The sequence below is a fragment of the Scyliorhinus canicula genome, chromosome 18 (genome assembly GCF_902713615.1).
Source record: "Scyliorhinus canicula chromosome 18, sScyCan1.1, whole genome shotgun sequence".
Taxonomy (NCBI): domain Eukaryota; kingdom Metazoa; phylum Chordata; class Chondrichthyes; order Carcharhiniformes; family Scyliorhinidae; genus Scyliorhinus; species Scyliorhinus canicula.
Genome location: NC_052163.1, coordinates 57,658,845 through 57,730,933, shown reverse-complemented (window position 1 = coordinate 57,730,933; position 72,089 = coordinate 57,658,845).

Here is a 72,089-nt window from a genome sequence, read left to right as displayed (position 1 = left end):
ACTTGACAGGCAAAAAAATTCAGGCCCAAGGATTTTTCTTCATGTGAGCATTCCCGGCTGGGTCACTGTCTGTGTGGAGTCTGCACGTCCTCCCCGTGTGTGCGTGGGTTTCCTCCGGGTGCTCCGGTTTCCTCCCACAGTCCAAAGATGTGCGGGTTAGGTGGATTGGCCATGATAAATTGCCCGTAGTGTCCTAAAAAGTAAGGTTAGGGGGGGGGTTGTTGGGTTACAGGTATAGGGTGGATACGTGGGTTTGAGTAGGGTGATCATTGCTCGGCACAACATCGAGGGCCGAAGGGCCTGTTCTGTGCTGTACTGTTCTATGTTCTATGTGCTAATAAGAAACAGCTGTTATTGTTATTCTGCATAATTATCCCGGTTAACAGTAGGTATTATTACGGTTGTGATTATATCAGTAAATTTAGTGGATTCTGGAACCCACACAATTTCAAATTCTCAATTTCCAGAGGATAGTGGTGCAGTGGTAATATTGTTGGACTCCTAGTCCAGAAGCCCAGGCTAATGCTCTGGGAACACAAGTTCAAATCCCTCTCCAGCAGCTCATGGAATTTAAATTCAATGAATTAATAAATGAGGTAATATTTTTTTTATTATAAATTTAAAGGATCCACTTCTTTTATTTTCCAATTAAGGGGCAATTTAGCGTGGTCAATCCACCTACGCTGCACATCTTTTTGGGTTGTGGGGGTGAGACTCACCCAGACACGGGGAGAATGTTCAAACTCCACATGGATAGTGACCCAGGGCCGGGATCGAACCCGGGTCCTTAGCGCCGTGAGGCAGCACTGCTAACCACTGTGCTACTGTGCCACCCTAATAAATCTATTATTAAAAGCTTATGAAATCATGAGATTGTTGCAAAAACCCATTTCTGCCACTATAATGCCCACTGGGGAAGGAAATCAGCGATATGACTCCAGACCCACAGCAACGTGATTGACTCTTAAATGCTTTCTGAGATGGTCTACAGAAAAAAAAACTAATGGGCCACTTGCTATTGACTTAGCACTGAAATAGGTAATAGGACACCGAGGCCAATTGACCTTGCAAAGCGCCCCTTAATAACAGCTGGGATTTGTGCCAAATTTGGGAGAGGTCCCCAACATCACAAATGTCAACTTGCATCCAATTGGAATCATTCCACTTGATAACAAGAAATGCAGAAGGTGCTGGATTCTCCATCCGTTCACAGTGAGACTCCCCTGCCCCGCTGCAGTGAATGGGAGATTTGGCTGAGCATCTAATTCTCCGTCCTTGCGAGCTGTGGTCGCGGGGCAGACTCGCAATGGAGAATCCCCGCCAAAGTCTTGCCTCTGACAATACTCCTCCAGCAATGTCACTGAAGGCTTGTGCACCAGAACTAGCGGCACCCTGTTCCTGTACAGCTACAACACTAGCATCTATTTGACAATGTTGAAAGCGGCCCAGAAATGTCCTGTTGACACAAAGCAGTACAAATCAAACACGGACAATTACCCCCCCCCCCCCCACTCCCCCCCCCCCCCCCCCCCCCCCCCCCCCATCAGCCTACTCAATCATCAGCAAAGTAATCAAAGGTATTGTAGACAGTGCTATCAAGCGGTACTTAATCAGCAATAACTGCTTACTGATGCTCACTTTGGAATCTATCAGGGCCACTCAGCTCCTCACCTTATTACAGCCTTGGTTCGTAAATTGTCAAAAGAGCTGAAGCAAGAGATGAGGTGAGAGAGGCTGCCTTTGACATCAAGGCAGCATTTGTCAATATGTGGCATCAAAGAGCTCCAGTAAATCTGAAGTCAATGGGAATCAAAGAGAAAAATTTCCACTGGTCGGAGTCATACCTAACACAAAGGAAGATTGCTATGGTTGTTGGAGATCAATTGTCTTAAGCCCAGGAAATCATTCCCGAAGTTACTCTGGAAAGTGTCCTAGGCTCAACTAGCTTCGGCTGGATCACTAATGATATTCTTCCGTTATAAGTTCAAAATTAAGGCTGTTCACCGATGACTGCATAATGTTCAGCACCATTCCTGACTCCTCAGCTACTGAAACAGTCCGTGTCCATATTCAGTCTTGTGGTGGCAAGTAACAACTAGAATTCATACCACACCAGTGCCAGGTGATGATCATCTCCAACAAGAGAGTCTGACCATCTTCCTGTGACATTCCACAGCTGAATGGCCCACCATCAGCATCCTGGGTTTACCCTTGACCCAAAACTGAACTAGGCCAGCTATATAAACACTGCGGCTATATTAGCAGGTCAGAGGCTGGGATTTCTGTGGTAAGTAACTGATTGCCCGACTCCCTAAAGTCTGCCCACCATCTAGAAGGCACATGTCAGGGGTGTGATGGGTGTCACTTGATGAGTTCAGCTCCAACAACACAAAAGCCTGACTCAGAAGTACATATTTATTTCAAACGTATCTTCAAACACACACTGTTTTTTCTGTTGGGAAATAGAGGGGGAACAAAGAACAAAGAAGAACAAAGACAAATTACAGCACAGGAACAGGACCTTCAGCCCTCCAAGCCTGCGCCGATCCAGATCCTCTATCTAAAACTGTTGCCTATTTTCTAATGATCTGTATCCCTCTGCTCCCTGCCCATTCATGTATCTGTCTAGATACATCTTAAATGACGCTATCGTGCCCGCCTCTACCACCTTTACCGGCAATGCGTTCCAGGCACCCACGACCCTCTGCGTAAAGAACTTTCCACGTATATCTCCCTGAAACTTTTCCTCTCTCACCTTGAACTCGTGACCCCAAGTAATTGAATCCCCCACTCTACCGCCTCTTTGACTCCGGGAGCACCGAGAGCTTTGTACATCCAGAGCTGGTAAGACGCTGTTCGCTTTCTATTTTTCCGGTGAGCCAAACCATCGCCCTCGCTTCGGGCTCCCACTCAGTCCAAATCAGAGGACGCACCGTTGCTACGCTCACAATTCGAGGCGCTAGTTATTCTAAATTTAAACTTTATGTCCTGCCCGACCTCTGCGCGCCACTCTTATTAGGCCTGGATTTCCAGTGCAACCTCAAGAGCCTCACCCTCAGCTTCGGCGGGCCCCTGCCCCCACTCATTATCTGCAGCCTAACCACGCTGCGCATCTCATAGAGGCCAGTAATAGTCCCTGGAGAGCTCAGGTGGTGGTCGTCAAGACCGGGGAAAAATTTTGCATGGTCGTCGACTATAGCCAGACCATAAATCGCTTTACGCTCCTAAACACGTATCCCCTCCCCAGAATTGCAGACATGGTTAATCAGATCGCCCAATATCGGCTATTTTCCACGGTGGATCTGAAGTCTGCATACCACCAGCGCCCAATCCGCCCGGAGGACTGCCAGTACATGGCATTCGAGGCCGATGGCCGCCTCTTCCATTTCCTCCGGGTCCCTTCGGCGTCACTAACGGGGTTTCGGTGTTCCAACGAGCAATGGACCGAATGGTAGACCAGTACAGGCTGCGGGCCACGTTTCCGTATCTGGACAATGTTATCATCTGCGGCTATGACCAGCAGGATCACGACGCCAACCTCCACCGTTTTCGCCAAACGGCACAGAAATTAAATCTCACTTATAACAAGGAGAAATGCGTTTTCCGCACAGACTGGCCATCCTCGGCTACGTCGTGGAGAACGGAGTCCTGGGCCCAGACCCGGACCGCACACGCCCCCTCTTAGAACTCCCCCTCCCTCACTTCCCCAAGGCCCTCAAACGGTGCTTGGGGTACTTCTCATACCACGCCCAGTGGGTCCCTCAACATGTGGACAAAGCCCGCCCACTCTTTAAGGCCACGCGATTTCCCCTGTCAGCTGAGGCGCGCCAGGCCTTCAGCTGCATCAAGGAGGACATCGCCAAAACAGCCATGTGGGCGGTGGATGAATCCACTCCCTTTCAGTTTGAGAGCGACGCCTGCCTCAGAGGTAGCTCTCGCAGCCAGTTTAAATCAGGCAGGGAGGCCCATTGCATTTTTCTCCCATACCCATTCCATTTCAGAACTCCGACACTCCTCAGTTGAGAAGGAAGCACAAGCCATCGTGGAGGCTGTTCGTCACTGGAGGCACTACCTCGCAGGTAGGAGGTTCACCCTCATCACCGACCAACGATCAGTTGCCTTTATGTTTGACAACTCACAAAGGGGGCAAAATAAAAAATGATAAAATCCTTCGGTGGAGGATCGAACTCTCCACCTATAGTTACGATATTAAATATCGACCGGGGAAGCTCAAAGAGCCCTCGGATGCCCTATCCTGCGGGACATGCGCCAGCGCGCAGATCAGCCGTCTGAAAGCCATCCACGTTGACCTCTGCCATCCAGGGGTCACCCGGCTCGCCCACTACATCAGAGCCCGAAACCTGTCTTTCTCCAATGAGGAGGTAAAAGCGGTCACCATGGACTGCCCGATCTGTGCAGAGTGCAAACCGCACTTCTATAGACCAGACAGGGCCCACTTGGTCAAGGCTTCTAGGCCCTTTGAATGCCTTGCGATCGATTTCAAAGGGCCACTCCCCTCCACTAACAAGAACATTTATTTCCTCAGCATCATCGATGAGTTCTCCCGATTCCCTTTTGCCATTCCATGCCCTGATATGACCTCCCACACAGTCATTAGGGCCCTGCATAGTGTCTTCACCCTGTTCGGTTTCCCCAGCTATGTGCACAGCGACCGGGATTCGTCCTTTATGAGTGACAAGCTGCATCAGTACCTGCTCGACAAGGGCATCGCCTCGAGCCGGACTACCAGTTACAACCACAGGGGAAGCGGGCAGGTGGAGAGGGAGAACGTGACGGTCTGGAAGACCGTCCTACTGACCCTCCGGTCTAGAAAACTCCAAGTCTCCCAATGGCAAGAAGTCCTCCCAGACGCGCTCCACGCAATCCGATCCCCCCTCTGTACAGCTACAAATCAAACCCCTCACGAGCGACTTTTCATTTTTTCTAGGGGCACTACTACGGGAGTCTCACTTCCGGCGTGGCTGAGGACACCAGGCCCGGTCCTCCTGAGGAAGCACGTCAGGGGGCACAAAACTGACCCCCTTGTTGAAAAGGTGCGCCTCCTCCATTCCAACCCCCAGTACGCATTTGTGGAGTTCCCGGACGGTCGCCAGGACACAGTATCCCTTCGGAACCTGGCACCCGCTGGATCCAGCCCCCCCCTACCCCCGCTGAGGAACCCCTTACCCCGTTCCCTATGCTGCCGCCCCCTCGTGCCCCCGATTCCGCAAGCTCACCCCACCAGTTCCACGCGCCAGAACCAGCCCGCCCCCAGCGCCCCCAGTCTCCGGTCGAGCCAGAGGTGTATAAAGTTCGGACGAGACCCGCCCCGGAGTCTGCCATCGTACCCCAGCTCCAGCAGGCCCGTGGGGCCCGAAACGCTGCGGCATACACTCAGGCTCCGCCCCCTCCCACCACATGCGATCCGTGGGGGCCGCCATCTTGGCAAACCTCCACCATGCGGCCAGCCACGTGCGATTCATGGGGGCCGCCATCTTGGACGCCATCTTCATCACCACCCTCCACGGGCGATCCATGGGCCCTAGCTGCATCCCCAGACTCAAACAGCTCATCGGAGGAGTGCGACCTCCCCAGGCAGCCACCACATGGCCCGCAACTCAGCGCAGTGTTCCTGCATCAAGCTCGCCAGAACGCAGCGGCATCTACTCGACAGAACGCTCGATCGGAAGAATTCGACTCCCCCGGGCACCCACCACGCGGCCCGAACTCAATGCGGTCACCCTCGACCAATCTCGCCCCAAGCATCTGAGAAATATGATGACGGAGGTCCAGATCAACTGGTACAACACGTCGTGCCTGTTCGACTCCGGGAGCACAGAGAGCTTCATATATAGACCAGACAGGGCCCACCTGGTCAAGGCTTCTAGGCCCTTTGAACGCCTTGAACTCCCCTCCACTAACAAAAACATTTACTTCCTTAACATTATTGACGAGTTCTCCCGATTCCCCTTCACCATCCCATGCCCCGATATGACCTCCCACACAGTCATTAGGGCCCTGCATAGTGTCTTCTCCCTGTTCGGTTTCCCCAGCTACGTGCACAGCGACCGGGGTGCGTCCTTTATGAGTGACGAGCTGCGTCAGTACCTGCTCGACAAGGGCATCGCCTCGAGCAGGACTACCAGTTACAACCCCAGGGGGAACGGACAGGTGGAGAGGGAGAACGCGACGGTCTGGAAGACCGTCCTACTGACCCTCAGGTCCAGAAAGCTCCAAGTTTCCCAATGGCAGGAAGCCCTCCCTGACGCGCTCCATGCAATTAGATCCCTCCTGTGTACAGCTACCAACCAAACCCCCCACGCGCGGCTCTTCATTTTTTCCAGGGGCACTACCACAGGGGTCTCACTTCCGGCGTGGCTGAGGAAGCCAGGCCCGGTTCTCCTAAGGAAGTACGTCAGGGCGCACAAGACCGACCCCATTGTTGAAAAGGTGCGCCTGCTTCATTCCAACCCACAGTACGCATTTGTTGAGTTCCCAGACGGTCGCCAGGACACAGTATTCCTCCGGGACCTGGCACCCGCTTGATCCAGCCCCCCATCGAGGAACTCCTTTCCCCGGGCAGCATGGTAGCATGGTGGTTAGCATAAATGCTTCACAGCTCCAGGGTCCCAGGTTCGATTCCCGGCTGGGTCACTGTCTGTGTGGAGTCTGCACGTCCTCCCCATGTGTGCGTGGGTTTCCTCCGGGTGCTCCGGTTTCCTCTCACAGTCCAAAGATGTGCGGGTTAGGTGGATTGGCCATGCTAAATTGCCCGTAGTGTCCTAATAGTAAGGTTAAGGGGGTGAGTTGTTGGGTTACGGGTATAGGGTGGATACGTGGGTTTGAGTAGGGTGATCATTGCTCGGCACAACATCGAGGGCCGAAGGGCCTGTTCTGTGCTGTACTGTTCTATGTTCTATGTTCTATGTTCCCTATGCGGCTGCCCCTTGCACCCCCGATTCTGCGAGCTCACCCCACCAGTCCCGAGCGCCAGCACCAGCCCGCCCCCCGTGCCCCCAGTCTCCATTCGACCAGGAGGTGTATGAGGCTCGGACAGGACTCGCCCCGGAGCCGGCAACCGTACCTCAGACCTCAACGCCCGCCCAGCCACCTCAAGAGGCTGCAACCCCGGTGCTCCGCAGATCAAAATGGACAATTCGTCCACCGGACAGACTGACTCTTTGAGCCATTACCCCCGCCGGACTTCATTTTTTTAACAGGGGGTGAATGTGGTGAATGTGATTCACACTATATATAGTTGCCAATATCACTCCATGTATATATGTTCGTTATCTACCCATTGTAAGATCAATGCTGTATATAGTTGCCAATATAACTCCGTGTATATATGTTCACTATCCACCATTGTAAGTGCAGTTGCACTATCCGACCACCAGGTGGAGTCGCTCTGGGAGTACGCGAGAGTTTTTACTGGGCTCCTCCCTTGGCTCCGCCCAGGACTCCTCCCCCGGGACCAATGTATAAAGATCAGTGCCTTAGAGCCAGCCTGCCAGTTCATCTGAAGTTCAACGACAAATAGGCTGGCTCTGTTGTAAGTGTATTAAAGCCTCTGTTCAGACCCAACTACACGTGTTCGCTGAATTGATGGTTCCATCAGCAATGACATCATACTCCAAGGCACTAATCCAAACCCTAAGTTCGTCTGCCTTACCTGCTACACTTCTAGCATTAAAACAAATGCACCTCAGGCCACCAGTCCCTTTGGGTTCATCATCTGCTCCCTGCCCACTCTTCCCCTTAGTCACGCTGACTTCATTATCTAGTTCCTTACAGGCTTTAGTTACTATCTTCTTACTGTCCACTAACCTCCTCATTTGGTTCCCATCACCCTGTCACATTAGTTTAAATCCTCCCCAACAGCATTAGCAAAAGCACCCCCAAGGACATTGGTTTCAGCCCGGCCCAGGTGTAGACCGTCCAATTTGTAGTCGTCCCACCTCCCCCAGAACCGGTCCCAATGTCCCAAAAAATCTGAACCCCTCCCTCCTGCACCACCTTTCAAGCCACGCATTCACCCTGCCTATTCTTTCATTTCTACTCTGACTACCACGTGGCACTGGTAGCAATCCTGAGATTACTACCTCTGAGGTCCGACTTTTTAACTTGGCTCCTACCTCCCTAAATTCTGCTTGTAGGACCCCATCCCTACAAGCAGAAGCGGTCGGACAATCTGCATTTAGTCTCCCCAGTGCGGAGGGGACCGCATTGAGAGCATACGGACTTTAAACGTGAACTCTGAAGTGGTGGAAGGATTCCAGAGGGGATTATCAGCCTATTGAACCACGATATGAACGCTTTTTCCATGGCCAACAAGTCCTGGTGTTGGTCTTGAGACCAGAGCTCCTGGTCCAGATGTAGAGGCATTACCACTGAACCACAAATCTCCAGGGGGAAGTATATTGTAGTGTTTTGAAAACGTCATTGTGTATTTTTTCCGCTCAGGGCCACCATAGGTATACAGCAGCAGAGGGAATCTGGAGAAGGAAATCAAGGAATCCAGTGTTTTAACAGCACATGCAGTCCTGAATATGAATGCTTCTTCCTGAACCTCACTGTTTTCCCCCATGAAATTCACAATGGCAATTAGGATAGTGAAAAAGTAGAAACATGGTTACTGGGTTGACAACTTTCGGAAGGTGTTTGTCTACTTCCTGCAGACAGCACAGCAATTGTAGTAGGGGGTTTAGGAAACACTTTAAGGTTGTCTTAGACCCACACATGAAGCAGTCTAGCTCAGGATTAGCAACAGGAAAGCCTGCAGAGTGTATATACACAAAGGCTAATCTCACCAGAATAAACATCCAATCAAAAGAAAAATGATCTTGCACCCTTACCAAAAACGTCTTCTTTGAAAGGTACACAAACCCATGTCCTTTCTCGTGCACGATCACTGCAGGGTTGACCAATATGATGCTGTCTATGTCCATCCTGTCACTTTTTGAAGCAGATAGAGAAAATGTTAGAAAGACGCAGTATCTGTGGAGAGAAAGAAATTTGCAGAGTTAATGTTTCAAGTCCATATGACTCTTCTTTACTCTTCTTCAGAGCTGAAGAGGGAGAAAAATGTAATGTTTATGTAATTGGAGAGGCAAGTGGAGCAGAATAGTAGGTCAGGGATAGGTGGAATCTTAGGAGGGACACAAGACAAAGGCCGGGATTCTCTGGCCTCCCAGCTGCACGTTTCTCGACAGCGAAGTGCATTATTTTCTAGCGATGGGGTTTTCTTTTCCCACCTTTGTCAATGAGAATTCCCATTGAAGCCACCCTACGCCACTGGGAAACCCACCGACAGGGGGTACGCTGCTGGTGAGACCAAAGAATGCCGCCACCTGCGAATGGCCAAGGAACTCGGGCCAAAGCAGTGTTAAAGACTAATGAATGTGCTAATAATGGCAGGAAGATAAGGTAGCCAAATGTGTTAATAGCAGAACAAGGGTCAGCACTCTGTGAAAGCAAAATAAGTTACAGATGGCCCTGCGGGGGAGGGGTTGGGAAAAAAAAATATCAAAATGGAGGAGAGTGTTCATGGTCTGAAGTTGTTGAACTTAATGTTAAGTCCACAAAACTGCAAAGTGCCTAATGGGAAGATGAGAAACTACTCCTTCAGTTTGCGCTGGGCTTCACTGCAACATTGTAGCAGGCCAAGGACGGAAATATGGACATCGGAGCAAGGTGCTGAGTGAAAATGGCAGGCGATGGGAAGGTCGGGGTTATGCTCGTGGAGCGAGTGAAGGTGTTCCGCAAAGCGGTCAGACAATCCGCATTTAGTCTCCCCAGTGCAGAAGGGACCGCGTTGAGAGCGTATGGACTCGAAACGTGAACTCTGTTTCTCTCTCCACAGCTGATTTCAAACCTGCTGAGCCCTTCCAGCATTTTCTGTTTCTATTTCAGATTTTCAGCATCTGCAGCATTTTGCTTTTATTTTACTATCACTTTGTGAAGTGAATTCTGAGCCATAATTTGTGTTCCCACATTTCAAAGGTGACGTGGCAGGTTTGCAATCACTGATGACAAAGGAAAAAGGCCATAATTCTCCATGATGGAATTAGAAAATAGTTTTAAGCCAATAATGCATGATCAAAATGACTACCACTCAGCAAAAATGCATGAGCAACCTATTTAATGCCTCCACAATTACAATATATGAAACAATTATCTTCTGATGTACGATTCAAGAAGTAACGGAGGGACAATTGACCAATGTTGCACATGTGAGTTTAATGATTTTGAACATGTCAAATGGAAAATCAAAACACAAATAATTACTGGTTGTCTTTCCTGTCAATTATACTGAGAAGCACTTGAGAAGGACAGAGGGCTGTCAACGCTGTTGGAGTTAAAAAGTCCATGATTGCTTTCACAAAGAATCGACCACTCAGAGTCAAGCTGCCTGGTTTAGCTTTTCAAACAATGCTTGGCAGTTAACTGTCAGTCGCCATTAACTGGTGCATTCTCCGTGGCAATGCCTCTACCAATCATAATCCACTTGCCAACCAATTAGCACCCTCTTCTAATACAGTATAAAGTTGTTGTTTCCCCTGACACTGCTATCCTTGCAATTTTCCTGATGAGTGCAAAAGGGGCAGCTTTGACAAAATGTCTTTTTTCAGCAATATGCAATTTGCTTGTGTTTGTTGCTCATCAGGAAAATGAACTACTAAGACCACAACCAACAGAAGGGTGCCACGTGTACGTACCACCGCAAAAGGTTGAGAGAATGTTGCCAACGTGGAGGATCCTGAATATACTTTTGTGCCCTCTTTCAGTCATATCAACCGGCCACGTGTGGTGGGAAGCACTGACCACGTGGACGCTGACACTCTCATTGACACAGAAGCATCTACCAATGTCATGGGAGTCAAAACGTTCAAAGATGCCTCCAGGATTATGGTAAGCTGTGCGAACTAGAGACTACGAAAATGTTACCGCCAACAGCCACAAAGCACTGAAAGTGCTTTTGACTTTTGAAACACTAGTCTCATTCATTAGAACTGTTATGATCATTCCCCAGGTGAGGTTCCCCAGTTTTTGTTGATCCAGGTGAGATCCCCTTGATTTGCCACCGCCCGGCTGGGATATCTGCAAATTATTACAAACCCAGGTGAGGGAGGATAAACTAGCTCCGTGTCTTTAATCAACCCTTTCTGCTGGTTGTGACATGGTTTAATTTAATAAGCTTCCCTTCCCCATGGGTACTTTTCCAGTCCCAATTATATTACATAGGAGCCAATTTAACCTTCTTGAGTTAAAGGAGGAAAATGGTAAAACACATGAATATCCATACATACAGGTTAGAATTGAGTCTAATAGTAAATAAATGTAAATAACAGGGTGTAAGGAATAGTCCTTGACCTGTGAGGAGTGGATGATGAAACGTGCGGCCGTTACAATTTGATTTCGGTACAGATGACATTGGCAGGCGAATAGTTGATTTTTCAATTTCAGTGTTCTGTAGTTTGGTAGTGAAATTCCCCAGTTCTTTTTCCAGTTGCAATCCTTCAGCTAGCTGGGCTGACTTCCTCAGCCAGAGGGAAAGATTTGAGATATAGAGCTGCCTAGCCTCACAGAGCACCCACAGCGACAGGAACCAGAGTAGCATTTCCAGCTGGTTTTGAAACCAATCTTTGTAGATTCCAATTGGAAAATTGAATCCACTAGTCTATCTAGGCACTACGCTCAGATGTTTTGAGATGAAATGGTCATTATGTCTCTTTGTCATGACTGGAGATGGTAATCAGCTGCATAATCTCTCGCGATGGGATGGCCATTATGTCCCTTTGCCTTTACCGGAGATAGTAATAAGCCTTTTGATGCTTTTAGAAGTGCCCTGCCTGGAAACAGGGAGAGGTTCCATTGTCCCTTAGAGAAACACCATGCAGAAATTCCTGTCAGTGGCTAACTGTACATTTTCCACCATTTTGAGGGTTTGTGTCCATTTTAAAACATAAAACTCATGTCTTCTTCAAAGTTCAATATTTTGGGCATACCTCCATGTTTTATTTTCTCCACCATCATAATAGAATAAATGCTGTATTCTTTGTCATATCTGGAGAATGTGACACGCCTATCAGTTTCCACACAGCAATAGAGGTGCAGTGACCACTTTCTGGCTTCAGCAAACTGATGGATTCTCCATGTTAGCTGCATCTTAATGTGCCCCCAGTTACCATCAACGATGGCAAATACCATTTCATGTCAGAAAGCAATATGTGCTTCCGTGCCGACATGTATCACCCATACAAAACATCAAGAGACCCAAGAGTGAGAACCAGATAAGAGTCTGCATTTATTTGTGACCACCAAACCAAACCATACAACGAGAAAAATAGTTGACGCTAACAATCAGTAATATCACAGAGGAAGTGAATGGTGCTTAACATTTTGCTCAACTTGAGCAACTCGGGCAGCACAGTAGCACAAGTGATTAGAACTGTGGATTCACAGCGCCAGAGTCCCAGGTTCGATTCCCCGCTGGGTCACTGTCTGTGCGGAGTCTACACGTTCTCCCCGTGTCTGCGTGGATTTTCTCCGGGTGCTCTGGTTTCCTCCCACAGTCCAAAGACGTGCAGGTTAGGTGGATTGACCAAAAAGGTTAGGAGGGGTTATTTGGTTACGGGGATAGGGTGGAAGTGAGGGCTTAAGTGTGTGGGTGCAGATTTGATGGGCCGAATGGTCTCCTTCTGCACTGTATGTTCTATGTTCTAAATAAATAAATTGACCTCAATCCAGCTGCCATCAAATTGAGTTTGCAGAAGAATTGAGTTATTTTATGGAATTCTCCACTCAAATTAAACTTCCTTGAATCAGATTTGGAGTCAACTCAGCAGCTGATGTATTTCAGCACATGGTTCAGTCGGCTCTTCAAAGGCACGCTGAACAGCAGTAATGACATCCTCATTTACAATTGCACTGAAAGTGATATTGAGGCATGTTTACAATCAACAAAGACAAGTGCTTCTTCAATGAAAACAGAATCAAATTCTTTGGTCATATGATCAGTGGTGAAGGAGCACCACCTGATCCTTTGAGCGTTAAAGCCATTGCAAATGATGCAGATCCTACAAACGTGCAGAAGGTCCGGAGTCTGCTAGGACTCATCACATAAGTCATTACAGTCCATAACTCATCACCTTATCGCCACCATTACGTGATCTGTCAAAAGAGACAACCAAATGCAAGTGGATGGCATTACACCACAGATACTGCACACCAGATCAAAGTTTGATCGGCATCAAGTTGTACAAATATCTACATACCTTTTCTTTTAAAAAAATTTAAAGTGCCCGATTCATTTTTTTTCCAATTAAGGGGCAATTTAGTGTGGCCAATCCACCTAACCTGCACATCTTTGGGTTGTGGGGGTTAAACCCACGCAAACATGGGAAGAATGTGCAAACTCCACACGGGCAGTGACCTAGAGCCAGGATTGAACCTAGGACCTCAGCGCCTTGAGGCAACAGGGATAACCCACTGCGCCACCATGCTGCCTCAAATTGTCTACATACCGATTTCAACCCTGCGAAAACCACTCAGCCAGTCCTGGATGCAAGCCCAATTGGTTCAGGTGCAGTTCCCGTGCAGAACTCTGGGATGACACCACCAAAGTCAAGATAAAGTTCTTGTGAAATATGTTGGTCATGTTGGAAAGCAAAGAACCTCCCAGGACTTCCAGCTATTTGTTGTGAGCAACACAAAAGGATTAATGGTCATTGCTAAGTGTGGTTTACCAATCTTCATATGAAACACCAGGTTAAAGTCCAACAACTCAGGTGAAGAAGGAGCTGTGCTCTGAAAACTAGTGTTTCGAAACAAATCAGTTCGACTTCTTACAGTGCCCACCCTAGTCCAACGCCGGCATCTCCACATCATATGAAGCACGTCATTCTTCAAAGCACATGTTACATTTCTTTGCTGCCACAAAGAGAAAAGGTACGGTGGTGACCACACTCTCGATTCTTGTAAAACACAATGAGGAGTTTATTAAGGGTACTGCATGTACTATCAAGATAGTAATCGGCTCAAAGTCTGCGCAAACACTCTGCCGACACCACTGCACATCACTTGATGCTTTACCAGCAGGAATGTATACTCTGATACACCCTTCCCTTTTATACTTCATTATGCAATGACAACAAATAACATTTATACAACAGATCTCCTTACGTATTATTTCTATACGTATATACAGTCAATAAGACAGTCTCTATGGGGATGTTTATCCCTTTTTGATGGAATTCAGTGTTCTTGAACTTGGCTACTTGCAATCTCGGAAGTGTCCTCATTCCTTTCTGTAGATAGTACTTCTTGAGGATTATTTCTATATCTGTCACTATAGGTATTGAAAAGTCCTCAGAAACAGAATCAGTATGATATCAATTACGCAAAGACGAGAGTAGGATGTAATCGAGGCTTTATTACACTGAGATGTGTGGCCTCCTACAGCAGCTGATGAAATGGCTGCTGTACGGGGAGCACACATACTTATAATCCGCCTACTGAGCAGAGCCAGCAGCCAGGGATCTACCGCCATACCTGTAGTACAGGGGCCTTACTGTAAAGCACCTATAACAACATCATCTATATATAATATATACATCAGTGGTGACTACCACGCAATCCTTGCCACTGCTTCTGGTCTCTGTTCCAAAGTATAACGCTCAAAATCTTTGAAAGATAGATGGCTGTATTCTCCGTTCCTGAGACTTAGTGTTGATGCCGGAGCAGAATTCGTGGACTTCCACGACCAGCCGCCGATTCAGCGACTGTCAAGGGGCTAGCACCGGCGTCACGTGGACTACAATCGATTCCAATGAGAAAAGGGCCGGATTTGCGATTGACACTCAGGAGTGTGACAAGCTGCAGCCATATGTACACACTTCACTCCCAATACATGCCATCCCAGCCAACAAGATGACAGCGAGGTGAGTGGAACCCTGTTTCACGGACGCCAAGCTGGAGACCCTCCTGGGCGTAATTAAGGAGATGTGGGCCACCCTGTGCCCCGGCCTGGGAAGGAGGCTGCCAGCTGTCACAGTTCACCGTGCCTGGGCGCAGGTGGCAGAGGCGGTCAGCACGTGATAAACACCATCCGGACCTGCTGCAGTGCCACAGAAAACTGCGCAACTTCCTCAGGGCGGCCAGAGTGAGTAGGCAACTCTGTGCCCCTAGCACTAACCCTGTCCAACATACCCATATCCCGACACCCCCTCCCAGGAGGGCAACCAAACCAGCACTGCATGCCGGCACCCATGGCCGGGTGCCCTGGCCACTGAGGCCACCAACTACCCACCCCCTGGGCTGCAGGCCCCTGGACTTACACAGTGTTGTTTTTTGTTCTCCCTCCCGAGGAGAAGGCCGCACATCAGTAACGGGAGAGGGAGAAAACTGGGGGGGGGGACCACTGGACCTAAACCCTTACTGTGACTTGAGGGCCTTGGAGGTGGTTGGTGGGCAAGAGGAAAGGGGTGGAGATCGGCCATTTGCGGGCAAGTAAGACCCCGCTGAGTTGTGGTTCCACATGCTGCTTGTGTAAAATCTCCTCCCCAAAACCACCCCCACACCACCCTCACACCACCCTCACACCCCACCCTCACACCCACCCGTAATCTCATTCCCACCCTCACCCAGTCCCAGACAGAAGTGATCCACCCCCTGCTCCATGGGCCCGAGCATGCAGACCCTGGCGGAGACCAGAGTTGGGCTCCAGGACTCCAGGCAGCGGCCGGTGCAGGGAAGCCTCGGGGGATATCTCTGCTCGCACCCTCATCCCATGGAGTAGCCCGGGGCCACTGGACACACCGAAGGAGGAGGAGGTGACGTAGCCTGTGCTGGTGACCTCCGCCGTGGAGATGCTGGAACACCACAGCACCTCGGACACCCCCCCCGCCCCTACATATTTGGTGGGCAGAACAGAGCGGCACCACATCACCTGGAACACCCGAGGAGCAGCCGGGCCCATCCAGGTCCGGATGTCCCAGAAGACGGCTGCCAACAAGGATCCAGGTCACAGGGTGGAAATTACAGCAAGCCGCCTCCACTCCCGATGTACTGTCTGGGGATCCATCAAGACGTAGCGTTAGGGTCGTAGGACCAGAAAGTTAGACACTAGTTAAGTTGGCACGGATACAGTGCTAGGCCACATATCTGTAAGTATTTGTGCACATTAAACACCTGGTAACACTCTTACAAACTGCCTCGGTGCTCTTTCAGATGGGCATGAGGGGTGGGCTGGTGTGGGCTGGCGGGGGTGTGTGTAATGGGCGGACGTTATGGTTGGCCTGGGCTTCCCGCTGCCCCCCCAACCGTCCTCACGTCCATCACAGCAGGGATTCAATGGGACCGTGTGATGGAATGACCAGCTCACGTACTGGGATCACCCAGGTGAATGGTGGAAAGTGCTGTCGTGGGCAGGCGTTAGATGTTGTCAACCACTGCAGAGCACCAGAGCTCATTGCAGAGTAAGTTGTCAGCATCCTGCATCACATGGACGAGAGCTGGTGTTTCTGCCAACGCAGGCCCCACAACGTAGTGCGTCAGGTACGTATCATGAGGGGGTGGTAGGCGCGGGGAGGGTGGTGCTGGTGGGTGGTGGGGGTGTGTCAGGGTGGTATATGATGTCTGTGGCCCTGGCCAAGTCCCCCCTGCCCCCCCTAGTGGTGGACCTGGAGGTGATCAGAGCGTCCCATGCTCGTTGGCCATGGCGAACACATTGTGTGGCCCCTTGTGCCTCCATGGGCCCCATCCCATCTTTACCCACCTCCGCATCCTCCTCATTGGAGGAAGCCTGCCGTTCATCCACCTCCTTCAGCATGCCACCCCTCTGCTGTGCAATGTTGTGGAGGACGCAGCAGGCCGCCACAATGTGGGCGACTCTCTCAACGTCATACTGGAGGGCCCTTCCAGAGCAGTCCACGCACCAGGTCCTGAGCCGCATCTTCAGGAGGCCAAAGGTCCACTCGATCACACCCCTGGTCATGGCAGGGGCTTCATTGAAGCGGGTCTCGGTGTCGTCCTGTGGCATCCGGACAGGCGTCATCAGCCACAACTACAGTGGATAACCTCTGTTGCCCTGGAACCAAATCCCCAGCCGGAGGCCATCCCGAACATATCAGGAACCGTTGAATGTGCCAGGATGACGGCGTTGTGCACACTGAATGGGTATCAGGCGCAGACATGCATGATGTGCATCTGATGGTCACATATCAGCTGCACATTCATCGAGTGGAACCCTCTTCGGTTTGTGTAGAGTGACATGTCAACTGCAAGTGCTCGTAAGGTGACATGAATCACATCAAACACCCCCTGGATCGGGGCATCCCATCGATGGCAGCAAACCCTACTGCCCGGGCATCCTGGTGGGCTTGGTCCACATGGAAACAGATATATTTTGCCGACTGGGCAGATAGGGCCCCCATGACAGCACAGATGCACCTGTGCACCGAGCTCTGTGAGAGCCCGGACAGGTCCCTACTCGGTGTTTGGAAAGACCCCGTGGCCGAAACATTCAGCGCAACCGTCACCTTGATGATCACCGGGTGTGCGTGTCGTCCATCATACCCCCACCATGCTAGGTGCACCATGATCTGGCAGATATGTAGCATTGTCTCCCTGCTCAGCCGGAGCATCCGACAGCATGCCCCGTCCGGCAATTCGTTGAATGACCAGGCACTGCCGGTACACAGAGGCCTCATGCGGTGCCTCCTTTGGACCTCCCCCTCCTCCTCGGCCTACTGGGTGGCCTACTCTCCATCCTGGGCAACTGTCTCCTGTTCCTCTGGGGCATGCTTCACTTCTGCACGTTCCGCCGCTGCAGCTTGCTCCTCTCTGAACAGTGCCAGCTAATACAGCCGCAGGTCATCCCCCAGAGCTGCAGCAACCTGCAGGAAGGCCACCATTGCTGGTTGAATTCCGATATCCATTGTCTGCAGGGTGTGAAAGGCCGATATGATACCATGGTGCATACCCCCGTGCCCAACCAGGTCCCCCGGGCCACATGGTGGCCCGAATTGGCACTGTGGACACAGCCACTGCGTGGCCCCCACATCCCCGCACCCCTGGCCTCTTTCATGCCCGGCACCATGGAGACACTTGCCCTATTGCCCGTCCCTGCTGCCAGGGCTTCTGTCAACTGCCGTTGCCCTTGCCAGCGGTACGCTCCGAAGCACCCGCCCTGCATCCCCGTAATGGCTACTGTGGGCCTTGTCCTTGGGTGGGCCGCCTGATGCCCCATCGGCAGTTGCCAGCTGGTTGGGTGGTGGGGAGTATGACGGAGGGTGCTGGTGGGCACCCATATGGCTGGTACAATTCTGCAAAACCAGGGGCCAAGGTGGGTGGTCAGTCCGCAGGAAGGTGGCCACGTTGCAGGCTGTGGCAATGACGGTCTGTGCCTGGGCACCAGTTTCATGGGGGGGCCACCCCAGTCACTCAGCCCGTTCACCTGTCACCCCCCAGCCCTGTCAGGAAGCCCCCCCCCACCCCAGCCAGCCCTGCTGGTGCCAGCCTATCCTCCCCTACCTCCTCTCTCTCCCTCATCAGCCAAGACGCCGGTTTCACAATTTTTAAAAGCACAAGTGAACCTCGCCGTCGGGAATTTGGCCCATCAGAGGAGGAGATTGAGGAGACCCTGGGGAATAGCGGGACGGGCCTGCTAATGATAGGCAAACGGTATTTACCATATGTGCATTCTGGAAAGCATTGACGCCGCTGTCAAGGTAACAGAGAATTGCAATTTGGTGTCAATTCGGCGCCCGCCATGATTTTGGCATTGGAACCTATTCTCCGCCCAATCGTGTGTCCCGATTTCGCAGTCAGCTGATGGAGAATCCTGTCCAGAATCTCTTGAAAGGTTTTCTCAAGCAAACTCACATCATGCAGCAAGTAGCTGATCAGCATAACGTCGCCAAACCCTTTCATATCATTTGTATGGTATATGATATTGGACATGTGTTTGCAAGGATCATAGCTGGTACCCTTTTCTGGTTTGTGGTGTAAGTTCTAACTAACACTCTCTATTTATCCTCTATTAATTCTTCACGGTGGAACCCTCTCTCAGGGTCAGGGTGGCCTTTGGGGTGGGGTCTGACCCCAGGGAGGGACTCCGATGTGGCCTGGCCCACGATCGAGGCCCACCAATCGGTGGGCCGGCCTCTCTGACTGGCGGCCTCCTTTATTCTGCATCGGCTCCTGTAGTCCTGCGCCATGTTGCGTCGGGGCCGGCGCATTGAAGGAAGCCACTGAGTTTGCGCACGTTGGCGCCGGAGCCACTGCACATGTGCACGTTGGCGCTGGTGCCACTGTGCATGCGCAGGTCCCGCGGCGCCCATAGCGCGCCAGGATCAGCAGCTGGAGTGGCGTGAACCACTCCAGTGCTGTGCTGGCACCCTGAAAGGGCCAGAATTGCTGAGCCTGAGGCCGTGTTGACGCCGTCGAGAAACGCGATGGCGTTTCCGACGGCATAGCGTCAGGATCACAGAATCCCACCTATTATGTTTAAGTTAAAAGTTTAGGGTTGATTTCCTCAATGACCTAAGCAGTCAAGTGCAACATGTTTTACTGAGCTACAAAGACCAACCAAGGAAGACTGGACCTCTGGTCAAAGTTGAGTGAGCTGCTGTTTCGATGGTGAGGAATATCACAATTGATCTTTGTATCTTTGTCTTCCCCGGCTGAAAATGAGCATGCGCAGTCCTTGGGTGAAGCTGGGATTTGTCTTGGATCTGATGGTCCCAGCCCTCCAGCCTGTCAAATCCCTTCACTTAGGCTGACACGAAGGGTGTGGACGAGGGGCCAGAAAACTATTGATGGTCATGCAATTGCAATCTAGTGCGACTTGAGGCCTTCAGGAAAGGGGAGACGAGGGCAGCACAGTGGTTAGCACTGCTACCTCACGGCGCTGAGGTCTCAGGTTCGATCCCGGCTCTGGGTCACTGTCCGGGTGGAGTTTGCACATTCTCCCCATGCTTGCGTGGGTTTCATGCCCACAACCGAAAGATGTGCAGGGTAGGTGGATTGGCCACGCTAAATTGCCCCTTAATTGAAAAAAATAAATTGGGTATTCTAAATTTATATTAAAAAAAAGGAGAGAGTGGTGAATGAGAGAATTGGAATGAGATTGCAATCATAGGATCATAGGAACAGGAGTAGACAATTCAGCCCATCGAGCCTGCTCTGCCATTAAATATGATCATGGCTGATCAAACACTTCAATGCCCTTTACACCCACTATTCCCATAACCCTTTACGTTGTTCATCAAAAGTCCATCAATCTCTGCTTTAAACATACTCAATGTTTGAGCCCTTTGGGGTAGAGAATTCTAAAGATTCACAACCCTCAGTGTAAAGAAGTGTCTCCTCCTCTCGTTCCCAAGTGGCTTTCCTCTTATTTTGAAATTGTGTCCCTGGATCTAGACTCCCCAACCAAGGGCAACATCTTACCTGCATCTATCCTGTCTATTCCTTTAAGTATTCATTGTACTTCAACAAAAGAAAAGTTGCATGGTTAATAGCTCCTTTAAGATTCAACGTCAAAATATCACATCCTTTCCTGATTTCTGTTTGGCTCATCTCCCTAACTCCATAAAAGATCAATATAGATCAGGAAAAAAAGTGGATGTCTGTCAATGAATAGCTCATTTTCTCAACAACAATGAGAGTTATACTTTTATAGGATCCTTAGCAACCCTAATAATGAGAGTCCTTGAGGATGGAGCAGCTTTCCTCTTTCACGTTAAGTATTCTCCAGCCATCATGGGTTGATTGCCATTTGTGGTTGCAAAAAACTGGATATTGCTGCAAACCATGCTGAGAACTATAGGCAGCATTGTTGAGAATGTTATTCTCCAGTCTCCTGAGGCTGACGAAGTTCTGAAAAGGCAACGCAATATTATTGATTTCCAAGTATGATACATTTCAAACAGTAACACAGACACATCATCCTGCCAAGTGCCTTGAACCAGAACTTACCGTCCTTTGTTAAAGTAATCCAGCTTGAGACGTGGCATATTGCTCCAAGTCTATGGAGCCATTTTTCCTTCATTCTGCTTGCTTTCTTTCCCAGTAAAAATAGTTCTAGGTAAGATATATGTGTGGCACGGTAGCACAGTGGTTAGCACTGTTGCTTCACAGCTCCTGGGTCCCAGGTTTGATACCTGGCTTGGGTCACTGTCTGCGTGGAGTCTGCACATTCTCCCCATGTCTGTGTGGTGCTCCAGTTTCCTCCCACAAGTCCCGAAAGTCGTGGGTATGGATTCTCTGATTCCCAGGCTGTCCTTACACTGGCGTAGGAACGGTGGCCTTTTATGACTGAAAACTTGGCACAAAACGGACACCGATCCTCCATTTGGCTGGGGGCTAGCAGAAAGGCAGCGTTAGCACCCGGCTCGAGCTGTCGATACGGCCCAGAGAATTGCCAGGTCTGTTGCCACGCATGTGCACGGCGGCGGCCTGCAGCGGCCGCACCATGCAACATGACGCCAGCCGTGCGTGGACCTGGCCTGCAAAATAGTGTCCCCCCCTTTGGCTGGCTCACGAGCCCCGGGCCAACCTCCCAATAGTGCCCCCAGCCCCTGACAAAGTCCCCCCTGCCCGCGGATTGTCTCTCCCCCGACTGTGGCGGCGCTGGACTGAGTCTGCAGCTGCCACCGTGAGTTACCGACAGGTAATATGATGAGAGACCACGCCGTCGGGAACTCGGTCGGTCGGGGTGGATCTTTGGGGTTGGGCCTCAGGCAACGTCCTGAGGCCATCGATATGCTGTGCGGCGTACTCCGAGAATCCATTGCTTTGGAGGGGGCGGAGCATTGCGAAAGCGGCGCCTCCTCCAATTTAGTCAGAAACAGGGATTCTCTGGCCGATCGGCGAACGCGATTTTGGCGTCAGCAACCGGAGAATCCCACCCATGCTGTTCAGTAATTTGGACATTCTGAATTCTCTCTCTGTGGACCCGAATAGGTGCCGGAATGTGGTGACTGGGGCTTTTCACAGTAACTTCATTGCAGTGATAATGTAAGTCTACTTGTGACAATAAAGATTATTATTACTATTATTATGTTTCGAGAAATACTTCAAGGCATTTGAGAATTTAAATGAGACTAATTTAACTCTCTTTTTATGAGATATTGTCTCAGGTCAAAGCTTCATGTTTGAAAGAGTTGATTGACCATGTTTTCTTCAGGAACCTGCTTGTTAAAGTTATTAGAATGTCCCATATTTTCTGTAGCTCTGGTTACATTGCTGAAATCCTGCTTCTAAGTCATGGGATACCCAGTTCATAACCCCACCCCCCCCATGTCAGATCTCTGTGTCTATGTTACTGAACTCATAATCCAGGACCTGAAGTAATAATCCAGCAAGATGGGAGTTAAACTTCCACCGTGGACGTTTAAGAACTTGAATTCCCTTTTTAAAATGCAGAAATAAAAAGCTGATATCAATAAAAACGATCATCTCGAGTAATTATGAAACTCCTAGAGAAGCCTTCACTAGATTCACCTGCTGGGGAAGAAAGGCTATCATTCTTACTCAGATTGTCTTCTATGTGATTCTTATCTTCCCTCTTCCACTGTTTCACCACTTTCTTAATGAAACAATTAATGGGCAATGAGCTCCTACTTTGCTTCCCAGTCCTAGATACCAATAATGAGCTTCAAAGAAACTTACTGATGTAACAAAATGACACCTACGGTTACAGTTGAATCACTGTTTCATTCCAATGCTCTTCCTGCACCTAAAGGTGCGCTAAGGCAGACTTTTGCCTGTTTCCATAGCTAGTAATTCCCATAACAGGTTTGCTAGTCTGCCAACTGGAGCTTAAAGCTTGAGGGACACCATTCCATATCAAGTGGAAGTTTCTGCCACTCTTACCGCCAGCCATTGGCATGGTTGAAAGGATTTGCAGGTTGACACATTCAATCTGTTTAGCTGTGTTACAAATGCACCTTGCTTGGCCATCATGTCCTAGGATGGGGCTCAAACCCAGAGCTTCTGGCCAAGAGCCAGAGGTCACTACTCACTGGCCACAAGACCTCCAGGTTGAAACCCTGTTCTAACCCATCTATTCGTAGGAGCATGTTACTGATTGGTCAGAATGGCAACAGCCTGTCCACCAAGCTGCATCATCCGTTCAGTCCCAACGTCTTAATGGTGAAGCAGAGCAGCTGAATGAAATGAAAACAAATCTTGCACTCTGGATCGCACTACATCACGGGACATCCTGTGCCATGTGCCCAAAGATCAGCAGGTCTTGAATTGGCCTATATAGTCACGTGAAGGCCCATGTCAGGTGCTCGTGAGCCCCCTCTCCTCGAATCGAGGGACAGCTGCCAATGCCAACAGTTACATTTTTCATGAACAATAGACGAAAATTATTTTTCAGCCAAACTAAATCCTTTCACTGCTCTTGTGCTCGGGCTACTAAATGTGCTGCGATCCCTGGGTGATCCACCGCAACAGGTTAATGCATCTAAAGTATTGGAAATTAAAGAGCATTTACTGTTTGGAGGATGATTCCTTTTTTATCTGTTCCACTTGAATAAGAGTGAATGCTAGATGGGTTTGGGAATCCTGCACTCAAATCACGCGTGTGTATATTTGGAGCTGTCTGTTCCACACCAGTTAACTGCTGAAGTTGTTTAAAGTTCATTATATTCATTCCTTGCAAGTCACTGCTAATAGCACATAGCTCAAATGCCATTATATCAGCTCCAAATCAGCAAGATGTCAAAAGCAGAGAAAGTCTCGATAGCAGGTAACAAAGGACAGTGTGACATTTTTATTTCAGAAACTGGGGATGAGTGACTGATCCCAACGGATAGCAGACAAGTTAATGTCTCAATGATGTTGACTTGTTTGTTCTTTTCACAGATGCTGACGGACCTGCTGACTGCTCCTAGATTCTCAAGTTCTTGTTCCAGATTTCCAGCAGGTACAATTATTTTTGTTTCTTTCATTTGTTTCCAGTCAGCTGCCGAGGTCTGTCACACCTTGCCCAGCATTGTCCCAACTCCTCATGGTTATTGTGTAGTTATAACATCCTGCCAATCATTATTCCTTGATCTAATGGACAGCCAACAGCAAGCAGCATATAAAATATGACCTCTTTCGACGTGGCTTTCCGAGCTGTTGTTTTTTACTTATTTAATCTGTGTACCTTGTAATTTAGCACTTCGCTATTACTTTTCAGTGTTATTTCTAAATATCAAAAAAAATTGTTTTTTGAAATTCATTCAAGTGGAGAGTATTCCATCACATTCCTGACTTGTGTCTTGTAGGTGGTGGACAGGCTTTGGGGCGTCAGGGGGTGCCGCAGGATTCCTATCCTCTGACCTGCGCTTGCAACCACAGTATTTATATGGCGAGTCCACTTCAGTTTCTGGTCAATGGTAACTCCCAGGATGTTGATAGGATCTTCATCCTCTGATGTTAGTCTCTGAAAAGACCCAGAGATAAAGAAATTGAGTGCTGAAGTCACCTTCAAAACCATTGGCAGGGGGAAGCCTCCAGCACCATGTGGCATCAGGTCTTCCCGAACAATGTGGCATATGTGCTGTGCCAAGTCTCAGGACAAGCACAGGATGCCTGGCACTGCCTATCCTGGAGTTCAGCCTCTGGCAAGGGATCACCTCTTTGCTGGAAACACTATCGAGAGTTTATTGCAGCGAGACACCTGAGCGGTCCATGCATCTGAAGCTCATCTTCAGAAGCCCTGTAGTCTGCTGTGTGGAACAACCTCCCTCCCTCCTATTCGGGGTTTGTGCGCACCACCTTCCAGTCAACATGCAATTTCCCTTTGATCCCCTCGTTTATCAGCATTTCATTTACCCTTGTCGAGCTCCCACTTCTCACTCCTCAGTTTCTCCTCTGTTTTCCATTGTTTCTCATCCTCCTCCACCTCCCCCTCTGCCTTCCATTGTGCCCCTTTTTCGACACCCCCACAGCCTTCCTTCCCCAATACCCCCTTGTGTTTGCCCTTCACCCCCACAGCCCTACGGTCAGCATTTGGAGATGTGAGCAGCATTGTATCTCTCCTCGGAATGATGGGGTGATGCACTGGAGCCTCCTATGGTTCAGTGTGTGGCTGTTATCCCCAGGCAGCCATCCCTGCAGATGTTCTGGCCCCTCAAAACTCTAAGGCACCTGGGTGTGATTCAGGATGTAGGAGTCACAACAACTCCCAGGCTAGTGTGCACACTCGTACAGGATGTGCTTCCGATGGTCATACACCAGTTATACATTGATGGAATGGTAGCCCCTGCGGTTTCGAAACATTAGGGGCTGCTGCTATGGAGCCTGTATATCCACATGGGTGCAGTCTATTGTGCCCTGCAGTATTGAGAAGCTGGGATAACAGCAAAGCCGGTGAATCACGGAACCGGGGTTACTCGCATCCAGGGCAAACCTGACGCTCTGATGTGTCTTCCTCCAAAGAGCATCTGTGACCATCTCATACATTAATATGTTGCACACTGAGAGATGCCACACGGATATCCTGTGGATTCCTGGAAAAACTCAGAGGCAAAGAAATTAAACACTGATGTCTCCTTCAAAGCCACCGACAGGCGGAAGCCTCCACCATCACGTGGAATCTGGTCGTCATGAAGAATGTGGCAAATGTGATGTACTAGTCTTGGGAGAAGCACAGGAGTGCCTAGCATTGCCTCTCACTCATTTATAAATAGGAGACTCTTTGACAGTAAACTCAATGTCTGGTGAGTCGCCTCTGTTGTCTGGGTCTCTCCTCCTGGTCCTCCTGATCATGCTGTGGCTTCCCTTGACCATGTTCCCTCAGGCAGGGCCTCCTGCTAGAGCTGTGCTCAGCTACTCCTTGCCCTCCTCCCGCTCCCCCATTGCATTAAGACTCTGACAAAGGCAGAACTGAGCTCTGTGTTCATTTATCCTTTTGTCTTCTCTCTGCAATGAAACATTGAACACAAGGATGATTAAAGAGTTGAAAAAGTGAAGCTCAGAATGAAAACCAATGGGAAATGTAAGACCACAGCTTTCCCTGCGTTACTTGCGAGGTGGCTGATGCAACCTTGTCCCTGAGACTTCAACACACACATTGATTTAACCAAGGTGGTATCCCAGGAATATGACATTGAGAGTCCTGCATGGGATGGTAAGGTCTAAATTAGATGATTGACCAAAAGTAGCCCTGTGCTCCAATCTCAGATGTAACATACTAATGACCAATCAGTTGCTCACGGTTAATGAGTGGTTGCATTTCTGCCCATTATTTCTGCCCATTCTGGTGAACATGCAACTAGCCCTCAGTGATGGAACGCCATATGTGATGCAGATGTGCTGCCTTCACTTTTGACTGGATTCACTAGGTTGATATTCAGACCTGTTACTCTTGTGATGTAGAGACTGTGATGTGGAACCACTAGGCTATGAGTACCCCTCTAACCAGGCTAATGAAGGCATTGACTTTCAGTAGCTTTTGTCCCAAGGTGGTCGTCCTCCTGTCAAATCAAGCTGACTCCTGTTCACTCTTGCAGCACCGACAAGTGAGAGGGAGCAGACCTGACCTTTAGCCCAGCCGCGTGGTGTTGATCGCAACAGGGAATGGCATTAAACAAGAAATTAGCGATGCATGTAACATGGGAATATTGGTGATCATGGTGATTTTAATCTACACATAGATTGGGCAAATCAAATTAGCCACAATGCCATAGAGGAGGAATTCCTGGAGGGTATACGGGATGGTTTTCTTGACCAATATGTGGAGGAACCAACTAGAGAGCAGGCCATCTTAGACTGGGTACTGTGTAACGAGAAGGTAATCGTTGCCAATCTGGATGTATGAGACCCCTTGGGGATGAGTGACCATAACATGACAGAATTTTTATCAAGGTGGAGAGTGAAGTAGTTGATTCGGAGACTAGGGTACTGAATCTTAATAAGGGGAATTATGAAGATTCGGGTCGAGATTCTCCGCAAATGCGGAGAATCGTAAAGGCTGCCGTGGGACAGGCCGTGACCCACGACAGCCTTCACGCCCACTTCCGGGGCCGATTCTCCCACCCCGGGCAGGGCTAGGAGCGCGGCCCCGTGCGTCACGGCGGCGTGGCCTTGACGACGGTCGTCAAGGCCGCACGTCAAGTGTCACGCTGGCTGACGCGGCCGATGATGTCAGCCGCGCATACGCAGGTTGGACAAAGCCAACCCGCGCATGCGCAGTTGCCGTCTTTTCCCTCAGCTGCCCCGCAAGACGTGGCAGCTTGATCTTGCGAGGCGGCGGAGGGAAAAGAGTGCGTCCGTTACGGATGCACGGCCCGTGATCGGTGGGCACCGATCACGGGCCTATGCCTCCCTTGGCATGGCCATGGTACTGCCGTGCCAATCTGGCCCCCAGGTGCCCCAAACGGGCATCTGGCACCCATTTCACAATGGCAGCGAGCAGGTGTGTTTGCTGCCGTGTTGAAACGGGCATGCAGGCCCGGCCGCTCGGTCCCGGAGAATCGCTGCTCGCCATAAAAAACGGCGAGCGGCTATTTGTGGCGTGGGTTGGGCGTGGGGGGGGGGGAGAATAGCGGGAGGGCGTGAAAAATGCCGGCGTGGGGGGGCGGAGAATCGTGCCCATGGGGTGTGAGTTGGCCTTGATATATTGGGGAGAGTTATTTAAAGGGATGGCAGTGGATAGACAATGGCAAACATTCAAGCATCGCATGGAGGAACTACAGCAACTTTTCATTCCTACCTGGCACAAAAGCAAAGTGGGTAAGAGGGCCAATCCATGGCTTACAAAGGAAATTAGAAATAGTATCCGATACAAGGAAGAAGCATACAGATTGGCCAAGAAAAATAATAAGTCTTAGGATTGGGAGTAGTTTAGAATTCAGCAAAGAAGAACAAAGAGATTGATTAAGAAGGGGAAAGTACAGTACGAAAGGAAGCTTGTAGGGAACATAAAGACTGACACTAAGAGTTTCTACAGATATGTGAAGAGAAAGAGATTGGTAAAGAGAAATGTAGGTCCCCACAGACACAAACAGGGAATGCATAATAAGGGACAAAGAAATGGCTGAGCAATTGAATAAATACTTTGGTTCTGTCTTCACAAACGAAGACACAAATCAGATCACAGAAATGTTGGAGAATGAAAGGTTTAGTGAGAGGGAAGAACTGAGGTCGATCAATATTAGTAGAGAAATGGTGCTGGGAAAACTGATGCGATTGAAGGCGGATAAATCCCCAGGGCCTGAGAATCTGCATCCCAGAGTGCTTAAGGAGGTGGTTCTGGAAATAATAGATGCATTGGTGGTCGTCTTCTGGGATCCTATAGGCTCTGGAACTGTCCCTGCAGATTGGAGGGTAGCTCATGCCACTCCGATATTCAAAAAGGGAGGTAGAGAGAAAACAGGGAATTATAGACCAGTAAGCCTAATGTCGGTACTGGGGAAAATGCTTGAATCCATTATCAAGGACTTTACAGCGGAACATTGAGAAAGCAGTGGCAGGATCAGTCAGAATCAGCATGGATTTATGGAGGGAAAATCATGCTTGACAAATCTGTTGGAATTCTTTGAAGAGGTAACCAGTACAGCTGACAAGGGGAGCTAGTGGATGTGGTATATTTGGACTTTCAGAAGGCTTTTGACAAAGTCCCGCATAAGAGATTATTATGCAAAATTAAAGCACATGGGATTGTGGGAAATGTATTGAGGTGGATAGAAAACTGATTGGCAGAGAGGAAACAAAGAGTCGAGATTAATGGGTCCTTTTCAAATTGGCAGGCAGTAACTAGTGGCGTACCACAGGGATCGGCGCTGGGACCCCAGCTGTTCACAATATATATAAATTATTTGGATGAGGGAACAAAATGTAACATCTCAAAGTTTGCAGATGATACCAAATTAGGTGGGAGGGTGAATTGTGACGAGGGTGCAGGGATCCTACAGCAAGATCTGGACAGGTTGGGTGAGTGGGAAAACCAATGGCAGATGCAGTAAAATTTGGACAAGTGTGAGGTTATTAATTTTGGAAGCACAAACATAAAGGTATATTAATACTTGAATGGTTGTAAATTTGGAAAGGGGAGTGTGCAGTGGGACCTGGGTGTCCTTGTGCACAATTCGCTGAAGGTAAGCATGCAGGTGCAGCAGGCGGTAAAGAAGGCAAATGGTATGTTGGCCTTCATTGCACGAGGTTTTGAGTTTCGAAGCAGAGATGTGTTGCTGCAATTGTACAGTGCCTTGGTGAGGCCACATTTGGAGTGTTGTGTGCAGTTTTCGTCTCCTTCACTGAGGAAGGATGTTCTTGTTCTCGAGGGAGTGCAGCGAAGGTTTACCAGACTGATTCCAGGGATGGCGGGACTGTCTATGAGGAAAGATTGGCTAGGTTGGGATTGTTCTCGCTGAAGTTCAGAAGAACGAGGGGGGATCTCATAGAGACTTGTAAAATTCTAACAGGACTAGACAGGGTAGATGTAGGAAGGATGTTACCAATGATGGGTGTGTCACAGTCTGAGGATTCAGTGTAAACCATTTCAGACAGAGATAAGGAGACATTTCTTCACACAAAGACTGGTGAGCCTGTGGAATTCATTATCACAGGAAGTAGTTGATGCTAAAACTTTGAATATATTCAAGAGACGGCTGGATATAGCACTTGGGGAGAATGGGATCAAAGGCTATGGGGAATGGCGGAGAAGGCCCGAAGTGCCAAAAAGCCTCCTCCTGCTCTTATCTTCTATATGTATCTATGTAACAGGAGTGGTGCAGCATGATGGCAGGTAGGCTATTGATGTCGCACTCACCTCTAGTCATGAGAGAACTGAGGTCCAACATGTGCATGCCAATCATTTTCAAATGGGTTTGAGGCCGATGTAATTGTACGCTGCCGTAAGGCATGATTGGAAGGAGCGAGGAGGTTCTGGCCAGCAGCTGTTTTAATGAGCATTTATGAGATTTCAATAAATGCAGATGGTTGTCATGCCAGTAGGCAGTGGGATAACTGATCTATCAACAGGTGAATTGCAAACAGTTTGTATGCCAGCGGGTTTCTGACCTTTTGCTTGCTGCTGGATTCTCCGCTCTCGCCCAATGGGAAAATATCCCCTTGGGTGTCTATCAGTGACTGGTCTGGTGTCGTCATAAACACTTGGGCATTTCTGTTCCACCCTTGGCGATTGGTTATGGCAACATTAATTGATCATAACTGAGTATATTTTGCAGACTTGGTTTCTGCTGTACTATGTAATTTCAAGTCTCCTCAATGTATGTGTGAGACAACTGTGCATTAAACATCCGAATTAATAACAAAGCTAATGTACCAAATGATGACATTGGTGGCAGGTGACTAGCAGGCTGACAGATCTGAGGCAGTGAACAAAGACTCAATAATTGCACTTAAATTCAAGTTCACTGGAAGCTACAGACACCATTTACGTCAACTAAATTTGCTTTGTTATGCGAAGTATCGGTATGTCACATTGATAACTTTAAATATGGACTCTGTGTTTTTGTGTACAAATTTCTGGAACTGTCTTTTATTTAAAATGGACATTGATGAATTGCCAAGATGGCTGCCTAGCGTCAGCTTCAACACTCTGAAGTTTCTAGAAAGTGCCTAATTTCATTACTCTGGGAGGAGGCCTTCCCTGGAATGGACATATCAAGATGAACACGGTCTGTGGAATTCACACTTGCTAATGTTTGGGGATTTTCCCAAAACACAAGTACAGACTCCGGGTTAAGTTCTATGGCATAGAATCACAGAATCTACAGGGAAGAAGGAGGCTGTTCGGCCCATCGAGTCTGCACCAGCCGTTACAAAGAGCGCCCTACTACCCTAGGGTAGTGGATAAGCCCACGTATCTACCCTATCCCCTTAACCCAGTAACCCCCAATTAACCTTTTTGGACACTAAGGGCAATTTAGCATGACCAATCCATCTAACCTGCACACCTTTAGACTGTGGGAGGAAACCGGAACACCAGGAGGAAACCCATGCAGACATGGGAAGAATGTGCTGACTCCGCACTGACAGAGAAACAAGCGGGGAATCGAACCTGGGATCCTGGAGCTGTGAAACAATTGTGTTAACCACTATGCTACCATGCTGCTTCTGATGGAGGCATCCTCATCGAGGGGGTAGGGCTGGAAAATATGGTAAGTCATTCAAAATTCCATAAACTTTAGCTGAAGCAGAAAATCCCGGTGGTAGAAGATTCCACCTGGATGTCTCCGAGTTGGAACCCCAGTGAGATCTGGGCAGAAACCAATTCATCCTGAATAAGTGTGACTAACTCATCCATTGTCACATTGTTTTAGTAATGGCTAAGCCATTCTGGGTGGCATCGCAGTATTGGTCATGTGCCTGAAACCAACTGGAGATTTCAAATTTATCTGAGGACCTATGTTGATCTGAATAGTCTGCAGAAAACACTGAAAGAGTCAGAAACTGCAGAAAACAACTTTGCCATTTTTGCCTTCTTAGATTTGGACACTATACATCACAAAAGAGCCTGCCTGCTGATGCAAAAAACTCCAAGGTCATCTGAAAAAAGATTTGTCCTCCTGATACAAAAAACACAAATGCCGAGTATTGTAACCTGCTGAGCATTCATCTCGGTGGGAATAATTTAACTATCCAGGCATCTGACTTCAGGGGCGGGATTCTCCGACTCCCCGCTGAGTCGTAGAATCGCCCGGGGCCGGCATCAATCCCGCCCCCGCCGTGTCCTGAATTCTCGGCCACCCGATTTTCAGTGGGGGCGGGAATCGCGCTGTGCCGGTCGGTGGGCCCCCCGCGGTGATTCCCCGGCCCGCGACGGGCCGAAGTCCCGCCGCTGACAAGCCTCTCCCGCCGGCATGGATTAAACCACCTACTGTACCGGAGGGTTTGGTGGAGCGGGCGGGCGCCAGGGTCCTGGGGGGGGGGCGCGATCTGACTCCGGGGGGTGCTCCCACGGTGGCCTGGCCCACGATCAGGGCCCACCGAACGGCAGGCGGGCTTGTGCCGTGGGGCACTCTTTTTCTTCTGCCTTCGCCATGGTGAAGACCATGGCGAAGGCGGAAGAGACCCACTCCCCTGCGCATGCGCCAGGATGACGTCAGCAGCCGCTGACGCTCCGGCGCATGCGCGGACTTATGCCGGCCGGCGAAGTCCTTTCAGCCCCGGCTGGCGCGGTGCCAAAGGCCGTTCACGCCAGCCGGCAGAGCGGGAACCACACTTCCGCATCTTTGGGGCGGCCCAACGCCGGAGTGGTTCACGCCATTCCAACATGCCGGGAACCCCCACCCCGCCGGGTAGGGGAGAATCCCGGCCCAGATATTTGAGCCCATCTAAGCTGCAATTTGAGAGTGGAAAAAGACCACCTTCTTTATTGGGACTGCAGTGACTGCTCTTCAAACATGAACTCAACATGGGAGCTATTAACTATTGTTTCGGTTGTCAACTTGGAAGAGAATGTTATTTTCTTTAACTGTACCTTGCTTGTGCATGTGTGTGTGTTGAGTGATTGACGTTGTTGTGTTTACACTTCCAGGATGAATGCATGAATGAATAATTCTCTTTATTTAAACCCACGAAAGCTTGCTGCTGGTTTACAACTTGACTACCTATTAGGAGGGCTGGGAGATGCACACACGCCTCCCTTTATAAAACAACACTAATTCTGGAGAGTGAGGGAAGCAAATTGGTAGTTTCAGTTTTTGTCTCCTCCCATATCCGTAACTCTTTCCAGAACTGGGGTGGTCAACTCCTGGCGTGATGGTTTACTGAACTGTAACCGGTCAAGGTTTCCAAATTTCCACGTGGCTCCGAATTTTGGTGGTTTGCCGATTTAAAATGGGGGACCACTTTTACAACAGTTGGGTTGCATGACAGGATGAAAGGGTGACAGGGCAACTGTAATATTACAGTCATTGCCCAAATGTTTCTGCAATAGAATTATTAGAAGAGCATATTACTTTGATAAGTTACTCTCTCAATTGATAGGCAAGTCTACATTAAGAACCAGGCCGGGATTTTCTATTCCGAGTTCACCAAGCTACCTCTGCCAGCGGGATGGGAGAATTTGGTGTCAGCCAAAAGACCATTCACTGCAGCGGGAATGAAGAATCCCGCCGAAGTGAGCAAATGGAGAATCCCGCCCCAGAGTCGTGAAAGCATTCCTGAACAGTGCAATATGGTCAAATGAGAATACAATATCTGTCTGCATCCTTTTTCCCTCATTTATCTTCTTTCTGCTCATAGAGGATATTAATTAATATCTCTGCTGAAACTCAGATTGATAAAGTTAAATCAATGTTCAAAGAAGATGCATCTGAATAATGAGGATGAATAGACTGTAGAATTTGTACAGCTACCTGAGAGTGATGGGAACAATTTGCTGATGATACAATTCGCCCTAAACCCTAAGGCGATTCATCTGGCTGATGTGTGAGAAATAAAGGAGGAAAACCATCTCATTCATTTCATAATTCATCTTTGAGAAGTAGACCAAAGCATTCCAACACCATCGTGCCCAACAATAAATCTGTGCATTTTTCTGGCACCTGTTGTTAGCTTAAGATGTTGCAGAGCCTTTTACAACCAATGAAATATCTTTGAGGTTTGGTCACTGTGGTTACACAGGAAACAGGATAGCCAATCTGCACACAGAATGGCCTCACAAATGGCAATTTGATAGCTTTCAGATAATCTTGTCATAGTGACGTGCGTTTGTGGCTAAATATTCGCCAGGGCACCGGGAAGAAGTAACCTGTTCTATAAATTGCATCACGGGATCTTCTATGTGCATCTGGAAGGAGTCTAGGTCAATACATCATGGTAAAATCACCATGGTAACGACTGTCTTTTTGTTGGGTGGGTCTTCTTGACCCAGCTTGCGCAGGTCAAGAAGACACAGCCTGAGGGAGTGAGGCACATCCAGAGTGGGAATTGCAACTTGGTAATTTGGTGCAGTGAGGTAATTCGGTGCAGAGTGAGAGAAGGTGCTTTTTTGGATATGCTTTTTAACCCTGGTAAGTGACTGGTAAGTAGTTTTTCTTTTCATTGTCTAATTTATTTATTTTTATTTTGAAATTGTAGTTGTATAAATTTACCTAAGGTTTAAGACATGGCAGGAGATCCCAGACCCGTGTCATGCTCCTTGTGTGCGATGTGGGAGCTCAGGGACACGTCCACTGTCCCTGGCTCTTTCACGTGCAAGAAGTGTGTTCAGTTGCAGCTCTTGTTAGACCGCTTGACGGCTCTGGAGCTGCGGATGGACTCACTTTGGAGCATCCGCGATGCTGAGGAGGTCGTGGATAACACGTTTAGTGAGTTGGTCACACCTCAGGTGAAAGTTACTGTGGGAGATAGCAAATGGGTGACCAAAAGACAGAGCAAGAGTAGGAAGGCAGTGCAGGTGTCCCCTGCGGTCATCTCCCTGCAAAACAGATATACCGCTTTGTGTTGGGGGAGATGGCTCACCAGGGGAAGGCAGCAGCAGCCAGGTTCATGGCACCGTGGCTGGCTCTGCTGCACAGCAGGGCAGGAAGAAAAATGGCAGGGCTATAGTGATAGGGGACTCGATCGTAAGGGGAATAGACAGGCAGTTCTGTGGACGCAATCAAGACTCTAGGATGGTATGTTGCCTCCCTGGTGCAAGGGTCAAGGATGTCTCGGAGCGACTGCAGGACATTATGGGGGGGGGGGGGGGGGGGGGGGGGGGAGGGTGAACAGCCAGCTGTCGTGGTGCACATAGGCACCAACGATATAGGTAAAAAACGGGATGAGGTCCTACAAGCGGAATTGAGGGAGTTAGGAGTTAAACTAAAATGTAGGACCTCAAAGGTAGTAATCTCAGGATTGTTACCAGTGCAACAAGATAGTTAGAGTAGGACTGTCAGGATACATAGTATTAATGCGTGGCTCGAGAGATATTGCAAGAGGGAGGGATTCAAATTCCTGGGGCATTGGGACCAGTTCTGGGGGAGGTGGGACCAGTACAAACCGGACAGTCTGCACCTGGGCAGACTGGAACCGATGTCCAAGGGGGGGTGTTTGCAAGAGCTGTTGGGGAGGGTTTAAACTAATGTGGCAGGGGGATGGGAACCGATGCAGGAAGTTGGAAGATAATAAAACAGGGACAGAAGCAAAAGGAAGTAAGGGGAAAAGTGCAAGGCAGAGAAGACATAGTCAAAAATCAAAAAGGGCGACAGTACAAGGTACAGTGACTGAGGGGAGCTCAGTCAATAGGCCCAGTAATACTAAAAGGAATAAAACTGGAGATGTTAAGATTCAAAACAGAGGTAAAAAAAACCAACATAAGTGTACTTTACCTGAATGCTCGTAGTATTCGGAATAAAGTAAATGAGTTGATGGCACAAATCATCGTGAATGACTATGATTTAGTGGCCATTACTGAAACATGGTTAAAGGATGGTCACGACTGGGAGTTAAATATCCGAGGGTATCAAACTATTCTGAAGGACAGAGTGGATGGTAAGGGAGGTGGTGTTGCTCTGTTATTTAAGGATGACATCCGGGCAATAGTAAGGGATGACATCGGTGCTATGGAGGATAAGGTTGAATCCATTTGGGTGGAAATCAGGAATAGTAAGGCGAAAAAGTCACTGATAGGAGTAGTCTATCGGCCACCAAATAGTAACGTTATGGCGGGGCAGGCAATAAACAAAGAAATAACCGATGCATGTAGAAATGGTACAGCAGTTATCATGGGGGATTTTAATCTACATGCCAATTAGTTTAACCAGGTCGGTCAAGGCAACCTTGAGGAGGAGTTTATAGAATGTATCCACGATAGTTTCCTAGAACAGTATGTAATGGAACCTACGAGTGAACAAGCGGTCCTAGATCTTGTCCTGTGTAATGAGACAGGATTGATTCATGATCTCATAGTTAGGGATCCTCTCGGAAGGAGCGATCACAATATGGTGGAATTTAAAATACAGATGGAGGGTGAGAAAGTAAAATCAAATACTAGTGTTTTGTGTTTAAACAAAGGAGATTACAATGGGATGAGAGAAGAACTAGCTAAGGTAGACTGGGAGCAAATACTTTATGGTGGAACAGTTGAGGAACAGTGGAGAACCTTCCAAGCGGTTTTTCACAGTGCTTAGCAAAGGTTTATATCAACAAAAAGGAAGGACGGAAGAAAGAGGGAAAATTGACCATGAATATCTAAGGAAATAAGGGAGAGTATCAAATTGAAGGAAAAAGCATATAAAGTGGCAAAGATTGGTGGGAGACTAGAGGATTGGGAAATCTTTAGGGGGCAACAGAAAGCTACTAAAAAAGCTATAAAGAAGAGTAAGATAGAGTATGAGAGTAAACTTGCTCAGAATATAAAAACAGACAGTAAAAGTTTTTACAAATACATAAAATAAAAAAGAGTGGCTAAGGTAAATATTGGTCCTTTAGAGGATGAGAAGGGTGTTTTAATAATGGGAGATGAGGAAATGGCTGAGGAACTGAACAGGTTTTTTGGGTCGGTCTTCACAGTTGAAGACACAAATAACATGCCAGCGACTGATAGAAATGAGGCTATGACAGGTGAGGACCTTGACAGGATTGTTATCACTAAGGAGCTATTGGGGCTAAAGGTAGACAAGTCTCCTGGCCCTGATGGAATGCATCGCAGAGTGTTAAAAGAGATGGCTAGGGAAATTGCAGATGCACTAGTGATAATTTACCGAAATTCACTAGACTCTGTGGTGGTCCCACAATGGTGGATTGGAAATTAGCAAACGTGACACCACTGTTTAAAAAAGGAGGTAGGCAGTGAGCAGGAAATTATAGGCCAGTGAGCTTAACTTCGGTATTAGGGAAGATGCTGGAATCTATCATCAAGGAAGAAATAGCGAGGCATCTGGATAGAAATTGTCCCATTGGGCAGACGCAGCATGGGTTCATAAAGGGCAGGTCGTGCCGAACAAATTTAGTGGAATTTTTTGAGGACATTACCAGTGCAGTAGATAACGGGGAGCCAATGGATGTGGTATATCTCGATTTCCAGAAAGCCTTTTACAAGGTGCCACACAAAAGGTTGCTGCAGAAGATAAAGATGCATGGCATTAAGAGTAAAGAAGTAGCATGGATAGAGGATTGGTTAATTAATAGAAAGCAAAGAGTGGGGATTAATAGGTGTTTCTCTGGTTGGCAATCAGTAACTAGTGGTGTCCCTCAGGGATCCGTGTTGGGCCCACAATTGTTCACAATTTACATAGATGATTTGGAGTTGGGGACCAAGGGCAATGTGTCCAAGTTTGCGGATGACACTAAGATGAGTGGTAAAGCGAAAAGTGCAGAGGATACTGGAAGTCTGCAGAGGGATTTGGATAGCTTAAGTGAATGGGCTCGGGTCTGGCAGATGGAATACAATGTTGACAAATATGAGGTTATCCATTTTGGTAGGAATAACAGCAAATGGGATTATTATTTAAACGATAAAATATTAAAGCATGCCGCTGTGCACAGAGACCTGGGTGTGCTAGTGCATGAGTCACAGAAAGTTGGTTTACAGGTGCAACAGGTGATTAAGAAGGCAAATGGAATTTTGTCCTTCATTGCTAGAGGGATGGTGTTTAAGACTAGGGAGGTTATGTTGCAATTGTATAAGGTGTTAGTGAGGCCACACCTGGAGTATTGTGTTCAGTTATGGTCTCCTTACTTGAGAAAGGACATACTGGCACTGGAGAGTGTGCAGAAGAGATTCACTAGGTTAATCCCAGAGCTGAAGGGGTTGGATTATGAGGAGAGGTTGAGTAGACTGGGACTGTACTCGTTGGAATTTAGAAGGATGAGGGGGGATCTTATAGAAACATTTAAAATTATGAAGGGAATAGATAGGATAGATGCGGGCAGGTTGTTTCCACTGGCGGGTGAAAGCAGAACTAGGGGACATAGCCTCAAAATAAGGGGAAGTAGATGTAGGACTGAGTTTAGGAGGAACTTCTTCACCCAAAGGGTTGTGAATCTATGGAATTCCTTGCCCAGTGAAGCACTTGAGGCTCCTTCATTAAATGTTTTTAAGATAAAGATAGATAGTTTTTTGAAGAATAAAGGGATTAAGGGTTATGGTGTTCGGGCCGGAAAGTGGAGCTGAGTCCACAAAAGATCAGCCATGATCTCATTGAAGGGCGGAGCAGGCTCGAGGGGCCAGATGCCCTACTCCTGCTCCTAGTTCTTATGTTCTTATGTTTGTGAAATTTAACTCGAGTATAAATGAATTTAGGAGATCTTGTGTTGCAATAGGTAGCGTTCCTGCCTCTGAGCCAAAAACTCTGGGTTTGAGTCCCACCTCAGGACTTGATGGCCAAGGAAAGTGTGTTCATAACACGGCCAAACAGGTCATGTGTATCAACCTGCAAAATCCATCCAAAAATGCTAATGGCTGGCGTTAAGAGTGGGAGAGACTCCTGGTCATCCACACTGGTTGTGGAGCAGTGCCTCTTAAGTTATAAACCTCTGGCAACAGACTAGCCACCTGATCCAGGAATTACTAGCTAGCGAAACAAATCAGCTTCTGCCTGAGTGCATCACTAGGTGCGGGAAGAGACCTGGAATAGGTTAATTTGCCATGGCTCTCACTGTAGGGCACCATTAAAGCTGAGAAGACTGGGACATATGCAGTGATGAGGTGATAGCAAGCTCAGGTTTGGAACGTGGCAGATTTTTGAATGAAGAGAAATGGAGGGAGTCCCACAACTTAAGACCCTGGAAATAGATTTGTCAACTCTTATTCAACCATATTCCAAGAGATTCTGTTTCCTGAGCCCCACGACCTCCAACTGCCCTGCCCCCAAGCTTCTGTCATCGAACCTACAGCTCCTCACAGTTAGGTAATGATGGTGGTCACAATACCCACAAACCTATGCGCCCAGAAACAACCCTATCTATCAAAGAGAACGTAAGAGCTGCATTGCATTTTGTTGGGGGTGTGGAGAAAGTGTGTGGAGGGGGAGTGGTTGCTATTGCACTATTGCTTGTTTTGGAGTGAAACAGAGAATAACATGTGTGGATGATTTTTATCCCGGGCTCATGTAATATCTTGGAGACTAATCTGTATTTCCAAGAAGGTCCTGATGATAGAGGCTGGAAACCCGACACAATAAAGAACGAGTTGGTGCAGCACAACACAATGAGCCCTAATTTAAGCTTAATAAATGTCCTGGCACTGTCCAGTTGGCTCTTAGGAACAGATAACTAATCGGAGAACAACTCTGATAAAAACAAAGGCCTCTAGTTTTCTAACCTCTTTTTCCTATTGTATAAAACTCTGAATCCAAGTATAACACTCAATAAATCCAACACAAGCTGAAAGCCATCTCCAATTTTTTTGTTTTTGTAATTTAGAACACTAAATGTAAGTGCGTCCGCTGCCAACTTCATCTAGTGGTGGTGCCACAAATTAAAAATCAAGCTACTTTTGTACAAAACACAAGATTGTTCCTGTGTCAGGAGGGGATGATTGATGGGCTCTGTACAAAGACTTATAGATTGACTATTTTTATCTTTGGCTCATGGAATTCCTGATTTGCTTACTCCTAATTCAATTGCAACATATAATTTTTGCAAATTCGACATGTGTTTTTGTAGGATTCAGTTCTACTGAATGTATAACATCTGCAGTCCCAGCAACACAGAGGGCATTTCACTGGCTCTTAACACTACCATCTCTTGCGTTCACAGCTCTCATTTTATTCCACCGTTGATCACCCAAGGTGAAATGCCAAGGTCCGTAGTGTAGAATGAGATCATTGCTCCACCGTGCCTGGTCCTCCCGCACCCCCACTCCTCCCCCAACGACCTCAATGCCAAACCCAATATCAGCATCGGGAAGAGCTTTATTCGGAGCTTTGTTTCACAGCATTTTGACTGCAAAACACAAATGCGGAATGCCTGAATTTTCAACACTATTGGTGCTATTTAAAATCCAAGATGGCATCTGTGCTACACATCTAGTGTGGGTCATTCCAGACACCATTTTGGTGACGTCATCAGCGTGGGTACTTGGAGTTTGCAGGGTTATGTAAAGTTGGCAGATTGTAATGTCAACTCTGGAGGTGCCATTTTCAGCCTCAACGCCCCAGCCAGTGCTCTCTCTCTCTGAATCTCGCACCTTTGGAACAGGAAGAAGCCCCAACCTGCACAATTTAAATGGATCATCAACCGCTTCCAAAGGTTAGTTTGCTGATTGGTTCCTACTGCCTGTTGCTGAGTTAGTTGAAGTTTTTGGTGGCTCTCATGGCTATTTGAAAGACAGTTTTGTGGTGTGTGACCCCACCCAGTTCACCGTTTTGGTCAATGCCTGTTATCCTGGTAGCAGTCATGATTCAGTGCCAGCTCACTGTGCCATTAGCATGAAGGCAGCACCCCACTAACTTCTCAGAGGCAATTAAGGATTGGCAATAAATGCTGACCTATCCAATGAAGCTTGCATTCCTGGCATAGTCTTCAGAAGGTTTGGCTTATATTTTTATGGTGTGCAGCACCCTCATGACCATTATGAGGCATACAGGCTCACAACGAGCTGAGGAGGTGGAGATTCTCTTTCTAGGTGGACTGCCCAGTATCGGCCCACCCAACAGTGAATGACTGCTATTCCAATCTTCGGTACGAGAGGCATGTAGCCATATTTAGTGCTGGTCTATACACAGCAATCCTGTGCTACCTGCATCAGGAATGTTGTGGTTTTTCTCTTTCCCACGAAAAAATTGAAGGAGTCTCAGGCACACAATGATTGTTTATTGACCGACGCATTAGGAGAGCACAACTATAGAGATAGACCTTGGGAGCTGACTCTGCCAACGTGAGACATCGGGTAATATTTATGTAGAGTGTTGCTCTGGAGGCAAGAATATTGTTTATGTTGGATCATGCCTGTTTTAAATTTCAAATTAAACAGGTTCTGTATGTGCACCCAGGCAGACTGAGTGTTATCCACCTTTATCTATCCTTCATTCTTTGGATTCTTCCCGAATCTGCCTATTTGATGCCAGACCTGATAGATGTGCTTGGTCCTTCAGTTGAGTTCGGAAAATATGTTGTTGACATATATCCTGACTACTTGTAGATTATGTCTTCAGAACAAACTGTTAATTTTACTGACACCTGGTTTAACTGGAACATGTTGCTTTACCCTTATGCTGACTGTTACGGATGTTGTCATATCAGCTTTTATCTGCCATCTTTGTAGAATTGCCTTTTATTGCTTTAGTATACTATAATACACTATATACATTCAAAATTCTGACGAATAATTGTTATTTGCCCTAATAGATTGCTGTTAGTCTACCCCAATCATTTGCCTCCCCACAACAGGAGGAACGGGTGAGGTTTAATCGTACATTCAGGTAGGGTGCTTACCAATTTTACCTAGTTCCTGTTACATTTTGTCACGCCATCACTGCAGCATTGACTTCAATGTGTGTGGTGTAGTATTCAATTGTTCTGTGTTTGATTATGTGAGTCTGTTTATTGTTGATGCTCACTGTGTTTGATTGGTTAATCCTGGGTGTGGACTCAGGGAAAGTAAACAAAGCTGTCGAAAGAGCTGGAAGCCAGAGCTAAAGCACGTAGTAGACATTTCAAAGCATTGCATAGAGCCGAGATATAAAATATACAACATATGACAAGTTTAAAAATAACCATTTTAACATGACTTTTCCATTTACTTGTTGTAACATACTTTCCCATTATTAGTTCCAATGTAGACAGTGTTCTTCTCTGGTGAAGACATCAAGACAAGTGACTGTCCAAGTGGCTCATGTGATTAATAGTGTTCATGAGATCACTAAGAGACTTTAAAAAACTACATTAAGATGACTGCCAATTTTCACTGCTCTTCTGTGGTGGCTTTCTCCTTCCGTCCTTTTTCCTGAATGCCTAATGGAAATTGGAAACTCATTATATTGGGATGTATGAGAATGAAGCTCCATTCAGATATTCGGTGACACACAGTCGAGCATCATTTTCAAACATGTTCTAACACTCTGGTTGACATTCTCCAGAATGCATATTCCATCACTCAAAGACACATATTATAGCACACCATATCTGGTATAGTTTAAATAGCAAATATAGCAAAGAAATACTTCAAACTACTGTGTGAGTAATTTGAGAGATGACATGTGGCGAGTGCAGTGTGTTTTACAGGAAAAGCTGACTTTGGACCTCTGGTTCACAAAGTTCTTCAGCACTGGGATTTTCTTTGTGTCATTTTAAGGACTAGTGCAAATGGATTCATAGCGATTGATTGCTATGATTTGTCAATCATTTTATTGTTCCATCATGTGACTTTCAGGATGGGAAAACTAGATGGATCTTTGTGCTTTCTCATCCAGTAATACCTTTGTTCCTTATTATAATAACCCCATGAGGCCCATAGAGATACCATGATTGATCTCCCCATGCGACTCGTAGAATATGAGCTTCCCTGCCAGAGGGCGGAGGCCAACCCAGCTTGGGCTTGTGAGAATCGAATATAAAGGACAGCTCGGACAGCGACCGGCATGTTGGTTGTCCCAACGAGACTGTGCGGAGTAAATAGTTCACTGCCGTGGGCAGACTTAATGTGACCCTGATTAAAAACCCATGTTCTCCTTGCCGCTGGCTTTCTGGATTGTAATACTGCCGATGACGTAAAAGAAAGTCTAAACGCCAATTCTGGACATCCCAGTCACTCTGGATAATTGCCGTACAGCAAAGTGTGGAACTAAATTTAAAGCTTTCAGGAAGCTGGTGAACTTTGACGCAGGCCTGGAAGATTGGGCACAGCACACAGAGCAGACAAGTTACTTTTTCTAGGCCAATGACATTGGAGGACAGGACCGATAAAAGGTAATCCTCCTGACTGCCTGCAGGGCCCCAACCTTCGGCATTATAAAAAGCCTCATGCACCCTGTTTCAAAATCGTTTGATGAGTTATTAGTTCTGGTGTCTAATATTTATGATTCAAAACTGTCAGTAATTATGCAACATTACTGGTTCAACACTGCTGTTGGAACTCCAGGGGAGCCAGGAACAGATTTCCTGCCTTGAATCCGGCAGCTAGCTGAGCATTGCCAGTTTGGGCCATCCCTTTCTGAAATACTGAGGGATCGGCTAGTGTGCGGAATTAATAACATGGCGACACAGTGGAACAGAGGAAACTGTTGGCGGAGCCTACATTGGATATAAATAGGGCCATTGAGCTAGTGCTGCCTTGTGAAAATGCGGAAATTGGTTTTCAGGAACTCAAAGGTTCCATGGACTGAAGTGTCCAAACTGTTGCTTGACCTGGTCTCAATATCCCAGGGCTGTCACAAACCAGTGGGACACCTTCCCTGAGGACAAGGGGGGGTTCCGGCAACATTGCCAGGCATGTGGGCATAGAACACATGGCAATCAAGACCACTAGGCTCGGCAGAGAGGACACCGCTCTAGACAGACGTTAAGGTGCCCCAAACCAGGGCCTTGCACATGGGCTCATCTGAGAGGGACAACGTGACGCAACTGAACCACATCATGGCACCGAAGGTGGTGCTCATTAAAACTACAGGTGAATGGATATCCCCTAGTTATGGAGATGGACACAGGGGCTGCCATCTCCATCATCGGTCAGTAGACCTTCTGCTGACTCCACACTCTCCTGCCACTAAGCCTGTGTGACACCAAGGCCAGAATGGCAACATACACTCGGGAACCTTTGAGCATTGTAGGAATCACCATGACCCCAGTGACTCATGGGGAACAAACTGTCAGGCTACCTTTGGTCATGGAACAAGGGCCGGGATTTAACCTGCTAGAATGTGATTGGCTGCAAGTACTACTCTTCGATTGGCAGCAGATTTTCCGGATGGGTGCTGGGAACCTGTACGAGGCCCTCGGAAAATATGTAGAGATATTCCAGGAGGGCCTGGGCAAGATAAAATGAGCAAAGACACGCAGCGGCCCAGCCCAGGTACTTCAGGGCATGACCAGTCCTATATGCCTTGCCCACCAAGGTGGATGTCGAGTTGCAGCGCCTGCAGAGTTTGGACATCACATGTCCTGTGCGATTTGTGGAGTGGGCTACACCTGAGGTCCGGTGATGAAGCCGGACAAGTCGATTCATTTCTGTGGGGATTATAAACTAACTGTGAACTAACTAGGCCATTACCGTATGGCGCACATGAAGGACTTGTATGTGAAGCTGGCTGCAAGATGCTCGTTCACCAAATTTGGATATGAGCCATGCATATCTGCAGTTAAAATTAGAAACCGTATCATGGAAGTATGTGACTATAAATACCCACCTTCATTTCGGGGTCTCTTCAGCCTGTGAAATTTTTCAAAGGACGATGGAAGGCATCCTCCTGGGACTACCCAAAGTGGCGGTATATTTAGGCTATGTGCTCATTACGGGGGCGACTGAAAAAGAACACATGGACAATCTAGAGGAGGTCCTCAGATGATTTTCCCAGGTAGGCATCCCAGGACCCCGGGGCCCGCTCATGCCGCCTGCTCCCGCCGGCACAGAGGTGGTTTAAACTACGTCGGCGGGAGAGGCCTGACAGCGGCGGGACTTCGGCCCATCGCAGGCTGGAGAATCGCCGCGGAGGGCCCACCGACCGGCGGGGCGCGATTCCCGCCCCCGCCGATTCCCAGGTGGCGGAGAATTTCGGCTACGGCGGGGGCGGGATTTACGAAGGACCCAGGCGATTACCCGACCCTGCGGGGGGGGGGGGGGGGGGGGGGTCGGAGAATTCCGCCCCAGAAGTGTGGGTTGGGAGCTCCACAGGAGTCTCTGCAGGAGAAATAAAGAGATGTTTGTTATCCTCCCAGCTGCTGGCCCACTATGATCCATCCACCACTCACCCTCACTTGTGATGTTCCTCATTTGTGACGTGTCTTCTTACGTTATCGGGGAGGTACTGTCCCGTAGATATGAAAATGGCACAGAACGCCTCATGGCATTCACTTCCAGAAACCTGGCAGATGTGGACCGCCGCTATGCCCAGATCCAAAAAAAAGGCTTGGCTCTGACATTCACTGTGAACAAATTCCATCAGTATGTCTACTGATGTCTACTGGCAACCTGGGTCTCTTTAGCCTTGGCCCAGATTCAGCGCTGGACACTTCTACTGGCAGTGTGAGAATATACATTTCAACATCATCCAGGGGCTCACATAGCCCATTCCAATGCCCTCAGTCATCTGCCGCTGCCTGTGAGCCCCTGATCGCCACCAGTGGTGGACAAAGTAGTGGCGATATTAATCTTTATGGGCATGAACTGAGCATCAGAAGACAGCATCCTCCTGTGGGGAGCCACATGGTCATCCCGCAGCCAGGCCAGTAATTAATCCTGCAGGACTTGCACAGGGGTGTTAAAAATGAAGATATGTCTGGTGACTAGGGATCGATGGGGACATCGAGCGAATCATGCGAAGATGCCAGGTGTGCCAAGAGCACTAGGGGTGCTCCACTTTAGCCTCTCTCCACTCCTTGGTAAGTCTACATGCGGACTTCACTGGGTCTCTCATGGCGTCCATGTTTCTAATCATCATGAATGTCCATTCGAAGTAGCTAGACGTATATAAGATGGCCTTCACCACATCGAAAGCCACCATTGGGAAATGAAGGTGCTTGTTTAGCACCCACGGGATTGATAAGGTGCTGGTCACCGATAATGGGACCCCATTCACGGGAAAGGAGTTTTCCACATTCACGCGTATAAACAGAATCAGACACATCCAGACTGTCCCGTACCACCCATCATCCAATGGTTTGGCCGAATGGGTGGTCCAAACATTCAAGAAGGGCATGTGGAGGCAGAGAGCGGGCTCCCTGGACACGCGACTGGCGAAATTCCTTTTCAACCATAGAACCATGTCAAGACAGGGATAACACCAATGGAGCTGGTGATGGGCTGGCGCCTCAGAACCCGATTAAGCCTGACTTTCCAAAACCTGGACAGGAAAGTTTAGCTGCAGCACGACATGCAGTGGAAGGATCATTTGCAACCAGGTGCCGCTGTTTACGTCTGCAACATGGAGATGGTGCATTCTGGCTCCAAGGGATTGTGGTGGAGAAACAGGACCTCTAACTTACAAGGTCAAGATCCAAGGGAAGACCTTGCACAAACCATCTGAAGAAGCGAGATGCCGCAGCAGCGTACGCCCAGCCAGGGACATTGCTACCTCTACCTCAACGGGAACCAAGCTTTGGCCCAAAACGCGGACCATCAAGGAAATGGTGACTCCAGCTCGGAGATGGACACTGAAGCGTCCACATAGACGGATGCTGTTGTGTCCTAGACCAAAATACCAGCAACAGCCTAATGGAGATTGTCTAGAAAAAGATGGTCTACCAAATGTTACGCAAGATAGATGGGTGATGGTGAGAGGGGCTGGGAGGAAGCAGTCAGTGCAGGGATCTTCTGTGGTCATTTCCCTCAGTAACAAGTATACCGTTTTGGATACTGCTGAGCGGGACAACCTACCAGGGGTAATCCATGGTGAACGGATCTCCAGCACTGAGTCCGTCCCTGTGGCTCAGAAGGGAAGGAGGGAGAGCAGGAGAGCAATAGTTATTGGGGACTCGATAACTAGAGGGACAGATAGACGGTTCTGTGGCAGCGAAAGAGACTCACGGATGGTATGTTGCCTCCCGGGTGCAAGGTCCGTGACATCTTGGACCATGTTTTCAGAATCCTTAAGGGGGAGGGGCAACAGTCACAAGTCGCGGTACACATCGGTAACAATGACATAGGTAAGAGAAGGGACGGGGATTTAAATCAGGAATTTAGGGAGCTTGGGAGGAAGCTGAGAGTCAGGACAAACCACGTTGTCATCTCTGGTTTGTTGCCGGTGCCATGTGCTAGTGAGGTGAGGTACAGGGAGAGAGTGCAGATAAACACGTGGCTGCAGGGATGGTGTAGGAGGGAGGGTTTCAGGTACGTGGATAATTTGAGCACATTCTGGGGAAGGTGGGACATGTACAGACAGGACGGTTTGCACCTGAACCAGAGGGGCACCAATATCCTGGAAGCGAAATTTGCTCCGGCTCTTCGGGTGGTTTAAATTAATTTGTCAGTGGAGCTGGGAAAACGAGCTGTAGTCCAGAAGCCACTGTTCAGAGTAGTGAGGTACTGAGGAGGGTATCAATGTCGCAGGAGTGTACCGGCAGACAGAAAAGTGGGTTGAAGTGTGTCTACTTCAATGCAAGGAGCATCCGGAATAAGGTAGGTGAATCTTGGAGCGTGGATTGGTACTTGGGACTACGATGTCGTGGCCATTACGGAGACATGGTTAGAACAGGGACAGGAATGGTTGTTGGAAGTTCCGGGGTATAGATGTTTCAGTAAGAGGAGGGAAGGTGGTAAAAGAGGTGGAGGAGTAGCATTGTTAATCAAGGATTTAACGGCTGCAGAAAGGCAGTTCGAAGGGGATCTGCCTACTGAGGTAATATGGGATAAAGTTAGAAATAGGAAAGGAGCGGTCACATTGTTAGGAGTTTTCTATAGGCCCCCAAATAGTAATAGAGATGTGGAGGAAGAAATTGCAAAACAGATTATGGATAGGTGTGGAGGTCTCAGGGTAATTGTCATGGGTGACTTTAACTTTCCAAATATTGATTGGAACCTCTATAGGTCGAACAGTTCGGATGGGGCAATTTTTGTAGTGTGTGCAGGAGGGTTTCCTGACACAATCTGTGGATAGGCCGACAAGAGGGGGGGCCACATTGGATTTGGTACTGGGTAATGAACCAGGCCAAGTGTTAGATTTGTTTGTGGGAGAGCACTTTGGAGATAGTGACCACAATTCGGTGTCTTTCACTATTGCAATGGAGAGGGATAGGGCCATACGGCAGGGCAAGGTTTATAATTGGGGGAGGGGTAATTATGATGCGATTAGGCAAGAATTAGGGAGCATAAGATGGGAACAGAAACTGTCAGGGAAAGGCATAAATGAAAAGTGGAGCTTGTTCAAGGAACAAACACTGCGTGTCCTTGATAGGTATGTCCCTGTCAGGCAGGAAGGAAATGGCCGTTTGAGGGAACCATGGTTCCCAAAAGAGGTTGAATGTCTTGTCAAGAGGAAAAAGGAAGACTATGTAAGGATTAGAAAACAAGGTTCAGTTGGGTCGCTTGAGGTATACAAGGTAGCAAGGAATAAGCTAACAAAGGGGCTTAGGAGAGCTGGGAGGGGGCATGAGAAGTCCTTGGTGGGTCGGATCAAGGAAAACCCCAAGGCTTTTTACTCTTATGTGAGAAATAAAAGAATGACCAGGGTGAAGGTAGGGCCGGTCAAGGACAGTAGTGGGAACTTGTGCATGGAGTCAGAAGAAATAGGAGAGGCATTGAATGAATACTTTTCTTTAGTGTTCACCAAGGGGAGGGGGCATGTTTTTGCGGATGAGAGTGTGATGCAGGCGGGTAGGCTGGAGGAGGTAGATGTTCTGTGGAAGGATGTATTAGCAATTTTGAAAAACCTGAGGGTCGACAAGAAGAAAGTAAGGAGGTGTGGGATAGAGGGAAATTTGACCGATTGGATCAGTAACTGGCTATCACATAGATGGCAGTGGGTGGTGGTGGATGGAAATTTTTCAGACTGGAGACCAGTTACCAGCGGTGTACCACAGGGATCAGTGCTGGGTCCTCTGCTATTTGTGATTTTTTATCAATGACTTGGAGGAGGGGGCTGAAGGGTGGGTCAATAAACATGCTGATGACACCAAGATTGGTGGAATAGTGGATGAGGTGGAGGGCTGTTGTAGGCTGCAAAGAAACATTGATAGGATGCAGAGCTGGGCCGAAAAATGGCAGCTAGAGTTTAACCCTGATAAGTGCGAGGTGATTCATTTTGGTAGAAAAAATTTGAATGTGGATTACAGAGTCAACGGCAGGGTTCTGAGGAATGTGGAGGAACAGAGAGATTTGGGGATCATGCCCACAGATCTCTGAAGGTTGCCACTCAAGTGGATAGAGCCGTGAAGAAGGCTCACAGTGTGTTAGCGTTTATTAACAGGCGGCTTGAGTTTAAGAGCTGCGGGGTTATGTTGCAACTATACATGATCCTGGTGAGACCACATTTGGAGTATTGTGTGCAGTTCTGGTCACCTTATTATAGGAAGGATGTGGAAGCATTGGAAAGGGTGCAAAGGAGATTTACCAGGATGCTGCCTGGTTTGATGCTATCCTGCAGGATAGGTCTTATGAGGAAAGGTTGAGGGAGCTAGGGCTTTCCTCTTTGGAGCGGAGGAGGATGAGAGGCGACTTAATAGAGGTTTGTAAGATGTTGAGGGGGATTGATAGAGTGGATGTTCAGAGACTATTTCCTCGGGTGGATGTAGCTGTTACAAGGGGGCATAACTATAAGATTCAGGGTGGGAGATATAGGAGGCATGTCCGAGGTAGGTTCTTTACTCAGAGAGTGGTAGGGTGTGGAATGGACTGCCTGCTCTGATAGTGGAGTTGGACACTTTAAGAACTTTCAAGCAGTTATTGGATAGGCACATGGAGCACACCAGAATGACAGGGAGTGGGATAGCTTGATCTTGGTTTCGGACAATGCTCGGCACAACATCGAGGGCCGAAGGGCCTGTTCTGTGCTGTACTGTTCTATGTTCTATGTACTCGGCCCAGACTCCACTGCTGGTGGAAGCACAGCCTCGTGCGAAGCGTCACGCAATGCCTTCTCAGTTTGTGGCAGAGGGGGAATTTTCGGATTTGGTGGTGGAGGAGAAGGGTAGAATAATCCCCATGAGGTCCACAGGGATACCGTGATTCATTTCCCCATGGGTCTTGTGGAATATGAGTGGAGGCTCGGAAGAATCGAGTAGAAACGTCAGCCTGGACAGGGACTGGCATGTTTGTTGTCCCAATGGGTTCATACTGTGTAAATAGTTCACTGCTGTGGGCAGACATAATGTGACCTTGATTAAAAACCTACGTTCTCCTTACCACTGGCTTCCTGGGTCTTAATACCTGTGTTAATACTCCAGTACATATGTTCTGGACTTTAACAGAACACATATTAGCACTTCATGTTGGAGCACTTACACACTCCAACATGTGTGTCACGCGAGAGAACTTCTACCTGTGTGTTATGTTGATTTGCATAATTATTCTGAATTCACAACTGGCTTTGTCTTTATTATTCACTCTCTGTCGTACCTATAACACAAAGACTGAATTAACCACATTGAATGTTCATGGTCAATGTCCTGCTCATGATTTCCTAATTTCCTTCGTCTAACATCACTGAATTACTGCCCAACAGCAAAGAAATGAAAATGAAAATCGCTTATTGTCACGTGTAGGCTTCAATTAAGTTACTGTGAAAAGCCCCTAGTCGCTACATTCCGGCGCCTGTCCGGGGAGGCTGGTACGGGAATCGAACCGTGCTGCTGGCCTGCTTGGTCTGCTTTAAAAGCCAGCGATTTAGCCCAGTGAGCTAAACCAGCCCCTCCTGAAACCAGACCTTCCTGAAATCCTTAAATTCAACGGTGAATGTAGTCGGATAATAAATTCCTCTCTGTCTGCAATTGTTGAAGCCACTCTCACGAATCTGATGCACAATCAGTTATGCAACATTGGAACAACATCAGAACTGTAGTTAACCCACACAGGTTGCTCCACATTACAAGCTAAATTGGCTAGATGGCTAGCGTGCGCTGCAGAATAGTACCGACGGTGCAGGTTCAATCACCACAGCAGCTGTGGTAATCCATGGATACTGCCTTCTTGCCTTGCCCATTCTTGATGTGGAGTGGTGCCGTACAACTGATATATAACTAATTGTCTCCCTCTTAAGGGGAGAGATTATGGCTCATGTCCTTACCTATTACCCAAGCTGATTACTGTGCGTAGAGAGCTTGAAGTACTTATTAGCAAATGTTAGAACAAATATGTAGAAGGTCTATTGATACCTTGACAGTGATATTGGTTTTACAGTAAATAACGCAACTCCATGTAGTGGCCAAGTCTATGCTCTCCTCCGCCCTGTCATCCAACAATTTTTTAAAAATAAATTTAGATTACCCAATTATTTTTTCCAATTAAGGGACAATTTAGTGTGGCCAATCCACCTACTCTGCACATTTTGGGTTGTGGGGGTGAAACCCACGCAGATACGGGGAGAATGTGCAAACTCCACACGGACAGTGACCCAGAACCGGGATCGAACCTGGGACCTCAGCGCCGTGTGGCAGCTGTGCTAACCACTAGGCCACCGTACTGCCCCGTCGTCCAACAATTTGGGCTTACAGGCCCGAAACAACTCCCCGACCAGTACTATGAATCTTGTTGCCATAGTAACTAATTGCTATGATTAGTAATGCGCATCCATCGAAGCTGAAGTTGAGAATGATATTTTCCCAAGCGAATTATCATTTGGTCAGGAATATGTTGCAAGTGTGGTACAACATTGGCTTTGTGACCCATGATTCAGGTTGTTTTGTTTGGACAGTCAGCCTTTGGGGTCTTACACTCACTAAGTGTAGACCAGCTCATCTGAAAATATGTGTTGTCTTATTAGTCAGCTAGAGAATATGAAATTCATCCTTTTGGTTTTCATGAAACATTTGGAATTCAGTGGGAATACTGGGGAGCTTTCACAGAACATCTCGCACAGGGCATAAAATTAAGCAGCAGGAACTAGGGTGGCACGGTGGCACAGTGGTTAATGCTGCTGCCTCGACCTGGGTTTGATTCCAGCCATGGGTCACTGTTGTGTGGGGTTTGTGCTCATTCAAAGGGTCGGTGCAGACTCGATGGGCTGCATAACCTCTTTTTGCACTGTATGGATTCCATGATCCAATAGAACAGCAGCCTACAGTCAGTTTTCCGGAATGCAAGAATATCAATTGGTATTGCTAAGATGACCACCGTTGCTGCAGTTGCCAGTTGTGGCTCAGTTGGTAGCACTGCTGTGCACTCAAGTCCCTCTGTAGAGATTTTCCTTTGAAGTGTGGACTGCATTCTTACTGCTCAAAGGGGATGCAGCACTGTCCGTTCTGCTGTCTTTCAGATGAGATGTTAAATCAAGGCCCTGTCTGACTTCGCAGTTAGAAATGAAATATCCCTTTGCCCTCCCTTGAGGAAGGGAGTTCTCTGCTGAGCCTCGCCCAACCCTCGCTGATCATCACTAACTGCTGACCATCCAGCCATTCTCTCATTGCTGTTTGCAGGACATTTCTGTGCTTTACCTGACTGTGGTGATGTGCATCACTGTAAATACACAAGGAGTTAATGTAAATACATGTGGACTAGCTAGACACTAGAGGGAGCACCAGAGACATCACACACACACACTCATCCAATAGAACATTTAGATAGGACACGACCAATGGGCATTCACGATACACACAGAGGTGACACGACCACAGGGGGGGCATTACACTAACCCATATATAAAGGAAACCACACACATGATCTGCCTCTTTCCAGTGGAGACAGTCAGTGAGTAGAGACACAGGGTTGATTCAATATCACTTCCACCACGTGGATTGTAGCAGACTGGTTAGTCAGTCTGAGTAGCCATAATAGGATTAGCAGTAGTGTTGAATTCGAGTAATAGAAGTGTATATAGTTTAATAAATATGTTGAAGTTATCTCCACATCTGAACCTTCCTTTGTCAAGTGCACCACAAGGAAGCTACTTATGCCACACTTAGAGCATAACAAGACACTGACTGCTGCCAGTCTGTTCAAATAGAGGCCACACAATTTCAAAAGTGTTTCTCTACGAATGGAAGCATTTTTATTCTCCCTCACCATAGGCCAATTTGTAAATGTGCTAAAACCAAACTTCACTCCTCCAGGAAAACAAATAATTTTGCTCATTTCATTGTAAAATATTTCATTTGGAAAAAGTGGTTCTCTGCTTCTTTCCAATGGCTGTTATTTAATATTATTTAAGGACGGCCTTGCAAGTAGTTTGTGTCTCCGGTGTTTACGAACAAAGTCCCATTTCTTTTGTTTTACTATCAAATCTGACAGAATCTGACATAAAAAGCACATTTTATAAAATACTTTTTAAAAATCGCCCGTTGAAGGGATTTTAAGCCTGAGTTTTATATGTTAATCTGCCTTATTGATGGCAAGTCAGATCGGAGTTAATGGTGTTTCCATACTGTCATCTGCTGGCAACTCTTAGAAATACAAGTGATCACCGTTACAGTGCATTTTAAGTCACATCCCAATTTGATGTGTGAGGGTCGACTAGCTCCCAGTTGGCTGGAGTGTAATGCAGAATGATAGCAATGGCGAGATCTCAATTCCTGTCCCGGCTGTGCAGTTGATGGAGACCCAGACTTGCGGAGTGGAGCCCCTCATGCTGTGGTAAACCAACTGTCCCACTCTAATGGAGAGAGCTTTGTGTCCTTTGTGGACTATGGCTGATTACTTCCAATTGGGCAAAGGATGTTCAATGATGGTTACAAAAACCAGATGCTCAAGGGCATAAAAACTCACATTGATTTGAGACAGAAATATCAAGAGTGAAAGAAAGATTGCTGACGAGATGGTTCCAGTGCAGAACATGGTGCCATGTGCTGAGCTGCTTAAAGGAGCAGTAAATATGTGGCAAACATTATATTCAGGCAGGCTCATTGTGAGGAGAAACACTAATTTAGCCTCACATCAAGCTGTATGACCCTTTCCTATTCAGTAATTTTTTTGATTCCGGATAAAATTTTGCAATGGGCAGGTTGGCTAAAGGGTTGTAGGCCATGGGTATTGGTTAGAGAAGAGTGAGGTGGGAGAAGGAGTGAGCGGTCCCAGGTCTCAGTGCTGGAATGGTCAGTGACTTGGAATTCAATGCAGAGTGGTTACCTTTGCAGATGATTCCAGACAGGCTGCTCCAGTGGAATGGAAAGAGGCAGCCCAGTAATTGTGGAATTAAATAAAGCAAAATATGTCAGTTGGCGGAACATGGACCATAGAAACAGTAATAGGCTATTCAGCCCCTTGAGTCCATTCCACCATTCAATCAAATCGACATCCTACCTCCAGCTGCCCACCTGGGTCCTGTTCCCATTAGCATCTTTGCTCAGCAAAAATCTATCAATCACAGATCTGTCAAGTTTCAGTTGATAACCTGCCTCAGTAGCTTTTTTGTTGTGGGGAGAGGGTTCCGGAATCTCACAGCCTTTTGTGTGAAGAAGTGTTTCCTGGAATCGTCCTGATGGTCTGGCTATAATACAAAGGTCACGCACCCCCTCCTTCTGTTCTTACACCCCATCCCCCCAACCAAGGAAATTGTTTCTATCAACATCTTTCAGCATTTTAAACACATGGGGTTGGATTCTCTGCTTTTTGCGGCTAAGTACTTACGCCAGCGGGGAAACTGTGGCGTTATACAATGCCAATATTAACGCTGAACCCTCACCGACCCTGGTACCGGCGAGGGGCTAGCAGCGGCGGTGGGTAAAACTCCCTGCTCCTGTGCCAAACATGGCTGGAGAATGCGCAAGCCAATGACCTGCAGCGGTTGTACCATACAGCATGACACCAGCCATGCGTGAACCCAACCTGCCAAATACGGCCTCATAGGACACCTCCAAGCCACCCCCCACTAGTCCCCCTAGCCCTGGTGGCAGCCCCACCACCCCTCCCTTGGCCAGCAGCACGACTCCCGGTCGACTATGGCAGCTCTGGACACAGTTCGCGGCTGCCACACAGGGTTCCTGACCACGCAGACCACACGTCCCCCGCGCGGTCGGGAACGTGACCAATCAGGGTCGGAGCATTGGGGAGGGCCTTCCGATGACACGCCAATGTCGTTCCAATGGCGTGTGGCATGATGACTCCATTTCGGATGGGTTGGAGAATCGAAAACTGCCGTCAAACTGGCACCGCCCCCGATTTAGGCGTCGGAAGGAATTCTCTGCCCGAATGCCGATTATGATATCGTCGTCGGACAACAGAGAATCACACGCAAGATTTGGATCATCCCTTAATCTTCTGTACCAAGGAAATCCATGGAAACCTGCAGAATTAAAACCTTTTACAACATTTTTTCACCTCTGAAAGTTAGGTGGATTGGCCATGCTAAATTGCCCTTAGTGTCCAAAATTGCCCTTAGTGTTCAGTGGGGTTACTGGGTTATGGGGATAGGGTGGAGGTGCGCTTTCCAAGAGCCAGTGCAGACTCGATGGACAGAATGGCCTCCTTCTGCACTGTAAATTCTATGAAATGAGAGAATCTAGTTAACCTTGAATTTTATAGCCAAGACATTGGAGCACGAATGGAGAGATGTCTTGATCAGACTACACAGTGCTCTAGCCGGATTGTACCTTGAGTGTTGTTCCGCTAGTTAATAAACAAGGAAGACATACTCCACATTGAAGGCAATGTGGAGTACAGCATTGGCACTGATTCCCAGTTCAAAGATTTGAGTCATGAGCAAACACTGTAAAGAACTGAGCTTTACAATTTGTAAAGAAGGTGCTGATAGAACTTATAGAGGTGTATGAGCTGTTGTGTTATGTATGTAGGGTAGGTAAAAAATGGTAAAGATGAACTCAGAACATTATTTCAAGTGAAATTTTGACCGGAAAAATGTTCTTTATAAAACATAAATTTAACAATCAGTTGAGGATCTTTTTCTGAACGCTTTGAATATGCTGTCAGATAGAATAGAGATGATAACCCTGGAACAACTGAAGAAACAACAAGGCAGGGACTTGCTCATTGTTGAATTAAGATGGACCAAAGCCTTTCACATCCATCAAGAAATTGTGATCTCACTTTCCCTGAGATGGACTCATATCAAGATAGCACAGCAGGTTTGGAAATCTTTTGTTAGGAGCAAGGGATTCAAACAAATGGTTTGTCCCTGCCAGTTGGAAAGATTCCTATGTACAATGAGGTTGGCCAGTCTCCATTCTGCTTGCAGTACATGGGAATTCAGAAAACAGAACACCCTCATGATTTGGCTTAAATCAGTCTCACTGAGAAGGCACAAGCTTGTGTCATGTTTGGTGTAAGGAGCAGGATTGCCATAAATCATAGAATCCCTATAGTGCAGGAGAAGGTCAGTTGGCCCATCAATCTGCACTGACGCTCCGAAAGAGCACTCCACCTAGGCCCTATCCCTGCAACCCTGCACATTGCTTATGGCTAATCCACGTAACCTCAACATTTTTGGACACTAAGGGGCACTAAGGGGCAATCCAGCATGGCCAACCCACCTAATCTGCACACCTTTGAACTGTGGGAGGAAACCGGAGTACCCGGAGGAAACCCACGCAGACACGGGGAGAATGTGCAAACTCCACATAGTCAGTGACCCAATGCAGGAATCGAATCTGGGTCCTGGTGCTGTGAGGCAGCAGAGCTAACCACTGTGCCACTGTTCCGCTCTCTTCGTGACTGTTGGGCAGAAATTGGATTAGGCTGTCCTCATCCAATCCAGGCCCATAGATGATGAATGGCTGCTTTGAAAAGTTACTGATGAACAATTTTCCCCTGTTAAATATTAGCCCAAGGTCGCAACAATGAGGAGACTAAATCAGAGGATAATAGTGGCACAATAGATGGTGAAATGTGGAGTGTTAGCGAACATTGGCTGTGCAAAGTTATCGACATTGTTGTTCCCTCATGCTACCCCCCAGCCCTGTGAATTCTACATGGTGGATGGAAATTGGGAAATAGTCAGAAATCCAGGCCACCCATTCTTTATCCTAATGAGCACCAAACTAGACTTCAGAAATGATGTCTTCTCCAGAGGGATTTGAACAAAGAGCTAATGGATCTCTAATTGCGAAATCAATACCCATTACACTGCTGTCACTCTTGTTCTTTATGGATTGTTAAAGCCAATTCATCAAACGCTCAATGTATAATATATATATAATATATATAAATCTCAAAATAAAAATGTAATTGGCCCCTGCTATTAACACATTCATTTCTAGCTGACAAAGACGAGGCTTTCTGCGGCAGGGGACAGTTAATGGAAACAGAACATCGCTTTGCTGACCTGCTGTTTTTTTCAGACTGGATAGACTGTATTGTAACATAACATTTAATGAAGCGATTTTGAAGTGACTTTTGCTCGCACTTTCTAAAGACATTGTAGAGAGGTGACAGTTCTCTCACTGGATTAAGCCATCAACATATACAGAAGGAGTGAGGATTGATCAGTGATTAATTGAGACTTGAAAAGCCTTGTTGTATACTGTGCACCCTCATGAAGCACTGAATCCTGGCTTTCTAAGTCAGAAAGGTCTAGATCAAGCCAAACAATACTTGTATAAAGTGATGCTCAGGTCCTTGAAGACGGTTGCGGTGGTTGACGGGGAGGGGGAGGGCATATGCTTGTGTGGTAGACAATGTAAAGGTTGAAAATGTAATAATGTTGCACCAAACTAATTAATCTTATCAATTATGGTTGATTCTGGGCAACATCTTGTATTGTATTTACTTTACTTTGATTGGGCTTTTGAGTGTACTAATTTCTCATACATCCTGGCACCTCACAGCTCTTGTAGATGTGAATCGGCCATGCGATTTACGAATTTTCTCATCCAATTCGGCAGCACTTCTTCGACAGTAGGTTTTAGATGGACCCTTTTTGGACTGAACTCCTCACACTGAGAAGCGAGAATCGACAACACATCTTCCTTATGTGTCAATCAGTTGAATCTCTAACTCAATTCATTGTTAATTGGTGGGGGTAGGTGGGGTGGGATGAGGGAGAAGAGGTCTAGGCTTTGCATATATCTCACAGCAGTAACCAAGGAAATGATACAACTATGGATGACTGTATTTCTCTCATTATATACAACCAGCTCTGTCAAAGGAAAGGATTGGAGAATGATCCCTTCAATTATCTTGAAAACTCAACTCCGCAGTGCAGTCGTGATTGAGTCCAATTTTATTATTCATTCATATTACCTTTGCGCCAAATAATTGAGTCTGAGAGAGTTGTGAGCTTCATTTGCCAATCCAGAATATTGACTGCTCCAGCTGGCTGTGATAATAGGTCTTGCTGTGAGCTATGTGGATACGATGGAGCGATGGGGCAGCAGGGTAGCATGGGGCAGCAGGGTAGCATGGTGGTTAGCATAAATGCTTCACAGCTCCAGGGTCCCAAGTTCGATTCCCGGCTGGGTCACTGTCTGTGTGGAGTCTGCACGTCCTCCCCCTGTGTGCGTGGGTTTCCTCCGGGTGCTCCGGTTTCCTTCCACAGTCCAAAGATGTGCGGGTTAGGTAGATTGGCCATGCTAAATTGCCCGTAGTGTCCTAATAAAATGTAAGGTTAAGGGGGGGGTTGTTGGGTTACGGGTATAGGGTGGATATGTGGGTTTGAGTAGGGTGATCATGGCTCGGCACAACATTGAGGGCCGAAGGGCCTGTTCTGTGCTGTACTGTTCTATGTTCTATGGTGGGCTGGATTCTCCATAGCCCAACAGCAAAATTGAGATCGGCGATAGGGCAGAGAATGGATTTGAATACCGGATCCTGGGCAGGCGCCGGTTTGATGTCGGTTTGCGATGCTCCGCCCCCTCCAAACCTGCATCACCGGGACACGCGAGGTGCACAATCGCAAGGCCGTTAGCACATCACCATCCGGCCCATCCACATTCCTCTGCCCCCGATGGGCTGAGTTCCCGGCAGCGTGGGCCACATGTGGTTCCAGCGGTCTGGAACCCGGCGTGCTATGCGGAATGTGTCCAGTGCCGCCACACCCGTCCAGGATCCATGCCATTGTCCGCCGGGGTTCTGCGAGCGCTGTAGGGACTGGTGGGGGGTGGCCAGGAGGTGGATTGTGGGGTCGGGGTGGGCGGGTTAGGGTTCCAGCATGGCTGGCGCCATGTTTTTTGTCGTAACCGATGCAGGCCATCAGCCCTGCACATGCACGGCACGGGAAGCGCCCGTTTTCCTCATGATCCGCGGGTTGTTCACGCGGCGCTGGTGCTAGCAGTACCGGAATCGGTGAGGGGTTCACGCCGATATTCCTGTCATGAACCACCCACGGATTCTCCATTAGCACCGGCACTTAGCAGCTGGAACTGAGAATTTCATCGGGTGATTTCCATTGTGCGTTTTGAGTTTCTGAAAGCTAACACCTATCTATTAGATGTTGAGATGCACTTGTGGTGGGTGAGGAGGATTAAAAGAAAAGTATCTTATGTGAAAAGATGAAACCTTGCGTGAGAGTTCACGCTCTGAGTTTTTGAGCACAGAGATGAGTGGGGGGTTTTATGATAAATCCCCAAGCCGTTCTGGAGAGTAAGTTAAAAGCTCAACAGAGTAAGACTGTGCTGATGACATGTTTGAACATTGGATTGCCGTGGAGGCCTGTCATGGTATAATGGGGTAGATCGTATCCAATTATATTGACTTCTGCAGCCGAAAGATATCTTTTGTGAAATAAAAACAGAATGTGCTGTAAAATCTCAGTTTCCGATGGCTCTGTTCCTCTCTCCACAGAAGCTGCATGGCCTGCTGAGCTTTTCCAGCACATTCTATTTTTATTTTGGGTTTTCAGCATTTGCAGTATTTTGCATTTATTTTATATTTATTTTATATTTTAAATACAAATGAGATGTTGAGTCTCAAAATTGTCAGAACCTCTTCAAGGTGAGAATTGGAACTTGAAGCTGCGTTACCTCATGGAAAAAGTGACTTTCTTCAGATGGAAAATCCTTAATCCTAAACATCTTTTAAATGGGTGAAAGGAGTTCAGGGATTAATCCTTTTTTTTATTTAGAGTAGTCAATTATTTTTCTTTTTTTCCAATTAAGGGGCAATTTAGCATGGTCAATCCACCTAACCAGCACATCCTTGGGTTGTGGGGTGAAACCCACGCAGACCGGGGAGAATGTGAAAACCACACGGACAGTGACTCAGTGCTGGGATTCAAATCCAGGTCCTCAGCGCCGCAGTCCCAGTGCTAACCACTGCGCCACATGCTGCCCCTTTCAGGGATTCATCCTGACAATAGGGTGAGCGTCTCACCAAGGCGTCATTTGTGCATCTCATGTCATTTTTATCCACAGTGGACTTCCAGCTGTGCAGATGTCCTGCCTTGAAGGGACCGGACACTTTGTTATCATTTTCAATCAGGCTTCCACAATTCAATTAGGAATGTGAATTTAATTGAACAACTGCTAGCTAGGTTTCCCAGACCCTTGAAGCATAATTGGGGTTGGGGATGCTTGCTCCAGAAGGCAAGTGGCTTTTGGAACACTGCTTTGTTCTCTCCCAGAACAACAGGTAGGCCTTTAACAATCCTTCTGCTGACCCCCATCCCCTGCCCACACCAACATCCCAGTCACTAAACTGTAGCCTGACTCAAAATTGAGGCCTCCTGGAACCGGATATCCTTCCAGCTTGTCAATTTGACCAGCTTCCAGGTGGGAAACGATAGGAAAAGATTACAGTCAGGCCTGGCTTTTAAATTCGACAGGGCCACCGTACACCACTCCCCCACCCACCCCTGCCGTCCTGCATTTTCACTGCAGTTCCATGTTCCCCGACATCTTCTGTGCCTCCATCTAAATATCAATGTTAAATAGTCTTAACTCCTGTACAGTCTAATTAAATATAGAGCCATTATGGAGCAGGAAGAAAACCATTCGGCTCATCCATCCCACACTGAACTCTATTGGGATTGTACTGCTAATTAAGTGAGTGGGCAATACAATGGAATCAAAATTCACTACTGGTAAATATAAAGATACTTTTGAATTCAGATGGCATTTTTGAAACAAGAAAATGCAGTAATATAGTTGCTGAGCTAGCTTCACAGAAATGTCACAGCCTCATAAACAAAGCAGTGCAGCGACACTTCTAGGCAAATGCTGCAACCAACGTGTATCAAGGTTCCATCTGCCGCATTAAAATGAATGAGCCGGTAAATTCAGTTTTTGATGGAATGATTGAGGGAGAAATGTTTTTGTTTTAATTTTATCCCTTTCTTTTTTTTAAATAAATTTAGAGTACCCAATAATTTTTTTCCAATTAAGGTACAATTTAGAATGGCCAATCTACCTATCCCACATCTTTGGGTTGTGGGAGTGAAACCCACGCAGACACGGGGAGAATGTGCAAACTCCACACGGACAGTGACCCAGGGCTGGGATTCGAACCCGGGTCCTCAGCGCCGTAGGCAGCAATGCTAACCACTGTGCCACCGTGCTGCCCGAATTTGATCCCTTTCTCAGAGTTACACGGCGAATGCACAGAGTGGACAGGGCAAGCCCTTGCTCGCTCCGAAAACCATTTCAAATTCAAATTGAATCCGGTCCATGGAACCCACAAGAGAGACGTGCTCGATCCAAACTGAGAAGAGCACACATTACGCCAAATCTCGGGCTTGATCCTAAACTTGTTCTTAGCATAAATGGTCTTCTTTGAAGAGGTCTATGGAATCTGGAGAACAGAGCGCCTCAACTTTGGTTCAATTGTCTGGTTACTGCATTCACAATGTCAGACTAGATTGTGTCTTCAAGTTCTGGATTGAGGAGTCAAAACACAGCCTCTGGAGTAGAGGCAAATGTGTTACTATTGAGTTAAAGATACACGTGTTCATTTATCTAGTTTATGTAACGCTGAAGATTTTAATGAAGGGTATGTTGATTGGGCAAGCCAGCTAATGAAAAGAGGAAGGCCATTCAGGGTCAATATCGAGAATCATAGAATCATAAAATTTACAGTGCAGAAGGAGACCATTCGACCCATCAAGTCTGCACCAGCCCTTGGAAAGAGCACCCCAATTAAGCCTACAAATCCACCCTATCCCTTCTGTAATTAGTTCTGGATCCAACGTTCAAATGATTGGCTTGAGAGTGTAATTAATAGAAACATATCATCAGATACCGGTCCTCACAAATCCCCAAATCCCCAATTAACCAGCATTATATAGATATTGCATAGTGAGTGCCTGTTCTCAGATTAAATAGTTCTCCTCTCCGAGGGGCGCGATTCTCCGCAAAGGCGGAGAGTCGTGAAGGCTGCCACGAAACCGGCCGTGTTTCACGGCAGCCTCCGCCCCCCCCTCCCGGGACCCGATTCGGCTCCCCTGTCAGGGCTAGCATCGCGGCCCCGTGAACTCCGGCATCGCGGGCTTAACGAATTTCGTTTATCCTGCGGGGCGGTGGAGGGAGAAAGAGTGCCCGGGAATCGGACCCGCTGCCCGCGATCGGTGGGCACCGATCGCGGGCCCATGCCAATCGGTGGCATGGTTGTGCAGAACGGCACTTTGCGGCCGTTTTCACGAACTGGTATAGCAGGTGTATTACAAATCGTGAAAACGGCCGTAAAGGCCTTGGAAATCGGCCCATCGGCCAGGGGAGAATCGCTGCTCGCCGTAAAAAACAGCAAGCAGCGATTCGTGTGGGAGGGCGTCGGAACAGCGTCGCCGTAAAAATTTGTGCTGCCCGCTATTCTCCGCCCCATCGTGAGTGCAGAGAATCACGCCCCTCATTTTCTTTCTCATATGCACCATGAATTTGAGGCGATTAGTCCATTCCCAAATTGTTTTTCCCCCCACAGAAGTCGTTGTGGCCAATCTGCAGATGCACAAATGATTACCAAACATTAAGCCTCTGTGTTGAATTTTGACTCTGGAACCAATGATCAGTAGGTTACTCAACATGAACAGATAGTTGCATAACATGTAAAATTTCGATTGAAGTGCATTGGGGATCGATCCCCCCTCACGAATGAAGAGCACATCTCCATTTTGTACCTCGCTGAAACTAAATGGCAGAAAAAAGACACTTGAATGCCCTTCAAAATTTGTAACCAATGGAATAAAACAGAGCAAAACTAATGTTAAAATGCAGTCACTGTTAATGCCGAAATAAAAACAAGTTTTATGGTAGACAAGCATAAATTGATCCACTTAAATACTTTCCTCCCACTTTACACATTTCATGGGCAAAATTCTCCGACCCCCCGCAGGGTCAGAGAATCGCCCGGGGCCGGCGTGAATCCCGCCCCCGCTATGGCCGGAATTCTCCGCCACCCGAGAATTGGCGGGGGCGGGAATCACGGCGCGCCAATCGGCGTGCCACCCACGGCGATTCTCCGGCCCGCGATGGGCCGAAGTCCCGCCGCTGAGAGGCCAATCCCGCCGACGTGGTTTCAACCACCTCTGGTGGCGGCGGGATTGGCGGCACGAGCAGGCCCCTGGGGTCCTGGGGGGGAGGGCGTGGGGCGATTGGACTCCGGGGGGTGCCCTCACGGTGGCCTGGACCGCGATCGGGGCCCACCGATCGGCGGGTGGGCCAGTGCCGTGGGGGCACTCTTTTTCTTCCACCGCCGCCACGGAGGCAGAAGAGAACCCCCTACCGCGCATGCGCCGGTGGTGACGTCAGCGGCCGCTGACATACCGGCGCATGCGCAAACCAGCGAAGGCCTTTTGGACAGCCCCGACGGCAGGCGGCGGGCGTCAAAAGCCGTTGGTGCCGGTTTTGGCGCCAGTCGGCGTGGCGCCAACCACTCCAACACGGGCCTAGCCCCTAAAGGTGCGGGGAATTACGTACCTTTGGGGAGGCCCGACGCCGGAGTGGTTGGCGCCACTTCGCTACGCCGGGACCCCCCCGCCCCGCCGGTTAGGGGAGAATCCCGGCCCATAAAACTGATATTATGGGATGAGGTATTAAACAGGCAGCCATAAGGCTTGCAAAATGTGGGCATCAGAGGGACAAATAAAGCAAAAAACATTGATTTGCAATTGGCTCATTCAACACACTTAAATAAAATTAATGCCTTAATCTTCTTTCAGCCCTCTTTATCCTGTGAATAATGAAATAAGTGACCCAGGTTTGTCACAAGCGAGATCTGTGCTTTTTAAGTTTGCAGGCTTCAAGTTGCCACAAGGCAACATAAGTAAAAGTGCAGTGAGTGGTTAAGATTTGGAATGCACTGCGTGAGAGAGTGATGGGCTAAAAGGCTGTAACCATTCTGTGTTTTTAAATGCTTAGGGTGGCTATTTTGCAGATGGTTCAAGCCAGATCTGATCATTAACATAACAGAGGCTTAAAGCACATTCGAGACAGCTTTTGTGGAACAAGACTGACTTTAACCTCCTCCTTTCCTGACTTTAAACAGGGGCTGTTTAGCACACTGGGCTAAATTGCTGGCTTTGAAAGCAGACCAAGGCAGGCCAGCAGCACGGTTCAATTCCCGTACCAGCCTTCCCGAACAGGTGCTGGAATGTGGCGACTAGGGGCTTTTCACAGTAACTTCATTGAAGCCTACTCGTGACAATAAGCGATTTTCATTTCATTTCATTAATTCAAAGAAAAATGGTTATGGGAATGACCTAGGAACATGGAATCATTGGAATAGACCGTTTAGCCCTTCAAGCCTGTTCAACCATTCAATCAGAGCATGGCTGATCTGCTTCTTAACCCAGCTTGGTTCCATGCCCATTAATAATGAAAGTCTATCAGTCGAAGTTAGGGTGGTACAGTGGCACTAGCATTGCTGCCTCACAGCACCATGGACCCGGGTTCAATTCCGGCCTTGTGGAGTTTCCATGTTCCCCTCGTGTCTGCGTTGGTTTCCTCCGGGTGCTCCGGTTTCCTCCCACAGTCCAAAGATGTGCAGGTTAGGTGGAATGGCCATACTAAATTGCCCCTTAGTGTGCAGGTTGGGTGGGGAAGTAGGTCTAGGTACAGTGCTCTTTTGGAGGATTTGTGCAGATCCGATGGACAGATTGTCCTCCTTCTACACTGTAAGGATTCTTTATTTTTCAATGTTTTTATTGAGTTTTTGATATACAAAACAAATATAAATATGAACAAACAGTGGGAGTTAAACAAGAGAATATAAGAAGTGAAACTAAAACTATTTACACATAGATCAGCTTTTACTATTTACATAGATGCATCACAGTTCCCCCTTTTTTTGATTCCTTCCTTACAGTGGTTGCAGTGGTAATTGTAGTCCCCTGCAGTTCACTTCCACCGGTTTTCCCTTTGCTTTCCTTCCCTTTGGTTCAAGTTGTTGTAGCACCTGCCCCCCGACCCTTGTGTCTCCTGCTTCTCTTGTTGGGATTGGTTGAGTTCCATTTTCCCGACACCCCTCCTCCTCCTTTCCTTACTGTGTCGTGGCCACCCCATTCCTGATCTTTGGCTTCCTAGTCATTGGCTACAACCAGGCCTTGGAACAACCAAGTGAAAATGTGGAAGCCTTCTTCCAACCCTCGGATGGCAAATTTAATTTTCTCCATTTGGAGAAATTCCGACAGGTTGAATAGCCAGTCTTCAGCTTTGGATGGTGCCAGGCGAGCAGGATTCTCTGGCAGGCGATTAGGGAGGCAAAAGCAAGGGTGTCGACCCTCTTCCCTGTGAGGAGATCTGGCTGTTTTGATTCCCCAAGACTGCTACTCTTGGGAATGGCTCCACCCTCATCCCCACCACCTCAAGGAAGGCTGTTGAAAACCCAGTGAGTCGGGGGCAAGACCAGAATGCATGGGCGTGGTTGGCTGAGCCTCCTTGGCACCGTTCGCATTTGTCCTCCACCTCCGGTAAGAACCTGCTCATTCGGGTTCTGGTAAAGTGGGCTCTGTGTACCATCCTCAACTGGATTAGGCCTTGCGTATGTGGAGATGGAGTTGACCCCGTGCAGTGCCCCACTCCAGTGTCCCTACCCCATATCAAACCCTAGTTCTCCCTTGTCTCGTCCAGTTGGGTGTTGGGCCCCTTAGCAATCGGCCGTACATATCACTACAGTTCTCTTTCCCTACGATATCTGTACAGCAGGTCCTGTATCAGTGATTGTTGTGGTGGTTGTGGGTACATCCTTGTTTCCCTTAGAAGGAAGTTTTTGATTTGTAGGTACCTATGTTCGTTTCCCTCATCAACAGGAATCTTGCTGTCAGTTCTTCGAGCATTGTTAACTTGTTGTTCGTGTAAAAATCACTAACTCAGCATTCCCCCCCCCCCCCCCCCCCCCCCCCCCCCCACCCCCCCATCCTGTCCTTTTGAAGGTTGCTGACCTGAACCTGTGGTTGTTGCCGGTGGGGGCTTTATCGGACACAGTTGATTCCATGACTGGAGTATTGCTACCACCACTGGGTTGGTTGACTATTGATGAGATGGGAATCGGAATGCTACCCGAAGGGAGGTCCCTGTACAGCAGCCCTCCTCCAGAAGCATCCACTTGGCTTTTTGGCTCATTTATCCACCCTTTACTCTCTCTGCGGTCGATGCCCAGTGGTAATATTGCAGGTTTGGGAGGACTAGGCCATTCATGGATCTTGGTCTCTGCAGTCGCTAGTTCAATTCCGGCTTGACAGAATCCTTACCTCCCTTTTTATGGACAGCATGGTAGCATCGTGATTAGCACTGTTGCTTCACAGCGCCAGGTTCCCAGTTTCGATTCCCGGCTTGTATCACTGTCTGTGAGGAGTCTGCACGTTCATAGTAACTTCAGTGCAGTGTTAATGTAAGCCTACTTGGGACAATAATAAAGATTATTATTATTGTTACTCTCTTTGAGGTCCTTGGCTTCTTCAATATACCATAATCAGTTTGTCCAGTGAGTTGAAAAAGGCCTTGGGGATGTAGATCGGGATGGATCTAAACAGGAAGAGGAAGAGGCAGTACGTTAATTTTGATTGTCTGCACCCTCCCCAGCTGGGAGAGTGGGAGTGTATTCAATCTCTGCGACCTCCCTTTTAACTTCCTCCATCAGGCTGTCAGGTTCCACTTGTCGATCCTGATGTGTTGGATAAGCTGGGTCTGCGAGAACTGCGTTTACTGCAGCAGTGAGAGAGACAGGCTTCCAACACTTGAACAAATGCAACTCGATTTTATTGAACTCTTAACTATCATACATTCTTTAACTGTGGGTTGACACTATGCTGAGTTGACTGGCGATCTGAGGCTAACCTGACCAGACTATCTTACGACCACATGGTATATGTTTTAGTTGTTGCTCACGGGCTCTGACTGTCTCAGAGGCTTGTGGTGAACCACTGTAGACCTGTATTAGAGGTTCGCCGGTAGCCCCTGCTGGCTGGCTCCGCCCAGTAGGAGGAGTATAAATATGCGTGTCCTCCATTGATTTGCCATTTCACCAGCTGCAGCAGGAGGCCATGCATCTGACTGCAATAAAGCCACAGTTGTGCCCAACCTTAGTCTTTGTGCAATTGATCGTGCATTAATTTATTGCAGTCAGATTTTCAACAAGATGGACATCAGAATCAAACCACATCGTCTGCAACTGGATCCGCACTCGCCTGACGCCAGAAAGGACTTTAATCACTGGCTAGCTTGCTTCGAGGCTTACATCAATACAGCGAACCCCGCACCAACGGAGGCTCAGAAGATACAGGTCCTGTATTCCAGGTTGAGCTCAAGCGTGTTCCTGCTGATCCAGGACGCCCCGACGTACGCAGAAGCCATGGATCTCCTAAAAGAAAACTACGCGCAGAAAGCGAACACGCTCTTCACCAGGCACGTACTCGCCACTCGCTCTCAACTCCCTGGTGAGTCCATCGAAGACTTCTGGTGGGCCTTAATCCCACTCGTCCGGAACTGTGACTGTCAGGCCGTTACGGCCACCGAACATTCTAATCTCCTCATGCGTGATGCGTTCGTAACGGGGATCCGACAACGACTGCTGGAAGGGACCACGCTCGACCTAGCAGAGACAAAAACATTAGCGCTCTCCATGACGGTCGCCTCCCGTAATGATCAGGCCTATCCCTCTCGCTGCGTGGCCCACCCCTCCTATCCTTCCAGGACCCCGCAAACAACCCCTCCAGCTGGGGCCCTGCCTAGCCAATATGCCTGCGCCACACACCAATCCGCGCACCCCGGCGGTCCGCGCTGCTACTTCTGCGGCCAACAGAAGCACCCCCGCCAACGCTGTCCGGCCCGCGCTGCCACTTGCAAATCTTGTAACAAAAAGGGCCACTTCGCCGCAATGTGCCAGGCCCGCACAGTCGCCGCTATCGCCCCCTCCCCCCCTAAACGCACAATGGGCGCCGCAATCTTCTCCTCCCGGGGCCATGTGCGACCAGTGGGCGCCACCATCTTCTTCCCCTCAGTCCACGTGCGACCCATGGGCACCGCCGTCTTGTCCAGCTCTGCTAACGATGAGTTCAGCATCTGGATGTGGCCCTGCACTCTGGGTTTGGGTCCCTGACCGTGTGGAGTTTGCACATTCTCCCCGTGTTTGCGTGGGTTTCGCCCTCACAACCCAAAGATGTGCAGGGTAGGTGGATTGGCCACACTAAATTGCACCTTAGAACATAGAACATTACAGCGCAGTACGGGCCCTTCGGCCCTCGATGTTGCGCCGACCTGTGAAACCATCTGAAGCCTATCTGACCTACACTATATAAGGTATACACTATACCTTAATTGGAAAAATTCAATTGGGTACTCTAAATTTACTGAAAAAAAAAACTCTCGTTAACTTCGATGTCACAGTGGCTGTCAAACTTGAGCAGGACTGTTTTGAATTGGACTTGTCCTCACCTTCAGCAAATGTGAGGGAGTTAAAAATGTGGATGGCGTGGTCCCCGGCCGTGGAGAGAAAGAGTGCAATCTTCCTGGCATCTGAGGCAGCTTCCAGGTCGGTGGCTTCGAGGTACAGCTGAAACTTCTGCTTAAATATCGTCCAGTTGGCACCGAGGTTGTCGGCGACGCGGAGCACAGGTGAGGGCAGACGCTGTTCATACGACCGGATGGCTGATCGCTAGTCAAAGGCAGACTATCTCAGGGTAGGTCCATCAAACTCTAACATCACGCGCTGGTACCATGATGTGTTGGGTATGCTGGGTCTGCGAGGACTGTGTTTACCATAGCAGTGAGAGAGACAGGCTACCAACACCTGTAGAAGTACAACTCTATTTTATTGAACTATGAGCTGTTAAACATAATTGCACTGTGGGTTGACACTATGTTGAGTTGACTGGAGACCTGAGGCTAACCTAACCAGACTATCCTGCTAGCACATAGAACATAGAACAGTACAGCACAGAACAGGCCCTTCGGCCCTCGATGTTGTGCCGAGCAATGATCACCCTACTCAAACCCACATATCCACCCTATACCCGTAACCCAACAACCCCCCCCCACCCCTAACCTTACTTTTTAGGACACTACGGGCAATTCAGCATGGCCAATCCACCTAACCCGCACATGGTGGATGTTTGTGTTGCTGATCACGGGCTCTGGCTGTCTCAGAGGCTGCATCCCAAGAGAGTGGGAAAACCCTCTCTGGCTTTATAGTGGCCGTGTCCTGTCTGGTGATTTGCTGCTGTGTTCTGTGTGTTGATTGGTCATTTAGTATGTCAGTCAGTGTCTGTCTATGCACCATCATATACTTGTGTGTATATTATGACAGGCCCTGCTGCTCCAACTGCCTCGTCTGGGCCCTGCTGCTCCAACTGCCTCGTCTGGGCCCTGCTGCTCCAACTGCCTCGTCTGGGCCCTGCTGCTCCAACTGCCTCGTCTGGGCCCTGCTGCTCCAACTGCCTCGTCTGGGCCCTGCTGCTCCAACTATGTCGCCTGGGCCCTGCTGCTCCAACTGCCTCGTCTGGGCCCTGCTGCTCCAACTGCCTCGTCTGGGCCCTGCTGCTCCAACTATGTCGCCTGGGCCCTGCTGCTCCAACTGCCTCGTCTGGGCCCTGCTGCTCCAACTGTGTCGCCTGGGCCCTGCTGCTCCAACTGCCTCGTCTGGGCCCTGCTGCTCCAGCTGTGTCGCCTGGGCCCTGCTGCTCCAACTGTGTCGCCTGGGACCTGCTGCTCCAACTGCCTCGTCTGGGACCTGCTGCTCCAACTGCCTCGTCTGGGCCCTGCTGCTCCAACTGCCTCGTCTGGGACCTGCTGCTCCAACTGCCTCGGCTGGGCCCTGCTGCTCCAACTGCCTCGTCTGGGACCTGCTGCTCCAACTGCCTCGGCTGGGCCCTGCTGCTCCAGCTGTCTTGTCTGGGCCCTGCTGCTCCAGCTGTCTTGTCTGGGCCCTGCTGCTCCAGCTATCTTGTCTGGGCCCTGCTGCTCCAGCTATCTTGTCTGGGCCCTGCTGCTCCAGCTATCTTGTCTGGGCCCTGCTGCTCCAGCTGTCTTGTCTGGGCCCTGCTGCTCCAGCTATCTTGTCTGGGCCCTGCTGCTCCAGCTATCTTGTCTGGGCCCTGCTGCTCCAGCTATCTTGTCTGGGCCCTGCTGCTCCAGCTGTCTTGTCTGGGCCCTGCTGCTCCAGCTGTCTTGTCTGGGCCCTGCTGCTCCAGCTGTCTTGTCTGGGCCCTGCTGCTCCAGCTGTCTTGTCTGGGCCCTGCTGCTCCAGCTGTCTTGTCTGGGCCCTGCTGCTCCAGCTATCTTGTCTGGGCCCTGCTGCTCCAACTGCCTCGTCTGGGCCCTGCTGCTCCAGCTGTCTTGTCTGGGCCCTGCTGCTCCAGCTGTCTTGTCTGGGCCCTGCTGCTCCAGCTGTCTTGTCTGGGACCTGCTGCTCCAGCTATCTTGTCTGGGCCCTGCTGCTCCAGCTGTCTTGTCTGGGACCTGCTGCTCCAGCTATCTTGTCTGGGACCTGCTGCTCCAGCTGTCTTGTCTGGGCCAGGCTGCTCCAGCTGTCTTGTCTGGGCCCTGCTGCTCCAGCTGCCTTCGATGTTACTTTCAGGCACCTGACCGGTAATAGTGTTGCATGCTTTCATAGAATATAGAACATAGAACATAGGACATTACAGTGCAGTACAGGCCCTCCGGCCCTCGATGTTGCGCCGTCCTGTGAAACCCCTATAAAGTCCCTCTACACTATTCCCTTATCGTCCATATGCCTATCCAATGGCCATTTGAATGCGTTTAGTGTTGGCGAGTCCACTACTGTTGCAGGCAGGGCATTTCACGCCCTTACTACTCTCTGAATAAAGAACCTACCTCTGACATCTGTCCTATATCTATCTCCCCTCAATTTAAAGCTATGTCCCCTCATGCCCCTCATCACCATCCGAGGAAAAAGGCTCTCACTATCCACCCTATCTAATCCTCTGATCATCTTGTATGCCTCAATTAAGTCACCTCTTAACCTTCTTCTCTCTAACGAAAACAGCCTCATGTCCTTCAGCCTTTCCTCATAAGATTTTCCCTCCATACCAGGCAACATCCTTGTAAATCTCCTCTGTATCCTTTCCAATGCTTCCACATCCTTCCTATAATGCAGCGACCAGAACTGCATGCAATACTCCAAATGCGGCCGCACCAGAGTTTTGTACAACTGCAACATGACCTCATGGCTCCGAAACTCAATTCCTCTACCAATAAAAGATAACAGTAAGAAGTCTTACAACACCAGGTTAAAGTCCAACAGGTTTGTTTCAAACACGAGCTTTCGGAGCACGGCTCCTTCTTCAGGTGAATGGAAAGGCTTGTTCCAGAAATGTTTATATAGACACAGTCAGAGATGCCCCGGAATGCGAGCACCTGCAGGCGACTCGACCAATGTAGTCTACCTCATACGCTGCAGGAAAGGATGTCCCGAAGCGTGGTACATTGGCGAGACCATGCAGACACTGCGACAACGAATAAACGGGCATCGTGCGACTATCAACAGGCAGGACTGTTCCCTTCCAGTTGGGGAACACTTCAGCAGTCAAGGACATTCAGCCTCTGATCTCCGGGTCAGCATTCTACAAGGAGGCCTTCAGGAGACGCGACAACGCAAAATTGCTGAGCAAAAACTTATAGCTAAGTTCCGCACGCATGAATGCGGACTCAACCGGGATCTGGGATTCATGTCGCATTACATTCGGCCCCCACCAACAAGCCTGGACTTGCAGAGGCCTACCGACTGAACTGGCTTGGGACAATTCACACCTCTTTAACCTGGAGTTACCTCTCTCTCTGCATCTTTGATGATTTGATTGCCTGCAGGTGCTCGCATTCCGGGGCATCTCTGACTGTGTCTATATAAACATTTCTGGAACAGCCTTTCCATTCACCTGAAGAAGGAGCCGTGCTCCGAAAGCTCGTGTTTGAAACAAACCTGTTGGACTTTAACCTGGTGTTGTAAGACTTCTTACTGTGCTCACCCCAGTCCAACGCCGGCATCTCCACATCATAATAAAAGATAACACACCGTACGCCTTCTTAACAACCCTCTCTACCTGGGTGGCAACTTTCAGGGATCTATGGACATGGACACTGAGATCTCTCTGCTCGTCCACACTACCAAGAATATT